This window comes from Nicotiana sylvestris, chromosome 8, assembly GCF_000393655.2.
Source record: "Nicotiana sylvestris chromosome 8, ASM39365v2, whole genome shotgun sequence".
NCBI lineage: Eukaryota > Viridiplantae > Streptophyta > Magnoliopsida > Solanales > Solanaceae > Nicotiana > Nicotiana sylvestris.
Window position 1 is genome coordinate 168,409,449 of NC_091064.1, and position 72,089 is coordinate 168,481,537.

Genomic DNA, 72,089 nt, shown 5'->3' on the forward strand with positions numbered 1-72,089 from the left:
GGAAAGATAAAATTATGTCTTGGTTTTCAAATTGAACATTTGGCAAATGGAATTTTTGTTCATCAATCTGCCTACATAGAAAAGGTACTGAAACGGTTTTACATGGATGGAGCACATTCATTAAGTACTCCGATGGTTGTTTGATCACTTGATGTGAATAAGGATCCATTCCAACCTCAAGAAGAGAAAGAAGAGCTACTTGGTCCTGAAGTACCATATCTTAGTGCAATTGGTGCACTAATGTATCTTGCTAACACTACAAGGCCTGACATAACTTTTTCAGTTAATGTCTTAGCAAGATATAGCTCTGCTCCTACAAGGAGACATTGGAATGGAATCAAACACATATTACGGTATCTAAAAGGAACTACCGATATGGGCTTATTATGGCAATAATTGCAGTCCTGATCTTGTTGGTTATGCCGATGCTGGGTATTTATCTGACCCACACAAAGCTCGATCTCAAACAGGCTATGTGTTTACTTGTGGTGGCACTGCCATATCCTGACGATCGACTAAGCAATCAATTGTGGCTACTTCATCTAATCATGCTGAGATAATTGTTATTCATGAAGCAAGTCGAGAATGTGTCTGGTTGAGGTCTATAATACATCTTATTCGAGAAAAATGTGGTTTGAAGCGTGACAAACTACCCACGATTTTGTATGAAGATAATGCAGCATGCATAGCCCAATTGAAGGGAGGATTCATAAAAGGAGATAGGACAAATAATATTCTACCAAAGTTATTTTTCACACATGATCTTCAAAGAATAGTGATATTAATGTGCAACAGATTCGTTCAAGTGATAATATGGATGATTTGTTCACAAAATCTCTACCAACGTCAACCTTCAAGAAGCTAGTGTACAAGATCGGGATGCGAAGGCTCAAGGATGTGAATTGATGCTCTCATAAGAGGAATTTAATGCGCGTTGCACTCTTTTTCCCTTACAAGGTTTTGTCCCACTAGGTTTTACAAGTTTTTAACGAGGTAACCAAAAGGCGCATTTCTAAACATGTGTACTCTTTTTCCTTTTCTAGATTTTTTTTCCATTGGATTTTATTTTAGTAAGGTTTTAACGAGGCACATTACTTATTGAGTAGATATTCAAGGAGGAGTGTTATGAATACAATTGTAATTAGAGTGAATGTCTATCTTTTAGAGAGTTTTACTTTGTGGCTAAGTCATTTTTCCCCTATAAATAGAGGGGTCTTACCCCATTGTAAATCATCCCAAAATTCAATAAGAATTCTCTCTCCCTCTTTTTCTACAATATTGTTCTTGTTCTTTATTGTTTTATTTCATGTGCTTAGTTTCATTACTTTTTCTTAGAGGGAAATACACCACCAAGAATTGGTACAACGGAAAAAGAACGTTATTTATCTAAAAGTTGAGTTTGTGCGTTTGAATTCTTTTTTTTTTTGGTCAATAAAAGAGACATATATTAGAAGTTAAGTAATATTACAAGGAGCAAGAGCTGGTGGGGATTCAGCATTACAAAAAAATAATTGATCACTCCCACCAGCATTTACTACAATATCCCTACTAGGACCAGCGTTTGCTACATTATCCATACTAGTATTCATCACATTATCAAGACAAAAAGAAATGGGTTCCATTGCGAGAGTTGTGCGAGAGTTGTACATAAAGGGCGCCTATGAAGGGTGCCCCGTTGGTCCCCAGAGAATAACTTCAAATAATTATTTTAAGATGAAGTTAAAAATCTTTTCCAGAACTTGTGAAACAAAACGTATTTTGCAAATACGTTAAGATTATTTGCAAGTGAAGTAGTTAAACAAATGGGAAAATGTCCTTCGGCAAACATCAAATCTTTTTGTGATAAAGATTGTCAATTTTTAAAACGGAACAGCACTTCCATAAGGCAATATACTGTTACATGACCACTGCTTATTGTTCCACGAATTAAATCATGTTTCAGTTGGGTGTGATGTAATCTCAAACAAAAAGAAAAAGTAAAGGGACATAATTGGAGGAGACAAAAGAAGAAAACCTTGAGCTTTATTTTAACATTCAAGTTCTTTTTTTCCGAAAACTTTAATTTAAAAATAAATAATCATCCCTTGTTCAAGTTTTCACTTGCTCTTACTATCGGAGCTAAAATTATGAGTTGATAATAGTTTTGCAAATTACCCATGATTTGATTTTCCTTTTCCGGAGTTCCCTCCACACGGAAAGTTTAGCGGGACCTTACTCTATACGAGTTAAAAACATACCAATAAGTAGAGGCGGATCATCCAGGATTTTAATTTGATGGGTTCAATTTTTATATTTTAAATTTTATCATTGAATTCATTACGCAATTAACATTATGGGTTCAAAACATAGTATTTATTGAAATTTGGTAATCTTTTGCATATATATCTTATTGAGAAAGAGAGAGATCCAGAAAATGAAAGAATTCTAATATCTTTCAATTATCCAGAACTGAGGGATTTACAAGGTATTTGTACAAGCAAAAGAGTCTCAATTATCTTCTGATTACTAGCCTACTAATTGCTAGACAAATAACCCTGAAATAGGGCAGCTAATTTGCTATACAATTTTAATGTTAGTCATAATAGGACATCCCTGAGATTGGGTTGTAAAATAAGATTTAGTCAAAACCTTCCCTCAAACTAATGCTATGTATCACAAAGCAAGAGTTTGGACAGAAGATAATTGTGTCGACTTCTAGACATAGCCTTTGTGAACAAATCTGCTAGTTGATCTTTAGATGATATATACCTCAGATTAGTGCTCCGATCTTCAATCAGTTCTCTGATGCATGTAGTGACAATCTACGTCTATGTGCCAGGTATTTTCATGATGAACGGAGTTGGTTGCTATTCGAATTGCACTGGTATTGTATCCATACAATATGGTTAATCCTTCGATCTTGATGTCAAGTTTTGATAATAGCCTCCTTAGCCAAATGATTTCAAAGCATGCAACAGACATACTTCTATATTCTGCCTCTGTGGATCACTTCGATGTTAGAGATTGTTTCTTACACTTCCATGAGATCATGCACGAGCGAAGCATCATGCACCAGTCTGTAGTGGATCGTCTTGAATCAGGGTATCTAGCCCAATCTGTATCAGCATATTGTTAGGACCCGGTGGCACTAAACACTACTGCACAGCGGAATAAAATAAATGATCAACGAAACCAAAAATAAATGACACAATATTTAACGTGGTTCACCTAAAACGTTTAGGCTACGTCCACAAATCCGACACCAACTTCCACTAAAACATTTAGCAGGCATACAAAGAGAGACTTCCCCAATAATTTGGAGGTACAACAATTCCTGAGCTCTACCCAAAATAGTGGCGCACACAAAAGTGTTTCCCGAAAAATACCCGACTAGTATTTCTACTCACTATTTTGTCACTCCCCTGTTAGGAAACATTCCTAAAGGAACTATATCTCTCTCCCTCTCAAACTCTTTCTTCTTGAGTTTTGATATATTTTTTGGTGTGTTATACAATGAAATGGAAGGGGGTATTTATAGTTTTGAGATAGGGACCAAAAGTGCAAATCTCACCTACCAAGAAGGATCAATTTGCAATATTCCCATCTCACCTACCACTCATTGCATCATTGCTTATCTCACTAAGGAGAGTTGCATCATTGCTTACCTCTCCCATACATCACCATAATTGTTGGAAAAACTAACACATATTTCACCATGTCCGGCGATGAAGATAATGGAAATACGAGACTTCGACTCACAGTACCCTTTATGTATCTAATAACCCTGAGCAAAACTGAGTAGTGATCTTGTAAGGCTTAGTGACGAATTGACTTAACACTTATATTGCATAAGAGATATCAAGATGACTCATGGAAAGATATATAATTGACCTAACCAAACGTCTATACAAAGTTTGATCTCCAAAAAGTTCTCCTTCTTATCATCTGTGAGCTTAGCTAACTGAACAAGATCTTCGACATACTTTTGCTGACTCAATCATATGCCTTCTTTTCCATAACTCACTTCCAAGACCAAAAAATATGTTAGCTTTTCTAGGTCCTTCATGAGGAGTCTAATAGGTTTTTCAGACGAGAGATTCCAACTTCATCATTTTCTGTGATAATCATGTCATCTACGTAAATAAGGAGAATAGTAATGCCTGAGCTGGAATGACATAGGAATAATGAATAATCTGATATGCTCTGAGTAAAACTAGCACCTAGGATTGTTGTTCAAAAATTTTCAAATCAAAAGCGAGGAGCCTGCTTTAATCCATACAAATATTTTTTAAGACGGCACACCTGATTTGCGCTAGAATGTTTATAACCTAGTGGTAGATTCATATAGATCACTTCTTGCAAGTCCCTGTATAGGAAAGCATTCTTCACTTTCAGTTGATGAAATTTCCAACTTTTTATTGACGCTAAATGTAATACCACTCATTAATACAGGGGTAGTTAAGTAAATTGAAAAAAATAACTAATAAAACAAAAAACAAGAGTATGTAATTGGGCTTTAACCCATCAATAACGTGTTAGGTCATTAGGAGAGAAAAAAACAAAAGTTAAAGGGATTTTGTGGGAAGGGAGTGCAGCAATTATGCTGCGGCTAAACAGCAGCTATAGAACGGGAAAAAAAATAGACGCAGAGAAAGAAAAAGAGAGGAGAAGAAGAAAGAGGTTGGAACCAAGCTTTAGAAAATAGGTAACAAAGTATTCTTATAAATTTTATTCTACTGACATGATTTTATACATATTGTCATGGGTTGAGGTAAAGGGTAATAACAATGATTTGGATATAGAAGTATCAATTTACTTAAATATGAGAATACCCATAAACTAGAATCAGATTTCATTCGAGATAGACTAAGTGAAAAAAAAAATTAGTCAAATTAGATTAGCTATATATTTCAAAATTTTGGGTGAGCAGACAAGATGCTAAGTTAATTTTTCTGTTTGTACTCCTTTAATTCTATTAAGAAGATATGGAGGTGTAAACTCAATACTACTATTTCCTCCATATTTCCAATATACTTGGAAAAGAAGTTTGAAGTAAGGTTTGAGAATAGAAAATGCATTCACAAATAGATATTTATTTAGATGAATGAATTGTGGAATTGATGGGTGGTAACAGTATACTTATATCGATTTATAGATTTACACACAAGTTGAGCATTTGGATCGATAAGAAGTCGAGATTTGGCTAGTTGGCTTTTAGAGGTGAGTAGTAATCTTACCACAATTTGTGTTTTCATAACCTGCATGGTTTATACATTATTTTAAAAATAAAATATATTACCGAATGTTTGAAATTGTATGTGGGACAAGTCCTTTACTTGATATGATACTGAACAGTTTACTTGAGATGTTTTACAGTTATTTAAAATGTTCTCACTGTTACTAAATGTGTTTTATTACTACTTGAGATATGATTACCTTTACCGAAATGAGATTACATGATTTGATAAGAATTGAAATACCATGTACTATTGTGAAATACGTTCATATGAATATGTACTGTTTACAAAGAAAAGTATAAATGGGAGGAGACTTTGAAGGATCCTGTAGCTAATGGAAGGTTCGTTAGACCTGGTGCACCTTTTATTTACCGATTACCAAGTACAGTTAGAGCCCTCGCTAGTGGGAAGGTAGAACTAGCATACAGTTACAGTTTTCCCTCGAGTAGGGACCTACAGTTATATTTGACTCCTTGTACGAAGGGGTCCACACAGTGGTACAGATTACATGATCCTTTATTGGAAATCTCCCAAACATAAAGATTTGCTATGAGACAGTACTTACCGATTTTATTACCGAATTGTTCAATTGATTTTGTTATACGAAACACATGATGAGACTGATTATTGTTTATTGTTTCTGAAAGGACATTCTTATGATATTTTCTATACAATATACTAGCATGGTTTCTGACTTGTACTCACTGATCTAGCAACTCACTTTCCGCTATTTTTTTACAGAGATAGCAGTTGACGCGAGCGAGGATTTCGTTAATTAGGGTATACGAGTTGATAGTTCCTGGTGAGTCCCGCACTTGTTCGCGTGGGCGAAGAGTTTATTTATTTGTTATCGTCTTTTTTTATTAACTCATAGAGTTGCTCCATGGTCATTCTTTCGTTATTATAGACTTATGATGAGTATTGCACTTTCTTATCGAATTTGGAGATAAATTAGTATTTGTGGCTGTTAGTGGGTGTATTATAATGGTTGAGACTTGTTTTGGTTAATGGATAAAGTTATTGTTGGTTGGATTAATATTAGGATGTTTGGTTGTTGATTTTGCAACATGAATGTTTTTTTGATAGTCCAAAAATAGGAAAAACTCTGTCCGTTTCTGTAAAATATCAATGAGTCTTACTTAGGGGCACTTGCTCCTGAGCGCCGGTTATGACCCTAAATTGGGTCGTGACACTAAAGCAAGCAATATACGTACTGTCTTCATCTTAGCTACTGGAGCAAATGTTTCATCGTAGTCGATTCCATACTCCTGTTTGTATCCTTGAGCCACCAATCTTGCCTTGTATCGATCTAGGGATCCATCAGCTTTCATCTTGATTGAGTACACCCATCTACTTCTAACAATTATTGCATTTTATGGTCTATACACTATATCCCACGTATTATTTTCCTCAAGGGCAACCAATTCTTCATGCATTGCATCCTTCCAACATTTCTGGTTACTTGCATGCATATAAGAACTTGGCACAACTATAGAATTCAATGTTGTTAGCAAGGCATATGATCTTCCATATTCACCTGGTGAATGTCACGCCTCGAACTTGGGCCTAGACGTAACACAACACTCGGTGCCTGACTACATGTGACCGACCGAACCAACTGGCTGAATCAACATGTGATATCATAACATACCAAATGCGAAAGATAAACTAACACATGCTGGTATACTAAAAGTCTGACTGATAAAGATCAAAGTGTGGAAATACTATACAAGTCTGAAACATGTCTGTAGCTAACATTGCTAAACATAAAAAGCTTGTGACTTTGTCTAACTGTTACTCTGGTCTATGAAGCATCTATTGAAGTACTGAAAACACTGTCTATCTGTAAATACTGAAAAGTTGTAAGGTAATGATAATGCCCCGAAAGAACTGGGGATCACCCAATAGCTGGTACGAGAATCCTAACGCTCTGAATCGTCAACCTGTAAATTAGTACCTGCATCGTGAGATGCAGGCCCCAGGCAAAAAGAGACATCAGTACATTTGAATTGCACTGGTATGTAAAGCAACTGAAAGAAAGAATTATAATTGCTAAAACTGAAACTAAGCTGATAACTGAGAATTGATAATTGATAACTAAAATGATAACTATTGAAACTGAAACTGAAATAATAGCTGATAACTGAACTGATAACTGATAACTGAAACTGAACAAAGGAAGTAAGGATATGAATACTCCCTCTTCTAAATGATGAACAACCTGTTTATATGAATGTTAAACTGCGGCCTCAGGCCCAATATATATGTGCACAAACAGCGGCCTCGAGCCCAAGTATACGTATACATAACTGCGGCCTCAGGCCCAAAGATGCATAAAGCATAAACTACGGCCTCAGGCCCAAAGATGCATAAAGCATTAACTGCGGCCTCAGGCCCAAATATGCATAAAGCATTAACAGCGGCCTCAGGCCCAAATACAGGGGTTCAACATTCAGGGATTTAAAATCAGGAACTGAGAATCATACCACAATACATGATACTGAAATATTGAATCATATTGAGTTGCACGATACTCGAATGATAAATAGAACTAGATTGGGACATGTACTCATGAACCGATTATGAAACTGAAACTTCAACTGTTTATGACATGCTGTGTAATCTGGACTGAGACTTATGGGCATCAAACCCAAGTCTATATTGATTATGTACTGATTTCACAACGTTTAGAATGAAGGTCATGAATGGGTTACGAAGCTAGAGAATAGAAGTTCTACGCCTATTCATGGAACTAAGGTATAATTACTTTCTGAGGAAACTAGTAATAGTCATAATGAATGGGATGTAGGGAGAATCGTAAACATTCCCAAACGTAAAGAGAGTTAGCCTCACATACCTCAATTTCACCCCTTAGTGATACTACAATGATCCACAACACTAAGAACCTTCAATCTAAAATAGAACATCCTATGGAACCAATCTTAGTAACAAATTCCATAACTTAAGCCATTTAGGCATATTATCAAACACATTGTAGGCATAAATCTCTACATCTCATCACCATATAGTTAGTTCATCTAATTACCACCATTCATCAACAATTTATCCCACCATCATGATTAACCAATTTATAACTTCCAACATCATATATATGACCATCCATCCACACCCTACCAACAAAGTTCCATTAAATAAACATCTTTTAATCTCTATAATAATTGTGTAATTAAATTGGGAACTTATGGTTTCCAATCACCATACAAGAGTTCTAATACTTATTCATACTCATATTCCCTTAATAAATACATACATGTAAGTCTAAGGGTGTGGGATTACCTTTTTGGAAGAAATCTTGCAAAACCCTCCTTTGAGTTCTTGAAGAAATCTCTTGAAGATCTAAGTATTTTATGTGTAGATTTCATCAATACTAGTGTATAAATGATGAAATTTATACTACGATAATGGAGACTGCTTACCTTGAAGATGGGAGGGGTTGGAAGTCTTGAGAGAGTGGAGGAAAACCCTAAAATTCGTCCAAATGAAGTGGGGAAAATAACCCTCTAAAGGTTTTATATCAAAATAGGGTGGGTTTGGACAAAAATAAGATTTGCACAGCTGCGGTACATGGGGCACCGCATGGGGCGCGGCGATAATGAAAAATGTGTCTAGAAACAAAATTTGGAAGTGCTCTGTTAATCTACACAGCCGCGCTGCATGGGCGACGCATGGGGCGGCGTGGTAGTGTAAAATTCTACCAGTTTTTGGTAATTTGGTCATAACCTCTTGTAGGAGTGTCCAAATGACAAACGGTTTGAAGCGTTAGAAACTAGACTCAAAGATATTTCATTTGATAGGTTGTGCATCACATAATAGCTTATATAAATGTAGATATGCTCGTGCAAATTTTGGTATTGTGCGTGCTCATTTGGAATTTTAGTCTATCATGTAATTTTCTAACTTGGCTTAGACTTAGGTCTTTTCTTGGACCCCAAGTCATTTATGATATGCCTCGTACACTTATTATCATAACCAATTGATAACCATCACATTAATACTCATTTAATGCATCCACAACTGATTCAAATTTACGGGGTGTTATAGTGAGTATCCATATCGATTTGGAGCGGGGACGTGACGAAGTGATCATCTAATGGAATTTTGATGAGGAGGAGAAGGTTGGTTATTAAGATTTAATGGATTATTATGTGTCTCAGGTTGTTGAGGTAAAGGATTAGCGTTCACCGAAGTAGTATCATTATCAAAAAAAGATTCAGTCATCAGTAGTACTTGTTGTAGCAGCAGGCAAGTTCGACGATGGACCAGTGGCTAGGTTGTTATGGCCAACAGAATCATGAGTGAAATTTTTTGCAAAAAGGATTTAGTAGAAGATTGTAGTCTTTACTAGCATAAGCAAAAGAATTTTCAAAGAAGATAAACTGTCGAGAAAATCTCAATGAATGACATATTGGATCATAACACAAATATCCTTTTTGAATGTCATTGTATCCCACAAAAATACACTTAACACCTTTAGAGGATAATTTATGACATTCATTATCTTGAAGAAGAACAAAACATACACAACCATATACTTTAAGATGCGAGTAGTCGGGCAATTTTTTTAAAAGAATAAATAAGGGCGGCTTTATTTAATGAATGAAGATGATTGTCTATTTATAAGATAAATAGATGTTTAAATGGCTTCAGCCCAAAATAGTTTTGGAACATTTGATGTATCAAGAAGAGCTAATGCAATTTCAACAACATGTATATTTTTACGTTCTATCACACCATTTTGTTTAGGTGTACAGGGGCAAGCACATTGATGAATAATATTTTTTTCTTGAAAAAAGTTAGAAAGGTTTGTATTGACATAATCCCCTCCTGAATCTAAATGAAAAATCTTGATCTTTTTTCCAAACAGGGTTTCTATAAGGTTATAAAATTGTTTGACAATGTTTGATACCTCAGGTTTTTGTTTCAACAAGAAAATCCAAGTATAACGAGATGCTTGGTCAATACATAAGATAAAATACTTGTATCCCAAAGGAGATATAACAAGGACCCTAAATATCACTATGAATTAAATTGAAAGGAGTAGAATAAGTATTATTGCTTAATTGAAATGAAAGTTTATGACTCTTTGATCTTGCACAACTCTCACAAGGTAATTTTGAGGGAAAAATTAGTGAGTCTTTATCCAACAAAATACAAGATTTCAACATGGCCTAACCGAAGATTCCAAAAGTTCCACATTTTATTTGAAAACTCGATATCTTTTTTTGAAGCTGAGAGAAAACATTGATGAAGATTGATATCCCTAGATTGAAGAAGAAACAGCATGCCAACCTTACGCCCCCTGGCCATCATTTCCCCTGTCAATATGTTCTTAATAACACAACTGTTAGGAAAAAATATAACCAAAAATTCTTTCTACAAGTTGTCGAACAGATAAAAGATTTGCAGTAAGTTTTGGTATACAAAGAACTTTGGAAAATGGTTTAATGGAGCCAATGCCTGATGCATATAAAACAAGACCATTTGCTGTAATAATTTAATGTGTAGAATGTGCTCTAGATAAATCAGGAAAAAAATTAATTTCCTGTCATGTGGTTAGACGCAGCCGAATCAATATGCCATACTATTGAATCCGGAATTGTATTCTTACTAGGGTATGTAGCAGTCAGAGCTGTAGAGATTGCATTAGGAAGAGCCACCGCCAATGACTCTTGTATCTGTTGCGGAAGCCAAATGTATATAGTGTGAATAAGTCACAACTACTATACCAAAAAATTATGACAGCCACCAAATAATAAATAAGACAATAAAACAATAATAAAGGGAATACCAGAATTTACGAGGTTCGGCTAATTTTGCCTACTCCTCGGACACAACCAATATTTTATTTCACTCCAAAAATACAAGTGAAATAATACTAAAGAGAGAAGATACAAATGCCTTAAACAGATGAGAAGGCAAATGAGAGGTGTGTTTCAATCCTAAACATTAGGCCTTCTTTTATAGGGGAAAAATCCCGCCCAAACTTAATTCCCAACCAATGTGGGACTTTGACATTTTGCCAAACTTCAACAGTATCATCTTATGAATATTGTTGCGATCAAGCAATGCCGGTGTTTGATGTGTACCAACATCCCTTGCCATCGCCTAAAAGGCTTTATGAGGAGTTGAGCGTTTACCTGAAAAATGAGGTTTCGTACGACACTCTAGAATAATGTGACCATCCTTCTTACAATAGTTGCAATAATATTGCTTCTTGCAGTGAGCAATGATGTGTCTAGTTTCCTTGTAATAAAAGCACTAAGCTGACTTGTTGGAGTTTCCCGAGGAGGAAGAACTTCTATATGCACCCATGGCAAGGGAATTCTCCATAGAAGCTTGAGACCCCAATCGAGTTTCTTCTCGAAGAACTTCGGAAACCACCACCTCCAAAGCTGGCAGTTTTTTCCTGTTGAGAATGCTGGCATGCAATGACGAGAACTCAGACCTGAGTTTCATCAGGAATTGGACAGTCCTTGTCCTCTTTTATAGTAGTCATGAGATCCTTCAGTCCAGCCATGGAGATTGAAGCAGCAAAAACCTTATCTTGCTCAGCCCATAATGTGAGTAATCCAGGATAGAAGGAACGAACATTTTTCTCACCTTGTTTCGATTCTGCAAGTAGCCTTTCCAACTCAAATTCTCTAGCCAAATTTTGTTGGTTACCGAGGGAATGCAGATGACTCCACATTTTTGATGCTTTCTCAAGGATGTCAGCTCCATAGCTATATCAACAGAGACAGAATTGATAAGCCATTTGATGATTTTGCCATTGGCAGCCTCCCAATCTTCTTTTTCTTTGTCGTCTGTGGGTACAACCTTTGATTCATCCAAAATACTAGGCCTTTGCCTCGAATGAAAGCCTTGAAATGAAATTTTCAGATTGGGAAGTTATGCCCATCAAATTTTGTAGACAAGGTATCTCGTGAATCCTCCATGATTTAAAGAAGAAAGTAAATCAGAATCGAAGGGAATCAAAAAGCCGGAGATGAATCAAGGAGAGTCGGAGATGGATCAAACGGATTTACTGAAGAAACGAAAAATAAAGTGTTCAGGAAAAAAAATTCTAGTTTCTTGATACCATATTGAAAAGGAGAGAGATCCAGAAAATGAAAGAATTCTAATATCTTTCAATGATCCAGAACGGCAGGATTTACAAGGTATTTATACAAGTAAAGGAGTCTCAATTATCTCCTGATTACTAGCCTACTAATTGCTAGACAAATATCCCTGAAATTGCGCAACTAATTTGCTATACAATTTGACTGTTAGTCATAATGGGAGATCCCTGAGATTGGGTTGTTAAATAAGGTTTAGTCCACATATCTAAGCTTTATATTAAAATTATTGGGTTCAGTTGAACCTGTATAGTCGAGTAGCTACATCCGCCCCTACCAACGAGACAAGTAAAGTAAAACGGCAACCATTGAGCGTTCATAATCATTCCCCTTGATTAGATAACACTTCTGTGATAAGAAAATGTTTCATTAATGAAAATACCCGCACAATCCAAATCACGTTTTTTATCTTTGGTTGGTATAGTAAGAGAGAGAGAAAATCTCTATACATAAGGGAACGTTATCTATGGTTAGAGAATACACTTGTCCCTCATTAGTTGCAAGGATTTAGAATCTCGTGGATCGATCACTCCACCCATAGCCTTAATAAAATTGTAAAATATTTCGATTATTAATTCTTGCTTATGTTTTCCAACCGTCTCTCTTTCTCTTCATGATAATTACATGGCGTTTATCAAATGTGAAAACTACAAAAATTCATACTTTCTATATGACAATATTTCAAAATTCTGATTGTTTGGGCTTATTTCTTCTTTCATGATTTTAATTTAAGATCGTTCTGATAAGGGCTAGAATTACTTATAAGAACTCTAAAAAAGTTCAATTTGACTTAGTACATGGAGAATGACAAGATGTTTCACCCAAGAGTTATTTTCACTGTTGCTATCTACTAAAGGTGAAATTTTATTGCCATGACACAAAGTGGCTAAACATACACTAATCCCTTTGTCAAAGGTTATCCTCTACTAATTAGGACATGCTTGTGCAGTTGCAGCAGCCATTTGGTCGCTCTCAATTTCAGCATTGCAGATGTTGGCGATACCACGTATGTGTTTTTTCCGTAAGATGTTAATTTCCCACAATGTTTCTCAAATGCCCTGACCTATACATTAGAAAAGACTAATAGTCACATTCTCAACAAACAAACTAACAGAGAAATTCAAGTAAATTAAGTACGTAGCACAAACTTTTTATAATTAGGCTGATTACTTACATAGGATTTAAGGCAATTCCAATTGTCAACAAGTGGTTGTCCAGCAGGTCGAACACTCTGTAGCACCTCATTACCTTTTTCAGCTCCGATCCCAAGATTTTTTACATTGTTGTCCACTTTACTTCTCTTTGATAAAGCTTCTTTAAGTGTCGCTTGAGCTTCGACTTTCTCAACAGATCCTTCAGGAGCATTTTGGTGCTGCAAATATTCGGAAAAAACGAATAGAAATCGTGTGGTGTGGGGAAGAATAATTCCACATTATCAATTGTGCTACAAAAAGAGGCTGTAGTAGAAACATACTTTGGTGAACAAATAGAAAAGCTCAGCACTGCGTTGATCCACATGCTTTGATGATGTCGAGAATGACATGGCATTGTCATTGAATAATTAGTAACACCCATACACGCGGCAAGAGAATCAAAGCTCACCACTATATCACCATATTCCATGACATGGGAGCCATAGAAACCATGCGTTAAGTTGGCTGCAGTTCTATTTGCAACCTGAGGAGCATGTCCACAATGAAATCATAAATCTTCCTTTCAAAACATGGAATAAAAGAAAACATTTGAAGCATTAAAAATTGATCTTCTATTTTATGAACAATTACTTAAACAATATGCACGATATGTTTACAATAGTACAAGCTCTTACATGGTCATACTGTCCCGCCACACTGTCAGTTGTTCGATCCTGTACATCACTGTTCACAAGTACAAACAGTAATAAGTACCATGTCCATAATAATAAAGTGAGTTAAAATGGCGTCTTCCAAGTATAAAAATCCTCCAAGATAGTGAGGAAAATACAAGTCTTCCATCCCAACTACGTGAACTGACATACTCAGCTTTCTTAATTTAATGCTTTTGGGTTTTCAACGAAGTAAAATGTATCGGCTTATATGGAAGTAAAATGTCCTCACTACTAGAAATAGGGCCTGTGGCAACGAACATTTATGCAACGGTAACAGAACCGTTGCCATACACTATATATAGCAACGGTTAAAACCGTTGCCAATAGGGCTGGAGGATTTCGCTACTCTTTAATAATCTACCCGTTGCCATTGTACAGGAACCGTTGCCATAGATCTTACTGTAGCAACGGTTGTTACAAACGTTGCAATATTTGTATCTATCGGCACGGTGTTGGGGAAAATTACCTATAGGGACGGTTATGGGTTCCCTCCTTATTTTCCCTCTTCTATTTTGCCAAACCCGCCAAAATCTTTTCCTTAATATTTTTTTTACTCTTATTTCTTATTGAAAATATAAAATATCAGCTTTTTCATTCCCTAAACAACTTGTACTCTATCAGACCCTAAACCCACTTCCTCTCTCCCTAACTCGCGCTAATTATTTCGCAATTTCATCTCCCAATTTCGCTCTCTCTCACTCTCTCTCTCTCATCCAAATTTGTAACATAAACACTGCAATGAGGGTTCTTAGCTATGGGTGGAATTTAGCTTTGTAAAATTAAATACCCAATAGATTCACAAAGTAGCAGAATCGTGGGGGTCTCAAAATCAGTTAGAAATCAATAGTTGAGATTTTGCAAAGTGTATTTGCAGAGACAAAAAGGTTGGGATCTCTTTCTACCATCAGCGTAAGTTTCCCTATTTTTGGCTAGTTTCAGATTTTCAATTTTCTTTGTGATTTTTGTTTGCATGCACACAAATTGGTGGTCTTACTTTTTTATTTTAATTTTATATGCATTTTCTTTATGAGAGTCTTTAATTTATTCAGTAACTACAATTAGAAGCGAGTTTTCTGTTGGCAGATTCTCCGGAAAAGATCGATTCCTTGAGCGTGTTCACATAATTAGTTTCTCAGTTAGCTTCAATCGCGAGAAATTATTTTTCCAAAAGGCACACTGTGAGAAATCACTAGCTGAAGAATTTGTAAGTTCTTATTTTCTTATTTAGATATATTGATTTTCTTTATTCTTTAGTCTTTTGGGTATCAGTGGTGTATATGTTGCTTTAGATTTATGATTTGAACCGAAACTGGTATGCTAGGCTTTGAATCGTTTGTTCTTTCAAAACAAAAAGGAATCATTTTCCATTTTTTAGGTACAGGGTAAAAGGGTTTCATTATTTACTGCTTTTAACTTATGTGGTTCATGTGCATCAAGATAAGAATGTATCTGTTAGTTCTATTTTGTTGCAATAAACTAAATATATGATGCTTGCATAGAAGGGAAAAAAAAACTGCCCCTTTTTAGATCTGCTCATGTTTTGCTGCAGCTTTGTATTCTTTCTCTTAAAAAAAACTACTATAGTTTAATAATATATTGGTAAAAAGATACATTAATTAATTAGTGAATGTAAAAGATACATGTATTATTTTTTGATTAATTTGGTGCAAACTCAGGTACTAGTGAAATTTTTCAGCCTTCTTTTTCTCTTGTAGATGTGTGTTCCATGATAGCAATGTTTGAATATTTTAGAAGAGATAATATATTCCAAACTTTTGTTCAATGTGTTTGTTCAAATATGTATCACGTTTTCCCCTTACTCTTCTGCTCTTGTGTTCGTCAATAATAGCACCATCACATATTAGGAAAAAAGAAAAGGGAAATTGAAAGGTTCTAATCAGGTGCTGGTACTTATTAAGTACATAGAAGTGCACGATGTCGTCTGATTTAAAATTGGGATGTAGGGAGTATCTGCTTCTATTTTATTAGATCGTTACTTGTATTTAGTTTATGAAAAATATTCACTTTTATTCTAGATGTAGGTTTAAATTGTTTGATGGTAAGTCAATTTATCTGTTTGTAAAAGCTAGGTATCTGTTTGTGACAGCACTTCATACATTGATGGGCCTCAGTAAAGAAACATACCAAACTTCTACATCTTACTTACAAAAAATACACTCTAATTGCTATATCTATATGTTGCTACTTATAGAAAAAGTGAGCAGGAAATTATTTGTGTAATTTAAATTGAGATCTTGTTTGTTCAGATCATTTTTTATATCTGTAAAAGTGGTTTATTGGTTAAACCCCTTATATGCATATGCATTATAGTGAAAGGATCTTATTTGCTTGTAGAATACTTATAGTTTGTAAAGATTTAAAGGTTACATATATTGATGAGAATTAAATCACCATCCTTGAATCCTAGATTAACAGAGTACTTGGTCATGGTTTATTTGATAACATTAGTTCTCTTTAATTTTTTTGTAACTTAGCTTAACATAAATCTTAATTTTGGTGATTTACTAATATCTTATAGGAATTAAATGGATTATGGAGATGAAAGTTGGATGAATCTCCTAAGATGGACGGATGAGTATATTCGTGGAGTAAATACTTTTCTTGATAAGGCATTTGAACGAGCTTCCCAGGGAAATAAAATATTATGTCCTTGCAAAAAGTGCATGAATCGCAATTGGCATTATAGAAATGTGGTGGAGGATCACTTGGTAGTAAATGGGTTTGTTGCTGGTTATACCAAATGGGTTTTCCATGGGGAAGGATTTTCCTCGGCAAATCCACCTAATCCATGCAATGATGATGATGATTTTGACATGCGTAACGATATTGACAGACTACTTCATGATACATTTAGAAATATAGAGGGTGAGTCAAGGCATGAAGAAGGAGTGAAAGAGGGACTATCTGAAGATGCAAAGAGATTTTTTAGATTGGTTGATGAGGGAAAACAAGAGTTATATCCTGGGTGTGAAAATTTTACTAAACTAAGTTTCACCATTTGGCTATACTTGCTTAAATCCTTGCATGGGTGGAGTAATGTAGCATTTTCAGACATGCTGGACTTGATAAAAGAGGCATTTCCATTTGCTCAACTACCAGAGTCGTTTAACAAGGCTAGAAACATGATAAGAGATTTGGGTCTTCATTATGAAAAAAATACATGCATGCCCTAATGATTGCATGCTATTTTGGAACGACAATGCGAAGGCTGTTACTTGTTCTGTTTGTGGGACTTCAAGATGGAAGAGTACTAATGCAAGTTCTAATATCCTTGCAAAGGTTTTAAGGTACTTTCCCTTAAAGCCTAGGCTTCAAAGGATGTTCATGTGTCCTGAAACAGCTATTGCAATGAAATGGCATGCTAATGAACGACCCAATGATGGAAATTTAAGGCATCCGGCTGATGGAGAAGCTTGGAAGGATTTTGATTCCTTGCACCCGGACTTCGCTAGAGAATCGCGTAATGTTAGGCTGGGTCTTTCAAGCGATGGTTTTAATCCATTTAGAACCATGAGCATTTCTCATAGTACATGGCCTGTTGTGTTGATGAACTATAATTTATCGCCGTGGATTTGCATGAAGCCGGAATATATTATGTTGTCAATGATCATTCCAGGTCCATCATCTCCAGGAAATGATATTGATGTGTACCTACAACCACTAGTTGCAGAACTGAAGGAACTATGGGAAGTCGGGATAGAAACATATGATGCTGATACAAACCAAACATTTCAAATGCGTGCAGCTTTATTGTGAACAATTAGTGATTTTCCAGCATTAGCAATGCTTTCAGGATGGAGCACAAAGGGTAGATTGGCATGCCCCATTTGTAATTATGACACATGCTCTCAATATCTTAAACATAGTCATAAGATGTGTTACTTGGGCCATCAAAGATTTTTGCCTCCTGATCATCCATTCCGAAAAGATAAGAGGTCATTTGATGGTAAGGAGGAGCATAGACCTGCACCTACTTCTTTATCGGGTGTAGAAGTATTTGAAGAATTGCTTGAATTCAATAATGTTTTTGGAAAGGGAAAAAAGAAAAAACTTCGTAACAACAAAAGTCCGTGGAAAAAGAGATCTATTTTTTTTTAATTGCCATATTGGGCGCATAACAAATTGAGGCACAATCTTGATGTGATGCACATTGAGAAAAACATATGTGATAGTTTGATTGGGACTTTCTTAGAAATAGATAGAAAGTCAAAGGATCATGTAAGTTCTCACTATAACTTGCAAGAAATGGGGATACGAAAGGAGCTACAACCAAGAGAAGATGATAATGGAACAGTAAGTTTGGCTCAAGCTTGTTTCTCCATGAGTCCAGAAGAGAAAAGCTTGTTTTGCACCGTTATTAAAAATGCCAAATTGCCAAAAGGGTGTGCTTCAAATATATCAAACCGTGTGCATGTGAAGGAGATAAAAATATCAGGGTACAAAAGTCATGATGCTCATTTTATAATGCATTACTTACTCTAGGTTGCAGTTAGGAAATCATTGCCTAAGAATGTTTCGTTGACCTTGATTAGGTTGGGCGATTTCTTTAGAGCTATATGTAGTAAGGTTGTAATGAGAAAGGATCTTGAAAAAATGCAATCTGAAATTGCTGAAATAACTTGTAAACTTGAAAGGATTTTTCTTCCAACATTTTTTGATATAATGCCACATTTGCCTATTCATCTAGTGAATGAAATTAAGCTTGGGGGTCCACGAGGTCACGAGTTCAAGCCGTGAAAACAGGCTCTTGCGGAAACGCAGGGTAAAGCTCCATACAATAGACCCTTGTGGTCTGGTCCTTCCCCAGAACCCCGCTATTTAATTAATACACCAGGCTGCCTTTTTTTTAATATGGAAAGAAGTCTAAAAACAATAAAATGCATCAACTCATTTTTTGCTCTTTGATTACCAGAGAAGGGACCATAAAATTTGTTCATACCTGTCTTCCATCCAGGCCACACTGTACAAGTCTCCCAAGCACACACCGTTAAACTCAGGAGGGGACACTCCTGTTGCGGAAGCCAAATGTATATAGTATGAATGAGTCACAACTACTATACCAAAAATTATGGCAGCCACCAAATAATAAATAAGACAATAAAGCAACAATAAAAGGAACACCAAAATTTGCGAGGTTCGGCCAATTTTGCCTACTTCCTCGAACACAACCAATATTTTATTCCACTCCAAAAATACAAGTGAAATAATACTAAAGAGAGAAGATACAAATGCCTTAAAAAGATAAGAAGGTAAATGAGAGGTGTTTTAAAATCCTAAACATTAGGCCTCCTTTTTATAGGGAAACATCCCCCCAAATGAGGTCCTCTACCGATGTGGGACAATATTTTGCCAATCAATAAATCTCCACCTTGACAAAATTCCACTTCTTCAATTTTCTCTTAATAACAAATCTTGGTTGTGTCTTTATCTTCAATCTTCAGTGTTCAACAATGTTGATCAAATCCAAACAATGTTGAAACTTGACCGCAGTCACCACTTTTGTCAGCATATCAGCAGGATTCTCTGTAGTATGAATTTTGTTTACCGTGACTCCACCTTCTTCTGTGATTTCTCGTACGAAATGATACCGAACATCAATGTGCTTCGTCCTTGCATGATAAACTTGGTTCTTCGCTAATTGAATAGCACTTTGACTATCACAAAAAATTGTGATACTTTTGTATCCAATACCAAGCTCTTTTAGCAATTCATGAAGCCAAACTGCCTCCTTCACAGCCTCTGTGATAGCCATGTACTCTGCCTCTGTTGTAGACAAAGCAACTGTTGACTGCAAATTAGACTTCCAACTAACTGGTACCTTTGCGAAAGTAAACACATAACCAGTAGTTGATCTTCGTTTGTCCAGATCACCTGCAAAATCTGAGTCACAATATCCAACTACAGATTGGTTGCCTTCCTGCTCAAAAACTAACCCAACATTTACAGTATTATGAATATACCGTAGAATCCATTTCACAGCTTGCCAATGCTCCTTTCCTGGATTATGCATATATCTGCTAATAACTTCAACAACTTGTGAAATGTCAGGTCTCGTACAGACCATTGCATACATCAAGCTACCAACAACATTTGCGTATGGTAACTGTCGCACCTCCTTTTTCCCGCGCCCGCGAGGGTGCAAGGGAGTTTTCTCCAATTAAAGGACAGTCGAAACGGGATTTGTTTGTTTGTTTCAGAGTCGCCACCTGGGAATTTTAAGGCGTCCCAAGTTACCAATTTTAATCCCTGAATCGAGGAGAATATGACTCTGTTTATTATTCTGCGAACCAGAAATCCGGATAAGGAATTCTGTTAACCCGGGAGAAGGTGTTAGGCATTCCCGAGTTCCGTGGTTCTAGCACGGTCGCTCAACTGTTATATTTGGCTTGATTATTTTGATTTATTAAATACATTTTTATTGCATGATTTTATTGTTACCGCTTCTATTTAAATTGTTTATAATTAAAGACCCTTCTTCGAATCGAATCACGCGTACGTGTATTCGTTTTTAATATTTTTTAACGTGAAAATCGTGTCACGCGTACGTATACACAATGATATTGATAATATAATTTATTTATTTATTTTTTCGAAATTTTTATTTATTTATAAAAATAGACTTAAGTTCGAAATTGTGCTTAAAATAAAATTAAGAATGTCCGTCGCTCTTGTATCATTAAATATTGAACCGCACATCTCGAGTTATATGAAATTAATAATGATATTCTCCGAGAAATCCCTTTTATTAAATATTCGATCGAAGTTGCGCGAACGCATAATCCGAATTGCCTTTAGAAATATAATTAGGTTACGCGAACGTATCCCTAATCACAAAAATATTCTTGATGGTAGTATAAATTTGTTTACAAATTGTTTATTATATCCACTTATTTTTATATGAAAGCCATAGAGAAACATTGATTTAGACGTCTCTATATTTCTTGAAAAAAACATTCAAAAGTTATTATGTGTTCACCGCAAATCTTATTTTACGCATATGAATTATATTCCTCCAAGCCATTCAAATTTTAAAGAATTAATGATATGAAAAAGAAACAAACAACAGGTAACTAAAAAATACTATCATTTTTTATCGTGGATACAACATTAATATATCAAAAAATCGAATCGCATATAAAAATGGAAAAAGAATTAATTTGATAAACAAATTAATAGTTCCTGAAGAATTTTCATTGTTTCATTTAAGGCGAACTCTTCTTCTATATATCTTTTACATAAAATGCCACGATTCGTTTATAAATCCTATGTCCTTCTTATGTATTTGTTTTAGTCCAAAGTTGCAATGGTTTGGTTAATGTTTGCAATGGAAGATAAGAGTCAAGTTGATAAGAAAGAGAACTATTATACAAATTGATTCAATAAAATTACATCACATGCAATATAGTTATACGTTTGAACCATTCCTAATATTGTATCAACTCACCTTCCACATATGATTATATATATACTCATCATCATGCTATATATGAACATACAACTTATATCAATCTAAAAAATCAGATTTTTTACAAGATATACTAATAATGTAATTTATTGATACTTCCATTCTACTTTGCATTTAGCTAACAATATTACGGGATGTAATTAATGGCCCATTTTATGCCATGTTCGCTACCTTGATATTTTAATCATGACTTCACTTAATGAAAATTCCGAAATAGATGATATTATTACAACACTTAAACGAATTTTAAGAGGTAACAATTATCTTATATTCATTACGCCAAACGTACTACTATATTAATCAACTGAAACAAAACCAAATTTTAACTACTAAACTTGAATGAATGGAAAACAGAATTATAATTCCCGAACTTCATTAATTTGTCATGTTGAAGCTTTTCGTGACATGAATTTACAGATATGTACCTGATATTGGAAGCAAAAGAAAATGATGATGAGAATCAGCAGCAATAATAACAGTACAATAGCAACAACTGCCCAACAATAGTAACAACCCAGTAACAGACCGGTGGAGTAGTAATCCCAAAAACAAAAGCTTTAAGCTTTAAATGAAACAACAACCATTAATACTAATTTCAAACAAAGAAAGAAAGCAGTAGATTTTTTAGCTTTTATTTTTATTTTTGAAAGCTTAAATATTTTTCGGAATTTTTCTCTCTTCTATTCTCTGTCCGTTTTTTTTCTCTCTATCTGTATTCTTGTTCTTCCCATTTGTCTTCAAGACTTCCCATATATATAATCTCATCCCATAAATCTTTTAATCAATTAAATCAATACTTTTTCTCTACCCAACCCATTATCTTTCCACTCATCCCCATTACATTAAATAAACATATCACACCACCCCATTATATTTTGTCCCCCATGCTTTAATTAAAATAATGCAAGATTCCCCTTTAATTTAAATCTTGTCCCCCCTTTATATTAAATAATCATATCACAACCCACCCCATTTCATTTTGTCCCCCATGCTTCAAATAAACAATTTCAAAATGTACAATTCCTAAACTACCCTTTCCGACCTTACTGAAATTACCAAACTACCCCTGAACGTATTACAAATTTACCAAACTACCCATCAGCTATAACACATCAATTAATCAAACTTAACCAAAATATAGACAATATGATCAATTTCTAACAATGTTCAAACAACAATATGAACATGGATGAACATCATAACAACAATATCACATGAACACGATTTTAACAACATTTCAACAACAAATCACATGAACACAAATTGAACAACAAAGAACAACTAAAATTTGATTGAACAATATTTTAGCAACAAACCTATTTTCGGATTTAAACAACAACAACAAACAAGTATATTTAGATTTCTAACTTCAATCATATTGAACTTAAAATCAACTACTAACAACATTACAACAAACAATTCTTATATTAAACTTTAAACAAGATTATGAGAACAATTCAAGCAATAATCATAAATGGTAAACAAGAAATCAAACTATACAAAATTCGGATTCAAGATCATCCAAACAAAGTATGAACATGAATGGATCTATTTTAAGACAACAAACATGACGGATTAAACGATTAAAACAATATATTCCTTTAATACAACTAAATTCTTTAAACAAATAACAAGATCGACGAAGAAACAATTATGAACTTAAACTTGAACTTAACAATATTAACAATTTCTAACAATACATAAACACATGAAACAAATTGAAGAAATAGTTGATTAAATTTCAATTTGAATCTAACAAACATCAAACTAACAAATACTTACTTAAACAATAATACAAACATGAAATAAACATGAAAACAACTAATTAAACTTCTATTTGAAATCTGAAAATTAATTTAACGAAACATATGAACAAACTAAAATTATTTCAACTACGGACAAACAAAACAAACATTGAATCATTTATCGATTTTGAATCCGAAAAACAACGAACAACAAAAAAAATATGGACGAAATTTGGAAACATAAACCAACTAACCGATTCGAAACAACGACGAATAAACGAAGAAGATGGAGAGGAAGGAGCAGCAGTCCGCAGCTGAACGCTCATGGCTGCTCGTCGCAGCTCCTCGCAGCTGAACGCTCATGGCTGCCCGTCGCAGCTCGTCGCAGCTGAACACTCATGGCTGCTCGTCGCAGCTCGTCGCAGTTGAACGTTCATGGCTGCCCGTCGCAGCTCGTCGCAGCTGAACACTCATGGTTGCTCGTCGCAGCTCGTCGCGGGCAGCAGTTGACGTGTTCGGAACAGGAGCAGCTGGTCGACCATGGCAGCAGCTCGACGTGCTCGGAACAGGAACAGCTGGTCGGAGGAAAGGAAGCCGCAACGATGGGGTTTCTCCTTCGTTGGTCGAGGGTTTTTCCGGCGTGATTGGGGTTGGGGTCGCGAAAGAGGTTGTGTCGTTTGGTGGTGTTTGGACGGTGCTTGGGTGGTGTTCGACGAAGGGGGGTGGCTGCTGGGTAGCCATGGCAGCTCATTATTTTGGAGAAGGAGAAGAAGAAGAAAAGAAGAAGAAGAAGAATAGGGGGGCAGATGACTTAGGTCATTTTTAGGGTTTTTCCTTTTATTTTTTTGTTTTGTTTTGTGTCTTTGAAATGCAAGATAGGGGTATTGGGTCTTTTGGGTTATGGACTGGGTCGACCCAGTTCGAAATGGACTGGGTCGTAGGGAAGATTGGGCCATTTTTTGGGCCTATGGCTTGAAATTGAAGAAGAGGCCCAATTCCGACTTTCTTTATATTTTCGCTCTTTTTTTCTTCTTTTATTTTTCTAAAACTAAATTATAAAAATACTTAAACTATTATTAAGAACTAAATTAAGTTATAAAAGCACAAATTAACTTCCAATAACAATTAACGCACAATTAAGTGTTAATTAAGCATAAAATTGTATATTTGGACATTAAATGCTAAAAATGCAAACGATGCCTATTTTTGTAATTTTCATTTTTTATAAACAAATTTAATTACTAACAATTGTAGAATTAAATCCTACATGCAAAATGCGACGTATTTTTGTATTTTTTATTAATTTAACAAATAAGAAAACACAGACAAATACAAATAATTATCCAAAAATATCAAAAAAACACTCAAAATTGCACATCAAGAAAAAATCATTTTATTTTGCATTTTTTTGGGAGTATTTCTCATATTGGGCAAAATCACGTGCTTACAGCTGCCCCTCTTTGCCCGAAGACACGAAGGGTTTTCGTGCAAAGATAAAGCGAGCGATTTTTTGCCCATCCGAGTACTCTGTGTGAAGCATTTTTTTGAAAAAGATTTGACCGAACCTTTGCTTCAAAGGTTTCCTACATATCCTGGGCTAAACAGGAATCAGGTCAATGTAGTTCGGGAAGTTTTGGTAGCTGGGACTACCGTGGGACTGCATTGTTACTGTTGTTGCATGCTATTACTACTGCTTACTGATCTTCTTGTTACACCATGCTTAAAAGAAAACAAGAAGCTAGGCTAGAGTACAATTTGTTTTTGTTGCCTTGCTTTCTTGTCTGCTTGCATTTTTTCCCGGTGCTTTTCTTCTTTTTGACACATGCACTTGAGTTTGTGCTGTGACCTCTTGTTGGAACCTTCTGTTTCCCGGTGCCGGGGAATTTTATTGTTTCCTGCTGGGGATTCCTATTGTAACCCTCTGTTTTATTGTTCTCTGACTTGATCTTGAAATGTATGCCTCTGTTATCTGGGCGGGCTCCCAACTTCAATGCTTGAAATGTAAAGACTGAAATGTATGCCTCTGTTATTTGGGCGGGCTCCCAACTTCAATGCTTGAAATATAAAGACTGAATGTATGCCTCTGTTATTATGGGCGGGCTCCCAACTTCAACACTTGAAAAGTAAAGACTGAATGTATTCCTCTATTATTATGGGCAGGATCCCAACTTCAACACTTGAAATGTAATCGCCATTCCTCTCTTCAGGCGGGCTCCTGACTTCAACAACAACTTTGAAAATAAAATCCTATTCGAGGGCGGATGAACCCAAAATATCCTATTCGAGGGCGCATGAACCCAAATATCCTATTCGAGGGCGGATGAACCCAAAAATATCCTATTCGCAAAATATCCTATTCGAGGGCGGATGAACCCAAAATATCCTATTCGAGGGCGGATGAACCCATAATATCCTATTCGAGGGCGGACGAACCCAATATATCCTATTCGAGGGCGGATGAACCCAAAAGATCCTATTCGAGGGCGGATGAACCCAAATATCCTATTCGAGGGCGGATGAACCCAAAATATCTATTCGAGGGCGGATGAACCCAAAATATCCTATTCGAGGGCGGATGAACCCAAAATATCTTATTCGAGGGCGGATGAACCCAAAAGATCCTATTCGAGGGCGGATGAACCCAAAATATCCTATTCGAGGGCGGATGAACCCAAAAGATCCTATTCGAGGGCGGATGAACCCATAATATCCTATTCGAGGGCGGATGAACCCAAAATATCCTATTCGAGGGCGGATGAACCCAAAAGATCCTATTCGAGGGCGGATGAACCCAAAATATCCTATTCGAGGGCGGATGAACCCAAAATATCCTATTCGAGGGCGGATGAACCCAAAATATCCTATTCGAGGGCGGATGAACCCACAATATCCTATTCGAGGGCGGATGAACCCAAAATATCCTATTCGAGGGCGGATGAACCCAAAATATCCTATTCGAGGGCGGATGAACCCAAAAGATCCTATTCGAGGGCGGATGAACCCAAAATATCCTATTCGAGGGCGGATGAACCCATAAGATCCTATTCGAGGGCGGATGAACCCAAAATATCCTATTCGAGGGCGGATGAACCCAAAAGATCCTATTCGAGGGCGGATGAACCCATAATATCCTATTCGAGGGCGGATGAACCCAAAAGATCCTATTCGAGGGCGGATGAACCCAAAATATCCTATTCGAGGGCGGATGAACCCAAAATATCCTATTCGAGGGCGGATGAACCCAAAATATCCTATTCGAGGGCGGATGAACCCAAAATATCCTATTCGAGGGCGGATGAACCCAAAATATCCTATTCGAGGGCGGATGAACCCACAATATCCTATTCGAGGGCGGATGAACCCAAAATATCCTATTCGAGGGCGGATGAACCCAAAATATCCTATTCGAGGGCGGATGAACCCAAAATATCCTATTCGAGGGCGGATGAACCCAAAATATCCTATTCGAGGGCGGATGAACCCAAAATATCCTATTCGAGGGCGGATGAACCCAAAATATCCTATTCGAGGGCGGATGATCCCATTTTCAAAATCTTGGAATTGTCTTACCTCCGACTGTTTTTCTTCGAATCGTGTTGTCTTGCTATCTCTTAAAACTTGAATTAATTTCCTCGTTCCTCCGAGGAAATTTTCTACAATGGCAGAAAATTTTCTGCCCCAGTTTTGGTGCTTTTCCTTGTTCTCCAGGTGGACGCTTGACTTCTGATATTTCAACTCTTCTTCCTTGTTCTCCAGGTGGATGCCTGATTGCTATTTCAACTGTCCTTCCTTGTTCTCCAGGTGGACGCCTGACTTCTTATAATTCAACTGTTTTCCCTTGTTCTCAAGGTGGGCGCCTGATTGCTTCTTTGATTCTTCATCCTCATTCTCCAGGTGGACGCCTGATTTCTTCAAAAAAAAAAAATTTTTATCCTCCGCTCTGCTTTGTTCTTGCTTGCTGGGGATAGTACCACTGTGGGAGTCTCCTTTCTTCCCCTCCTTCAAATTTGTTTTTGGGTTTTTTTTTTTTCAACACTGCTGGGGATAAAAGTGTTATTTTCTTGGGATAACGTTGTTGAGGATAACGCTGCTGGGGAATTTTATCCCTTCAAATCGATGTTTCATTCTTTTGGAAGCTGCTGGGGAGGATAATGACTCTTCGCTTTTCTGAGCACAAATGTCATCTTTTTGTTCTGTTTGCTGGGGATCAACTTCCTCCATTGGAAGCTTATTATGTTGGGGGAAACCCTGGTTCAAAGACCACTTCCTTGGTGCTATCTTTATTCTTCCCCAAATGGGTACCTGATTTCCAGAAAATTTTCTAACTGAAAAGAAAATTTTCTGCCCCAGTTTGCATTTTCCCTTATGGTCTTCACTGCCATTCCATTTACCTGTTTCAAACCAAACAAAATTTGTTAGTTTAAAAACCCGGTGGTTGGTTATGATACTCCTACTGGGATGGTTTTTCCCTTTCTCCCTTCCCCACTCTATGTTGTCCGACCCTCTTGGAACTTGGTCGAAAATCTGTCGGGGATGCTCCTACATCTCGATGATCTGCCGGGGGCCCTCTTGGAATTAGGTCCACAATTTTCTCAACTGTTGTTTTCCTGTTTTTCTCCAACTTCCCCTGGAAATTTGGTCTTATTGGGATCTAGGCCCCTTTCATCATTTGGTCTTGCGACCAACTTCTTTTCTCTTTATCGCCTTATCTTTGGCGTGTCCTATTCGCATTTTGCTTTGCATCATTTTGGCAATTGGTAGTAAGCTCTGAAAATTCTTTTCAAAAACAAACTGCTGGGAAGGTAAGTCTTTTAAACCAAGAAATGAAAAAGTGATGATTTCAAAAAATAGAAAAAAGAAGAAGTCTTTCTGAACAAATGCTAGGGAAAAGGAAAGAAAAGAACTTATCTGAATGATATAACCGATTCCAACGATCATGTCGTGCATTCCGGATTAATCAACCCAGTCTATTTGTATCAATCAACCTTCCAGACGGCCTCATGTTGCTGGGGATAAACAGGCACTCAACTCTTTGCGGATCCTTCCCGCCAATCTTGTTTTGTCGCCTCATAGTGCCCTTCGAGGGGTTTTCACTAATAAGACTCTCTCATTTCTCTCAACTCCTGTCGCCTTATGGTGCCTGTGAAGGTTTTCACCGATAAGACTCTCTCATTTTATTTTATTTTTCAGCTGGGAATTGGAGTGTTGCCGATATGACTCTCTCTGTTGGGGATTCTTTCGGCTATCAATTCAGTTCCAGCTGATGATCTTCTTCTTTGCTGGGGATCAGAGTGTTATTCCCGACTTCCATTTGCATTGACTTAGCACTTCTCAGATACTGATCGGGAGGTCTTTTTTGGACATCAATAGGGATTTTTGTGTATGGCTGAAAGGAGAAGGGGGTATCAAAAGTTCAAAAATAATTTTTAGGGGTAAAATAGTACAACTCTTGGAATCAAACTTTCTTGCCAAAATTACAAGCGCCAACTTCTGCCCCAGTTTTTCTTGCTTGGGGATTTTTATTTTGTCACAATATGTTACCTTATGCACACTATGTTACACTATGACCGAGCCGTGAGGCGCCTACGTATCCTTCTTTGAGGAATCAGGTCAAACGTAGTTCCCATTCCTTTGTTTTTTTTTTTGACTTTTCTTTTGTTCTTATTATCATTACTTTTTCCGTTTTCATTACTGATTCCAAAAGAGGGGTATGAAAGAGTAAATAAGGCTCAAAAGGGGAAGCAAAGGTCAAAGTGTTTGGATAGAAGAAAGAATTGCCTCCGTCATTTCATTCTCTGATAAATGCTAAGTACAAACAAACAACAATTACAATTACCAGAAATCATAATATCTCTTAACTGCGTCAGAATTGATAGCCATGTCGACGCATTTCCCTTCGATATCTGTGGATCATAAAGCATCATCGGGCTTGCTCTGTGTAGATTGCGATAATCAACACACACCTCGGATTTTCCGTCTTCTTTTTTTTTTTCTTTTTTTTTTTCATTGGCACCCCATTAGCCCACCAATCAGGATATCGAGCGGCCCGAATAACCTTAGTATTCAGCTGTTTGGTCACTTCTTCCTTAATCTTCCCACTCACGTTGGTTTTGATCTTCCTGAATTTTGCTGGACGGGGGGTAATGCCGGGTCAGTGGGCAATTTTTGAACCACTAGATTGGTGCTTAAGCCCGGCATGTCGTCGTATGACCATGCAAAATGTTTTGAATTCAGTAAGTGCTTTGATTAGTTCTTCCCTGATGTTTGGTTCCATGTGGATGCTTATCTTAGCTTCCCTGATGTCATCCGCATCCCCTAGATTGACGACTTTCGTGTCATTTGAGTTGGGCCTTTTTTTTTTTTTTTAAATTGGCTCAACTCTTTGTTAATTTCTTCGAAGGCTTCATCCTTATCGTATTCCGACTTATCATCACAATCTTGTACTATAAGTTCGAAATCAGATTGATATTTTTTAGACTAGGCTGAAGATCCGTCGTGCATGCCATGTCATTAGAACCAGTAGAAAGAGAACTGTTCAGAAGAGAAAAATAAGAAGAAAAATTAAAACAATATAAGGAATGAGGAAAAAAAACTTTTACTATATTAAAATACGGGATAGCAAGGTTTCACACTTTGGCGAGCACAAGAAAGATTTGGATTACAACCCTGAATAATCCAGACAACAAAAAAGAAAATCAGAGCCCACTACCAAGACTCCCTTCGTATAGGAAGAGGAGTAGCCATTCAATTGTGGATTTTTGCTTTCAACCCCACAAACTGTACATCTGCCTCATTGGACCCTTTTCCCACCACCATAACTGGCTTGTCATCCACCTTTTCCAACTATACCACCGTTTTCCCACTGGTTAACATTTCTTTTGAACCGACACGGATCATCATCACTGTTTGTGAGGGTTTCTTTAGCTTCCCTCCTTCGTGCATTAGCTCAATCATGTGGGTTTCAAGGTGTGCCGGCAACGGGTTCTGATTGATGTTGGGTGCCTCTGGTGTCTGAACCTCAATCTTGTTGGTGTCAATAAGATTTTGTACTGCATGTTTCAACTTCCAACATTTCTCGGTATCATGTCCGGGAGCCCCCGAACAATACTCACAGCTTACCGAGTGGTCCATATTTTGGGAAAAGGGATTTGGCAATCTGGGCTCAACAGGACTTAACAAGCCTAACTGCCTTAATTTGTGGAACACAGCAGTATAGGTTTCCCCCAACTCAGTGAATGTTCTTTGTATTTTTTCATTTCTGAAAGCCTGATTTCCCCGGAAACCTGCCCCTGGAGGGTTCTTGTAGGCTCTTGGTGGTGAATAGGTGTTTTGCAGTGGTGTATGTGTGTTCTGGGGAGCCGGTGCGTGCCATTGCGAGCGAACCGGAGGCTGAGTATATGTTTGGGCTTGGTTAATGGAAGAATGGGGCTCTGAAGGGTGATAGTAGTGTTGGGATGAATTGTGGTGGTAAGTTGATTGGCGAGGTCGTTGTTGATTATAGTAAGGCGGTGAACCTCTGGGTCCCGACCAAATTCCTGAATCAACTACCGCTGCTTCCTCTCTCTTTTTTCTTCCCATTTCTCCTACCCCGCTTTGAATAGCTTGAGTAGCTGCCTTAATTGCTGAATAGCTCATAATTTTATTTGTCTTGAGGCCTTCTTCCACCATACCTCCCATCTTTACTACTTCGTTGAATGATTTCCCAACCGCTGAAACCAAATGGGCATAGTAAGTTGGTTCCAAGGCTTGGAGGAAGTAGTCTACCATTTCACTCTCCTTCATAGGAGGATCCACTCTTGCTGCTTGTTCTCTCCACCGGAAGCCGTACTCTCTGAAACTTTCATTGTGTTTCTTCTCTCAAATTTTGTCAAAGATAGTCGATCTGGGATGATTTCCAGATTGTATTGGAAATGGTATGTGAATGCCTGTGCCAGGTCATCCCAGGTGTACCATCTCCCATGGTCCTGGCGTGTATACCACTCCAAAGCTGATCCGCCTAAACTTTGACTGAAGTAAGCCATCAATAATTCGTCCTTTCCCCCAGCTCCTCGCATCTTGCTGCAGAAACCCCTTAAGTGGGCTACTGGCTCGCCGTGCCCATTGTATAGATCAAATTTAGGCATCTTGAAGCCAACTGGTAATTGTACATTTGGGAACAAGCACAAATCCTTGTATGCTACACTGACTTGCCCACCTAACCCTCGCATGTCTCGGAATGATTGTTCTAGACTTTTGACCTTCCTGAACATCTCTTCTTGTTCAGTATTTTTGGCTGGCTTATCACTTTCAGTTGGGAGGTCAAAACGAGGAGTAGTTGAATAGATTTCGGAGGCCTTGAGGGTGGGCTCCGGGGGGTAATATTGGTTATCCTGGGCCTGGAATGTAGGCTCACTAGGAGATTTGTGGAATGTAGCCGGGGGAGGTGCTACGAAAACAGGAGTCACAGGTGGAGGAAAGTATGAAACTGGTTTCGGAGGTGGAGACTGCGGTGTCTGAGAGGTGGTTCCTCGGTAGTGTTGGTAAATGGGGAAATTTGGGGATAATTCAGTTGTAATATTATCCTGAGTTTGGGTCATTGATGGAGCAGGGTTAGTTGGGTAAGATGGGGGTAACTGTCCTGTAGACCAGGCTTGGTACATCTCAGCCATTTGCTGCTTGAGTTTAAACATCTCTTCTTTCATTTTCCCGACATCCATCTCCTCTAGCTCAATACCTGTGTCAACCTCTGGGATAGACATACTTTCGGGTATTGGTCCTTTTGATCTCGTGTGATAATGATAATATGCCAGTATACTCTTTAGAGAAACTAACTGCTTGAATTCTGAAAATGAACAAACTTGTTAGTTTTTTGAGAATTTAACACATATATAATTACACGTTGAGATGCAATGCTCCTAGACAAATATCCCCTTTCTATTATGCATTTGCTCGACTGCTTGTGTCGTCCCAACTTTCTTGAAAATTTTATTCACTTTTATTTTATTTTATTTTCTTATATATATTTTATTGTGGTGGTCGAATCTTATAGAGATTGCCTACGTATCATGACCCCGCATGAATCAGACCTTGCGTAGTTCGGACCTCGTGAATAAGTAAATGAACTAATATTTTTTTTTATTGGAACTGTGAAAGAACTGCTCAAAGGAAGTATATATATATATTTTTTTGATTGATTTCTTTTTGAAAGAAAAACTCGTAAAAATTCCTTTTCTTTTGATTTGAACTTTGAGAATTTCAAAAGTAAAAGGAAGTTTTTTTTTCGAATTTCCATTTGTCTTTTTTTTTTATTCTAAAGAAAAAAAATATTTTTGGAATTTTACTTTTGATAAAAGAAATGCTTCTAAAAAATAATTTTTGAATTTTGAATTTTCTTTTCAATTTTGAAAGAAGAATCAAAATATTTTCGAATTTGTTTTATTTTATAATATATATATTTTTTTAATAATTAAAAAAAAACTTTCTAAAGAAGTCAATAATGGAAAATATTTTTGGATTTTTTTTTTTTTGAAAATTGGGAGTCTAAAAAAAACTTTTCCAGACTTTTAGGGCAGGACAAATATTTTTGCAACAAATAAAGATATATATACATTTTTTGGAAATAAAGAAAAACTTTTTGGATTTATATATATATATATATTTGCAACAAATAATAAAACCACTTTCAACGCGACTCTTTTTATTTTATTATTTTAAATTTTTCAGAAACGAATAAAATAAAAACTATTTTAAAAGTAAGACTCTTTTTCATTGTCATTTTCAGGGGAAGACAAACTATTTTCCTTTATATATATATATATATATATATATATTTTATTTTATTTTATTTTTTTGAAAAATAAGACAGAACAACGATTTTTTTTTTCTTTCTATTTTTTCTTTGGTTTTAATAAAACAAACTAATAAAATATTTTTTTTTCATTTTCTCAAAATTTCGGCAGAGTTTTGACAGTATTTGGGCATTGGCTTTTTTTTTTTTCAAAAATAAACAGTCAATTCCCTAACCGCTATTTCTTTTTTTCCAATTTTAAAATATTATTCATGATATTCAAAAGTCAGTCAACACACAAATCCGGATCAAATAAATGCGCAAGTAGCAGCAAGTAAGATGCATCAGGATGGTCATTTTTTTGGTACACCTGTCCTAGACAGACCCAACCCCTGTGTTGAGTCTCCAAAGTCAAATGCACGTGATGCAAACAATCGCTCCTACTAGGGATCCGGCATGAAGCTGAGTTATTCTAAGTGAAAAAACCTGAGGCATATTGATCTAGCCCTGGCTTACCCAAACGGACAGTTTGAGCCGAAGCGGGGGCAACGTACCGGGAGCACGAAAGTCTACCCGGCCTAGTTACTTGTCCCAACTTCGTCTTATTTGGTATGACTTTAACAGAAAGGTGGGCCACGCGCACGTGTGCACCATAAATTTAGAAGACTCAGAAAGAAGGGGGTTTCGTAGCAGTTGTATATATTCATAATTCAAATAATATTAAAGCGGTAAAAGTGTCATTTAGCACATTGGGCATATATCATGTAAAAAAATCAGATAATAAATAAAGCCAACTATAACAATTATTTTAAGCTCGAATTCTTGAACCCTGAACCAGTGGTTTTGGTTTTAAATCCCCAACAGAGTCGCCAGAGCTGTCGCACCTCCTTTTTCCCGCGCCCGCGAGGGTGCAAGGGAGTTTTCTCCAATTAAAGGACAGTCGAAACGAGATTTGTTTGTTTGTTTCAGAGTCGCCACCTGGGAATTTTAAGGCGTCCCAAGTCACCAATTTTAATCCCTGAATCGAGGAGAATATGACTCTGTTTATTATTCTGCGAACCAGAAATCCGGATAAGGAATTCTGTTAACCCGGGAGAAGGTGTTAGGCATTCCCGAGTTCCGTGGTTCTAGCACGGTCGCTCAACTGTTATATTTGGCTTGATTATTTTGATTTATTAAATACATTTTTATTGCATGATTTTATTGTTACCGCTTCTATTTAAATTGTTTATAATTAAAGACCCTTCTTCGAATCGAATCACGCGTACGTGTATTCGTTTTTAATATTTTTTAACGTGAAAAATCGTGTCACGCGTACGTATACACAATGATATTGATAATATAATTTATTTATTTATTTTTTCGAAATTTTTATTTATTTATAAAAATAGACTTAAGTTCGAAATTGTGCTTAAAATAAAATTAAGAATGTCCGTCGCTCTTGTATCATTAAATATTGAACCGCACATCTCGAGTTATATGAAATTAATAATGATATTCTCCGAGAAATCCCTTTTATTAAATATTCGATCGAAGTTGCGCGAACGCATAATCCGAATTGCCTTTAGAAATATAATTAGGTTACGCGAACGTATCCCTAATCACAAAAATATTCTTGATGGTAGTATAAATTTGTTTACAAATTGTTTATTATATCCACGTATTTTTATGTGAACATCATGAGAGAAACATTGATTTAGACGTCTCTATATTTCTTGAAAAAAACATTCAAAAGTTATTATGTGTTCACCGCAAATCTTATTTTACGCATATGAATTATATTCCTCCAAGCCATTCAAATTTTAAAGAATTAATGATATGAAAAAGAAACAAACAACAGGTAACTAAAAAATACTATCATTTTTTATCGTGGATACAACATTAATATATCAAAAAATCGAATCGCATATAAAAATGGAAAAAGAATTAATTTGATAAACAAATTAATAGTTCCTGAAGAATTTTCATTGTTTCATTTAAGGCGAACTCTTCTTCTATATATCTTTTACATAAAATGCCACGATTCGTTTATAAATCCTATGTCCTTCTTATGTATTTGTTTTAGTCCAAAGTTGCAATGGTTTGGTTAATGTTTGCAATGGAAGATAAGAGTCAAGTTGATAAGAAAGAGAACTATTATACAAATTGATTCAATAAAATTACATCACATGCAATATAGTTATACGTTTGAACCATTCCTAATATTGTATCAACTCACCTTCCACATATGATTATATATATACTCATCATCATGCTATATATGAACATACAACTTATATCAATCTAAAAAATCAGATTTTTTACAAGATATACTAATAATGTAATTTATTGATACTTCCATTCTACTTTGCATTTAGCTAACAATATTACGGGATGTAATTAATGGCCCATTTTATGCCATGTTCGCTACCTTGATATTTTAATCATGACTTCACTTAATGAAAATTCCGAAATAGATGATATTATTACAACACTTAAACGAATTTTAAGAGGTAACAATTATCTTATATTCATTACGCCAAACGTACTACTATATTAATCAACTGAAACAAAACCAAATTTTAACTACTAAACTTGAATGAATGGAAAACAGAATTATAATTCCCGAACTTCATTAATTTGTCATGTTGAAGCTTTTCGTGACATGAATTTACAGATATGTACCTGATATTGGAAGCAAAAGAAAATGATGATGAGAATCAGCAGCAATAATAACAGTACAATAGCAACAACTGCCCAACAATAGTAACAACCCAGTAACAGACCGGTGGAGTAGTAATCCCAAAAACAAAAGCTTTAAGCTTTAAATGAAACAACAACCATTAATACTAATTTCAAACAAAGAAAGAAAGCAGTAGATTTTTTAGCTTTTATTTTTATTTTTGAAAGCTTAAATATTTTTCGGAATTTTTCTCTCTTCTATTCTCTGTCCGTTTTTTTCTCTCTATCTGTATTCTTGTTCTTCCCATTTGTCTTCAAGACTTCCCATATATATAATCTCATCCCATAAATCTTTTAATCAATTAAATCAATACTTTTTCTCTACCCAACCCATTATCTTTCCACTCATCCCCATTACATTAAATAAACATATCACACCACCCCATTATATTTTGTCCCCCATGCTTTAATTAAAATAATGCAAGATTCCCCTTTAATTTAAATCTTGTCCCCCCTTTATATTAAATAATCATATCACAACCCACCCCATTTCATTTTGTCCCCCATGCTTCAAATAAACAATTTCAAAATGTACAATTCCTAAACTACCCTTTCCGACCTTACTGAAATTACCAAACTACCCCTGAACGTATTACAAATTTACCAAACTACCCATCAGCTATAACACATCAATTAATCAAACTTAACCAAAATATAGACAATATGATCAATTTCTAACAATGTTCAAACAACAATATGAACATGGATGAACATCATAACAACAATATCACATGAACACGATTTTAACAACATTTCAACAACAAATCACATGAACACAAATTGAACAACAAAGAACAACTAAAATTTGATTGAACAATATTTTAGCAACAAACCTATTTTCGGATTTAAACAACAACAACAAACAAGTATATTTAGATTTCTAACTTCAATCATATTGAACTTAAAATCAACTACTAACAACATTACAACAAACAATTCTTATATTAAACTTTAAACAAGATTATGAGAACAATTCAAGCAATAATCATAAATGGTAAACAAGAAATCAAACTATACAAAATTCGGATTCAAGATCATCCAAACAAAGTATGAACATGAATGGATCTATTTTAAGACAACAAACATGACGGATTAAACGATTAAAACAATATATTCCTTTAATACAACTAAATTCTTTAAACAAATAACAAGATCGACGAAGAAACAATTATGAACTTAAACTTGAACTTAACAATATTAACAATTTCTAACAATACATAAACACATGAAACAAATTGAAGAAATAGTTGATTAAATTTCAATTTGAATCTAACAAACATCAAACTAACAAATACTTACTTAAACAATAATACAAACATGAAATAAACATGAAAACAACTAATTAAACTTCTATTTGAAATCTGAAAATTAATTTAACGAAACATATGAACAAACTAAAATTATTTCAACTACGGACAAACAAAACAAACATTGAATCATTTATCGATTTTGAATCCGAAAAACAACGAACAACAAAAAAAATATGGACGAAATTTGGAAACATAAACCAACTAACCGATTCGAAACAACGACGAATAAACGAAGAAGATGGAGAGGAAGGAGCAGCAGTCCGCAGCTGAATGCTCATGGCTGCTCGTCGCAGCTCCTCGCAGCTGAACGCTCATGGCTGCCCGTCGCAGCTCGTCGCAGCTGAACGCTCATGGCTGCTCGTCGCAGCTCGTCGCAGCTGAACGTTCATGGCTGCCCGTCGCAGCTCGTCGCAGCTGAACACTCATGGCTGCTCGTCGCAGCTCGTCGCGGGCAGCAGTTGACGTGTTCGGAACAGGAGCAGCTGGTCGACCATGGCAGCAGCTCGACGTGCTCGGAACAGGAACAGCTGGTCTGAGGAAAGGAAGCCGCAACGATGGGGTTTCTCCTTCGTTGGTCGAGGGTTTTTCCGGCGTGATTGGGGTTGGGGTCGCGAAAGAGGTTGTGTCATTTGGTGGTGTTTGGACGGTGCTTGGGTGGTGTTCGACGAAGGGGGGTGGCTGCTGGGTAGCCATGGCAGCTCACTATTTTGGAGAAGGAGAAGAAGAAGAAAAGAAGAAGAAGAAGAATGAGGGGGGGCGGATGACTTAGGTCATTTTTAGGGTTTTTGGTTTTTTTTTTTGTTTTGTTTTGTGTCTTTGAAATGCAAGATAGGGGTATTGGGTCTTTTGGGTTATGGACTGGGTCGACCCAGTTCGAAATGGACTGGGTCGTAGGGAAGATTGGGCCATTTTTTGGGCCTATGGCTTGAAATTGAAGAAGAGGCCCAATTCCGACTTTCTTTATATTTTCGCTCTTTTTTTCTTCTTTTATTTTTCTAAAACTAAATTATAAAAATACTTAAACTATTATTAAGAACTAAATTAAGTTATAAAAGCACAAATTAACTTCCAATAACAATTAACGCACAATTAAGTGTTAATTAAGCATAAAATTGTATATTTGGACATTAAATGCTAAAAATGCAAACGATGCCTATTTTTGTAATTTTCATTTTTTATAAACAAATTTAATTACTAACAATTGTAGAATTAAATCCTACATGCAAAATGCGACGTATTTTTGTATTTTTTATTAATTTAACAAATAAGAAAACACAGACAAATACAAATAATTATCCAAAAATATCACAAAAACACTCAAAATTGCACATCAAGAAAAAATCATTTTATTTTGCATTTTTTTGGGAGTATTTCTCATATTGGGCAAAAATCACGTGCTTACAGTAACCTTGACATATACTCCTGTTCAGCTTCATCTTTTGGCGACATAGTAGTACTTAGCTTAAAATGGGGAGCAAGTGGAGTACTAACTGGCTTAGTCTTCTCATCTATGCCAAAACGTTGTAGTACTCTCTTCAAATATTCCTTTTTAGATAGACAGAGTTTCTTTGAACGTCTATCTCTTATTATCTCCATGCCAAGAATTTTCTTTGCCTCACCCAGATCCTTCATCTTGAACTCCTTCTTCAGTTGAATCTTCAACTTATCAATTTCTTCCGAATTCTTGGAAGCTATCAACATATCATCAACATATAGGAGAAGTTATACAAAGGAACCATCTTCAAGCTTGCGCAAATACACACAATGATCGTATTTGCTTCTCTTGTACCCTTGCCGCAACATAAACTTATCAAATCGTTTGTACCATTGTCTAGAAGATTGTTTCAATCCGTACAATAATTTTTCAAGTTTGCATACCATATTTTCTTTTCCAGCAACTTTGAATCCTTCTGCCTGAGTCATGTAGATTTCCTCCTCCAAGTTTCCATGTAAAAACGCAGTATTTACATCCATCTGAACTAGTTCCAAATCCAACTGTGCTACCAAAGCCAGCATAATTCTAATGGAGGAATGTTTTACAACTGGAGAAAACACTTCATTGTAATCAATTCCCTCCTTTTGAGCATATCCTTTAGTCACCAATCTTGCTTTGTAGCGAACATCTTCTTGGTTAGAAAATCCTTCTTTCTTTGCAAATACCCATTTGCACCCAATTGTTTTCTTTCCCTTCGGGAGATTGGCCAATCTCCATGTATGATTTTGATGAAGGGATTGTATTTCATCATTCATAGCAATCCTCCACTTATCTTCTTCTGAACTTTGGACTGCGTCTTTATAAGTGGTAGGAACATCATCAGCTACAATTGAGGCGGCATAAGCAACCGTCTCTATAAGACGAACAGGTTTTGTTATTGTCCTTTTTGGCCTGCTAGTTGCAATTGATTCAAGTTGTTGTTGAGGTTCCTGAGTTGGAATCTCCCTCTCTACTGGCTCTTCTTCCAGAGGATAATCTTCATATGTTTCCTTCTTTTCTTCTTGTGTAGGAAAAATAAATTTTTCCTCAAACTCCACCTGCTTAGAAGCACCCTCATTTTGTTTGGTATCTTCTGTTACCTTATTTACCGTAGCAGATTCATCAAAGGTAACATCCCTACTGAATATTACTTTCTTTGTCATAGGACACCATAAGCGATATCCTTTGACTCCAGAAGTAATCCCCATAAAAATAGCCTTATTTGCCCTTGGATCCAATTTTGACTCTATTACATGATAATATGCAGTTGAGCCAAATACGTGCAAAGAGTCATAATCTACAATAGGCTTTCCATACCATTTTTCAAATGGTGTCTTGCCATCAATAGCAGCAGATGATAGACGATTAATGAGGTGGCATGCACATGTAACTGCCTTAACCCAAAATTCTTTGCCCAAGCCAGCATTGGACAACATACACCGTACCTTCTCCAGCAAGGTCTGATTCATACATTCTGCCACTCCATTCTGTTGTGGTGTATGTCTGACAGTGAAGTGTCGGACGATGCCATCATTTCCACAGACCTTATTAAAATGATTATTTTTGTATTCACCTTCATTGTCTGTGCGAATACACTTGATCCTCCTGCATGTTTGATTCTCCACCATCATTTTCCATTTGAGAAAAATTCCCAACACTTCATCTTTGCTATTTATTGTATACACCCACACTCTTTGGGAAAAATCATCAACAAAGGTTACAAAATAGTGCTTTCCACCCAATAAAGGTGTTTTGGAAGGACCCCAAACATCAGAGTGTACATAATCCAAAATACATTTAGTATTATGGTTTGCTGTACCAAATTTAACCCTTGTCTGTTTCCCTTTGGTACAATGCTCGCAAAACTCCAAGTTGCAAGCCTTTACTCCTTTTAACAATCCTTGATCTGATAAAGTTTTCAAGGATTTACCTCCAGCATGTCCCAAACGCATGTGCCATAGCCTGATTGCTTCTGCCTCTTTTTCGTCACTGGATGTTATTGTTGCTGTCCCGATAAATGTACTACCGCGATAATGGTACATGTTATTGTTCTTCCGATTGGCCTTCATTACCACTAGTGCACCGGAGCATACTCTCATCACTCCATTTTCTACAATTATTTTGAACCCTTTTGATTCTAGGGCTCCCACAGAGATGAGATTCTTCTTCAAATCCGGTACATATCGAACATCTGTTAATGTTCTGATCATTCTATCATGGTTCCTTAATCATATTGAACTAATGTCATATGAGGTAAGAGGGTTGTTATCCGCTCTGTGGATGACTCCATATTCTCCTTCTTGAAAATCCACGAACCAGTCCATGTTGGGACACATATGATAGCTACAAGCCAAGTCCATCAGCCATATGTCTACTGATGTTGATGGCTCTGTTGTAACTAATGAGAAGTCTGAATCATCACAATCAGCTACATTTGAATCCATAATGGCCTTTCCATTGTTATGTTTGGCCTTATTCTTCAACTTCGAAGAGTCTTTCTTCTAGTGTCCCTTTTCTCGACAAAAGACACATTCATCTTTGCTGGGTCTAGATCTTGACTTGGATCTTCCCTTCTTTGTCCTCATTTGATTTTGAGGACGACCCCTCACAACCAGTGCTTCTCCTTCTCCGCCCTTTTGTTTTTCTCCCTTTCTTTGTTCATAGCTGTACAAAGCCGAACAAACTTCTCTGAGAGAAATTTCGTCATTCCCATGGAATAGAGTAGTTTCAAGGTGCTCGTACTCATCAGGAAGTGACCCCAACAACATCAAGGCCAAGTCACCATCATCAAAAGTTGCATCTATATTTTGCAAATTTGTGACCAACTTATTGAAACTGGTGATATGTTCATTCATCGTGGTACCAGGAACATAGGTGAAGTGAAACAGTCTCTTCTTCATGTACAATTTATTTTGACTGTTTTTCTTCAAAAATTTATCCTCCAGTGCTTTCCATAATTTACTTGCAGAAGTTTCCTTTGTGTATGGATATTTCTGCTCTCTAGCAAGGTAGGATCGAATGGTACCGCAAGCAACACGGTTGATAATTCTCCAATCTTCTTCTCCAATAACATCTGGTCTTTTTTCTTCAATGGCAAGATCTAGCCCTTGTTGAAAAAGGACATCTAGAACCTCGCCTTGGCACATCCCAAAATATCCTGACCCGTCAAAAATTTCTACCGCAAATTTCGCATTTGACACAATTCTTGTCATAAGCGAAGATGCCAATGATGACGTATTGTTGACACTTGATGTAGATTCTTCTTGTTTATTGTCTCTCATCTTTGACACAAATATTATTTAATAGCTGACGACACAAATCAAGATTATTTCCTTTCTGGTGTGGAAGATCAGACTAAGCTACAACTGCAGAGCATACTCAGACAGAACCTTGACTCAGTTATCAAGATAAATCTTTTCTGATGTGGAAGATCAAACTATGCTGCAACCACAGAGCATACTTGAACAGTACCTTGGCTCTGATACCAATTGTTGCGGAAGCCAAATGTATATAGTGTAAATGAGTCACAACTACTATACCAAAAATTATGGCAGCCACCAAATAATAAATAAGACAATAAAGCAACAATAAAAGGAACACCAAAATTTACGAGGTTCGGCCAATTTTGCCTACTTCCTCAGACACAACCAATATTTTATTCCACTCCAAAAATACAAGTGAAATCATACTAAAGAGAGAAGATACAAATACCTTAAGAAGATAAGAAGGCAAATGAGAGGTGTTTTAAAATCCTAAATATTAGGCCTCCTTTTATAGGGAAACATTCCCCCAAATGAGGTCCTCTACCGATGTGGGACAATATTTTGCCAATCAACAACTCCACCATCATAGGTACCACAATATGTTGCCCAACTGTTTTCATCTGGTTTTGATGCAGCCGTGACATAGATGTCGAGACCTTCGGGAAGAAGACCATCAAACATGCTACCAGACTCACAAGCTTCTAGGTAAAACACCTGAAGATAGAAAAATATAACATCATCTAACATAAAATTCAGACCTTAAAATTCACTTATCGAAATCCTGAAAGATTTAAACAAGCAAGTTACCACTTACCAATCTGTCAAATGTCCCTGAAGTATGCTTCTTTTTCAACACATCAATCAGATCATTTGCATAAACATCTTCTCCACTTGGCATCGCTGACAACAGTAAAAGCATGAAATAAATACGCATATCCTGATCATGATCAATTCCAAAGTATGATAAAAACCAGGAGAGAATCGCCAATTTTGTAGTCAATATATATTAGCTTCATTTACGATTGCCTAACCGTGGCATTAGGCGAGAAGTTCCTAACAAAACTGATTATCCACATTCAACTGTACGTAGTGACTAATAATCCAATATATACTAGAATCAAATGGTTAGCATTAGCATTCAAATAGAAATCAAGAACCCCTAAACTCAAAAAATGTGAAACAGACCAGACTAATTAGCAAATTAAGTTATGCAATATACAGAGAATAATAACTCGATCGAGGAGATAGAGGCTACTTACAAACTACACCAGGGCCGCCATGATCAGTATAATAGATGAAGATATGGTCATTTGGACCACTGTTCACTACTTTCCCACTGCCCCCAGTGATACCACTTTTGTTCGCAAGAATAACATTGTAAAAAGTGTGAGCATTAACATCTTTTCCTACGTAATCCTGTCTCAAGAAAATAATAACACCTCATAATTAAGCAAAAACTCTTAGTCTTGAAAATTTTCAAGGAATATATTGAACCAGGAAAGAACAAAAACAAACCTTAGGAACACCTTTGTAAATATCATGGCCATGTGGATTATTGATGATGATTCCAGGTCTGGGATTCATAGTATTGTTAGCAATGTCATCGTATATGAATACGATGATGTTTTCATCTTTTAGACCTCCATCCTTCAATAGTTGGTAAGCGTGGCATACATCTGCCTGAAATCATTTAATGACCAAACAAATATGAAATATATAACATTCAACTTTCTCTGGCAAAAGTAGCACAGCAGACATTGTTCTTCGATGCGCCACCCAGTGACTAAGATAGTATATTTAACTTAAAATATTCCTCGTCTAGGTTTGAGAACATGAGGTAGATTTTTAGCTAAGTAATAACTATATTTTTTCTATTATATAGAAAAGCCAAGTCCGGTCGACCAATGGCAAAATTATAATTACATCAATATGCAAGGTTAAATTGGTAAGATGGATAAACATAAAATGTTTTATGGGTCCACTGCTTGCTCACTCCATGTTTGACGGTAGCTCTAGAAATATCGGCTCTTTCATCTCTTTTCACAAAGAAATGCTCCTCCATTTTTTTGCTCGAATCTCTTCATCTTCTTAATTGGGTGGCAATTGATGACGGGATTCAGGCCTTTTTGGTTGTAGTTTCAGTTGAGTTCCAATTGCCCATTTATTAATTATATGATTTTTTATAGTTCTTGAATGAGGTTTCTCCATAATGATGCCCTTTTGTCATTCTTGCCGTGTCAGCTTAAAACTCATGTGCCTACTTCTATTTCCCTTATTTTCATTTGGAATATCTATTTATTTGCTTTTGTATGTATGAGAATTTTATCTTGCAATTGTCTTTGGGGTTTAATTATGATTTTTTTTTCTCTGGAGCTTTTGAATTATATTATTTTCGAAATTTTTGTTTGTGTGTATTTTTTCATCTGTTCCAGAAATTTGCAAGGATGAGAGGGGTTTATCGAATTGGTTTTTCCTAAACACTTTGACATCTCTTTAATTGCATCTAAATTATCAAAGTGAGGTTCTTGAATTGCTTTGGTAACTCTTTCCTTTTGTCTTATTGTTTTGTAATAATCCATTTTTGAAGTATTTCCTCAGGGATTACTTATTGTTACTAGCGGGTTTCTTATCCCCTTCTTGATTCTTGCCGCTTTATATCCGGTGAAACCTTATGTCTAATCTCTAAAGAACCAAAATATACGATGGAATTTTATTCTAAAGATTCACCCTTTTTGGTAAGTTGTTTGTCATGTCTTTTACTTTTTGAAGCCCTCAGTTAAACTTTATATGCCTTTTAAGATTCTGATGCTTTTACATATAATGTAAAAGAAGTTTCTGAAATAGGTTGGATATATTTGTGAAAAATGATAACCAAACATGATCTTTTAGTCATAGTGGATCATCAAAGAGTTTCATTTCATTTGGATGAATCACCTTTATCTGTTTTGGTTATATTGGAGGTTAGGGGATTCTCTACCAGCAATATTTTAAAATGAAATGGTATGTTTATGTATGTCATGTAAGTTAGAATTCAAAGAAGATTCTATAGATACTCGTATTGTGTAGGACCTACCGGTATTTTTTAGCGAGCCCCCTCAGTTTATAAAGAATAGCGTAAAGTAGTACGTTATTGGATATCACATCTTGCAAAACAAGTATCTTTTGGCATCGACTGCATTTTTTTGGGGGAAGTTTCTCTTTTACTCCTTAGCTTTCTGGAGAATGAGGCTTGTGTACTTTTAAGTATTTGGCACAAAAACAATAACTAATATCCGCAATACCAAGCATGTTGAGGTTAGCTATTTGGCACAAAAAGATTGTTGAGTATTGATTAATGGAATTATAGTTCCTCATATTCCCATGACTAACTTAGAAGCTGTAGGAATATAATGAAAACACAGCTCTCTATCATGCTTCATGGAAATGTTTTTTCCTTGATCGCCATGTTGTTGCTTTAAGTACAATATGCTATTTTATTCCCCTTTAGCTTTAGAATAACGAAGAAGTAATAGTTGAAACTGTTTGTTGCTTGCCTTACATTTCACCTACTATGATGGAACACTTCCTAGATCATCATATGTTGCCCTTTGTAAGGATGATTGCCTCATATTGTTAGTACAAAGTAGAGTTGTTATAATGTTTGCCCCATATAAATCCCTGCCTCATTTTGTACTGAAAAATTACTCCAATGGATGAATCTATATCATCTGATTTTGTGTAACTATCATTTTGATTACTGTATATGGCAGGGCTCCATCAGGACCTGGTCATTTGAGTAACGAATTTTCATAATGAAGACAAGAGTTTTATGTGTTTGGTTGGGGATGTTTTTGATGTTCCAATTAGGAAGGATATTATTCATCGTGTTGTGAGATGGCAACTAGCAAAACAACAGTAGGTATGTGCACGATTATTTTGAATCCCAAATTTTCAATTATAGAGCATACATATTGGCGAGCTATTCCTATTTTACTCTATGTTTCTCGTGCCTAAGAGACATTTATCATTTTTCATTTCTCATCTTACTGTCAATTGCTTCTCTGGGAAACAAAGAGACTTACTGGGGGAAAAAGAGAATCGAGATGATCATTTTGAGGCATATGAAGACCACAGAAACTCATATGCCTTTGGGGAAAAAATCGTCTTGCTAAAGAAAATTGTTGCAGACAAAAAATGGTCTAAGGCGGATCATTCAAATCAATCAGTGCCTCCTATTCTCCTACCTATTTTGCTATCTTTATGCTTGTTCCCCTGATTCTACAAGCTTTGTAAAATTATAGATACTTGCCAAGGTAGTAAAGAATTCAAATGGTGTTGTTGACCTACTTTTGATGAATGTTGCAGGGAACCTATTCAACTAAAATCATTAGTGAAGTTATTGGGACTGGTAGAAAACCATGGAGGCAGAAGGGAACTGGGCGAGCAAGGCCTGGAACACTGCGTGGTGCTCAGGTTCTACTTGTGTATATTGCTTTGATGTAAAGAGTATATCTTTCTGCTAAGTAATTTTGAATCACTTTTTAGGACAAAAGTTTCTTGTAAATGTAAAATATCCTGCATAATCCCCTTCTCTTGAATTTCCAATCTTTCAAAATTGCCTGGTTCACAATTACCTTGGTGGAACTTGTTCCGGGATCTAATTGAAGCAAGTATTATCATTATATTTCTTCTTGACTCTTGAGCTTGAAAGTTGTAGAGAGAGAAGATATATCGTGAAGATCTTGTCAATTTGCAATACATACATGTCGAGTCAAGGGTGCAGGTAGTGGTGTACAAAGAAAACCGACAAACCGCACCAACCCGATAATCCGAGTCAAACCGAGAAAAAAAATCCGACTATGGTTTGGTTTGGTGTTGGAAAAAAACCCGACCATAATTGGTTTGGTTTGGTTTTAACTAAAGAAAGTCAAACCGAAACCAAACCAACCCGACATTATATATATAGAAATTTTAGATATATTTAATATATAAATATACTTATTGTGATGTAATTTATAAATATTTCTTAAAAATTTCGTAATTTTATCTTTTAAGGTATTGTTTCAAGGTTGGACTTAGAACTTTTGAATGCTTAGCCATTAATATTAGTAAATTAAATAATGCTAACAAAAGCCCAAACCAAAATCAAATCAATATTAATGCTAACAAAATACATTCAATTTAATATTACGAACGAGAATGTATTGAATATCTATTTTTTGTTTTGCAATAATTTAGATAAAAATGCATAACTTATTTTTATTTTTCTTTAGCGTTTAGTCATGTAATTAATATTCTCTTATTAGTCTATTTATTTAACATGACTTAGTACCTTTAGATTATGTTTATTTTTATTATGGCTTTTTAATTAGCAATATTTATATTACATAATTTTATTGTCTTTATTGTTGAATATTTTAGGATAATGCCATGACACATCTCATATTTTGTATTATTTTCTTGGAAAATACTTTATATAGTTGTATCTTATTAGGATTAAAGAAATATTTTGAGCATACATTATATGTTTTGTTCTACGAAGATTTTACCGAAAAAAAACCCGAAAAAATCCGAATAACTCGAAAACCCGAGATTGAAAAATCCGAGTTTTATTGGTTTGGTTTGGTCTTTAGATTTAATAACCCGACACAATTGGTTTAGTTTAGTAATTGTAAAATCCGAACTAACTCGGCCTATGTACACCCCTAGGTGCAGGCATAAGTTGTAATTATGCATGGTTAAAATATTAGTATTTGGTTTCCTACCCACAAGCCGCATCAACAGAAAGAGAAGGGAGTTAATTTCAGCAGGTATAGACGTAGAAGGGAAAAAAGGGGGCTCTGGATGTTTATAGAGAGAAACATATTCCTTGGCTACAACATACAATTGCACAAGAGGTGATTGAAGGCGACTTTTTTCTTTAATTAAGTTCATGGCTAACACTAAGAGTGTACATGGACCGGGTTAGTTCGGTTTTATTCAAAATCAAATCAAACCAACTATTTCGGTTTGGATTGGTTCGATTTTGTCGGATTTTTCGGGTTTTCAGGTTTTTTGTTACTTGCATATTATTTCAATCTTACTTTGTTAAATATTTGATTATAAGTAAATATTTGTTTAGTAAAAATATAAAAAATTGACAAACATATTATCGATTAAAATATTCTTATGGGAGAATTCTATTAATAACACATAATAGTTATTTTTTTAGTTGTCTGACAATAATTTTTTGTTGATATACACTTTCAGGTTAACCGAATTTAGTAATTAAACATAAAAATCAATATGGTACCTAAATATTAATAACCACTTCACATTTAAAAAAAATATAAGAATTTAATAAATCTTAACATATGATATTAATATGGGAGAACAAAGAGATAGAAACATTTCGGTAACACTTGATAAGAAAGTGATCATACAACCCATTATTTAAGTTCAATAAATATGGAGCACTTCATATTCTATTAAAATTTATATCCCGCAAGAGAATTCCAAATATTTCTAAATATTTTTTAAAGAAAATTTTATATAAAATCTTAAAAGTATATATAAAAATTATATATTTATATGTCGGGTTGGTTCGGATATTTTTACGCAATACCAAATCAAATCAAACCAAGTCGGGTTTTTTAATCGGTTTGGTTTGACTTTTCGATTTAGTGCGATTTTTCGGTTCGGTTTGTACACCCCTAGCTAACACACCCATGTTGAGTGATTTTTCAAGATACCATAAGATTGAAGGTGATTTTTTCACAATTTGGAGATATCAGCCGATGTGCATATTTGCTATTGTGGGATTTTTATGAATAATTTTGTCCGTGTTCTTTTGGCATACGGAATTTTAATTGTACATCTCATGAAGTGTTCTTGTTTTTGTAGTTGTAATGTAAAGTAAAGCTGCATTAGAATCAAAATTGTTGGGCCCGCAACCGCGGGCAAGCTAGAGTCATCTAGTAAAAATATAATTAGTAAAAGAAATTGCTGAGCTTCTATTTTAAATATTAGTAATATATATATATGAAGACAATGTAAAAGAAAAATGGTTGGAATAACAACCTGATGCCTATAATTTCCCAGCCATTGGAGCCAGCAACTAGGACAGCCCATTTGGTTCCTTCCGATTCTTCAATTAAGAATTGCGCGATACTACGACCTTCGGTCCTAACCCAAATTGAGAGGACAACAAGAAATACGATTCCAATTTTGTACCTAAATATCATAGTATTAGCGAAGAACCAAGTTTATCATGCAAGGACGAAGCACATTGATGTTCGGTATCATTTCGTACGAGAAATCATAGAAGAAGGTGGAGTCACGGTGAAGAAAATTCATACTACAGAGAATCCTGCTGATATGCTGACAAAGGTGGTGACTGCGGTCAAGTTTCAACATTGTTTGGATTTGATCAACATTGTTGAACACTGAAGATTGAAGATGAAGACACAACCAAAATTTGTTATTGAGAGAGAATTGAAAATGTGGAATTTTGCCAAGGTGGAGATTTGTTGAAGTTTGGCAAAATGCCAAAGTCCCACATTGGTTGGGAGTTAAGTTTGGGGGGGATTTTTCCCCTATAAAAGAAGGCCTAATGTTTAGGATTGAAACACACCTCTCATTTGCCTTCTCATCTGTTTAAGGCATTTGTATCTTCTCTCTTTAGTATTATTTCACTTGTATTTTGGAGTGGAATAAAATATTGGTTGTGTCCGAGGAGTAGGCAAAATTAGCCGAACCTCGTAAATTCTGGTGTTTCCTTTATTGTTGTTTTATTGTCTTATTTATTATTTGGTGGCTGTCATAATTTTTGGTATAGTAGTTGTGACTTATTCACACTATATACATTTGGCTTCCGCAACAATTGGTATCAGAGCCAAGGTACTGTCTAAGTATGCTCTGTGGTTGCAGCATAGTCTGATCTTCCACATCAGAAAAGATTTATCTTGGTAACTGAGTCAAGGTTCTGTCTGAGTATGCTCTGTAGTTGCAGCTTAGTCTGATCTTCTACATCAGAAAGGAAATAATCTTGATTTGTGTCGTCAGCTATTAAATAATATTTGTGTCAAATATGGGAGACAATAAACAAGAAGAATCTACATCAAGTGTCAACAATACGTCATCATTGGCATCTTCGCTTATGACAAGAATTGTGTCAAATGCGAAATTTGCGGTAGAAATTTTTGACGGGTCCGGACATTTTGGGATGTGGCAAGGCGAGGTTCTAGATGTCCTTTTTCAACAAGGGCTAGATCTGGCCATTGAAGAAAAGAAACCAGATGTTATTGGAGAAGAAGATTGGAGAATTATCAACCGTGTTGCTTGCGGTACCATTCGATCCTACCTTGCTAGAGAGCAGAAATATCCATACACAAAGGAAACTTCTGCAAGTAAATTATGGAAAGCACTGGAGGATAAATTTTTGAAGAAAAACAGTCAAAATAAATTGTACATGAAGAAGAGACTGTTTCACTTCACCTATGTTCCTGGTACCACGATGAATGAACATATCACCAGTTTCAATAAGTTGGTCACAGATTTGCAAAATATGGATACAACTTATGATGATGGTGACTTGGCCTTAATGTTGTTGGCGTCACTTCCTGATGAGTACGAGCACCTTGAAACTACTCTACTCCATGGAAATGACGAAATTTCTCTCAGAGAAGTTTGTTCAGCTTTGTACAGCTATGAACAAAGAAAGCGAGAAAAACAGAAGGGCGGAGAAGGAGAAGCACTGTTTGTGAGGGGTCGTCCTCAAAATCAAACGAGGACAAAGAAGGGAAGATCCAAGTCAAGATCCAGACCCAGCAAAGATGAATGTGCCTTTTGTCGAGAAAAAGGGCACTGGAAGAAAGACTGTCCGAAGTTGAAGAATAAGGCCAAACATAACAATGGAAAGGCCATTATGGATTCAAATGTAGCTGATTGTGATGATTCAGACTTCTCATTAGTTACAACAGAGTCATCAACATCATCAGACATATGGTTGATGGACTCGGCTTGTAGCTATCATATGTGTCCCAATAGGGACTGGTTCGTGGAATTTCAAGAAGGAGAATATGGAGTCATCCACACAGCGGATAACAGCCCTCTTACCTCATATGGCATTGGTTCAATACGATTAAGGAACCATGATGGAATGATCAGAACATTGATAGATGTTCGATATGTACCGGATTTGAAGAAGAATCTCATCTCTGTGGGAGCCCTAGAATCAAAAGGGTTCAAAATCATTGCAGAAAATGGAGTGATGAGAGTATGCTCCGGTGCACTAGTGGTAATGAAGGCTAATCGGAAGAATAATAATATGTACCGCTATCGTGGCAGTACAGTTATTGGGACAGCGACAGTAACATCCAGTGACGACAAAGAGGCAGAAGCAACCAAGCTATGGCACATGCGCTTGGGACATGCTGGAGGAAAATCCTTGAAAACTCTATCAGATCAAGGATTGTTAAAAGGAGTAAAGGCTTGCAACTTGGAGTTTTGTGAGCATTGTGTTAAAGGGAAACAGACAAGGGTTAAATTTGGTACAGCGATCCATAATACTAAAGGCATTTTGGATTATGTACACTCTGATGTTTGGGGTCCTTCCAAAACACCTTCATTGGGTGGGAAGCACTATTTTGTAACCTTTGTTGATGATTTTTCCCGAAGAGTATGGGTGTATACAATGAAGAGCAAAGATGAAGTGTTGGGAATTTTTCTCAAATGGAAGATGATGGTGGAGAATCAGACAGGCAGGAGAATCAAGTGTATTCGCACAGACAATGGAGGTGAATACAAAAATGATCATTTCAATAAGGTCTGTGAAAATGATGGCATCATCCGACACTTCACTGTTAGACATACACCACAACAGAATGGAGTGGCAGAACGTATGAACCGGACCTTGCTGGAGAAGGTACGGTGTATGTTGTCCAATGCTGGCTTGGGCAAAGAATTTTGGGCTGAGGCAATTACATATGCATGCCACCTCATTAATCGTCTACCATCTGCTGCTATTGATGGCAAAACACCATTTGAAAAATGGTACGGAAAACCTGCTGTAGATTATAACTCTTTGCACGTGTTTGGCTCAACTGCATATTATCATGTGACGGAGTCAAAATTGGATCCAAGGGCAAAGAAGGCTATTTTTATGGGAATTACTTCTGGAGTCAAAGGATATCGCTTATGGTGTCCTATGACAAAGAAAGTAATGTTCAGCAGAGATGTTACCTTTGATGAATTTGCTATGGTAAATAAGGTAACAGAAGATACCAAACAAAATGAAGGTGCTTCTAAGCAGGTGGAGTTTGAGGGAAAATTTATTTTTCCTACACAAGAAGCAGAGGAGGAAACAAATGAAAATTACCCTCTGGAAGGAGAGCCAGTAGAGGAGATTCCAACTCAGGAATCTCAACAACAACTTGAATCAATAGCAACCAGCAGGCCAAAAAGAACAATAACGAAACCTGTTCGTCTCATAGAGACGGTTGCTTGTGCAACCTCAATTGTAGCTGATGATGTTCCTACTACTTACAAAGACGCTGTCCAAAGTTCAGAAGAAGATAAGTGGAGGATTGCCATGAATGATGAAATACAGTCCCTTCATCAGAATCATACATGGAGATTGGCCAATCTCCCGAAGGGAAAGAAAGCAATTGGGTGCAAATGGGTATTTGCAAAGAAGGAAGGATTTCCTAACCAAGTAGATGTTCGCTACAAAGCAAGATTGGTGGCCAAAGGATATGCTCAAAAGGAGGGAATTGATTACAATGAAGTGTTTTCTCCAGTTGTAAAACATTCCTCCATTAGAATTATGTTGGCTTTGGTAGCACAATTGGATTTGGAACTAGTTCAGATGGATGTAAAAACTGCGTTTTTACATGGAAACTTGGAGGAGGAAATCTACATGACTCAGCCAGAAGGATTCAAAGTTGCTGGAAAAGAAAATATGGTGTGCAAACTTGAAAAATCGTTGTACGGATTGAAACAATCTTCTAGACAATGGTACAAGCGATTTGACGAGTTTATGTTGCGGCAAGGGTACAAGAGAAGCAAATACGATCATTGTGTGTATTTGCACAAGCTTAAAGATGGTTCCTTTGTATATCTTCTCCTATATGTTGATGATATGTTGATAGCTTCCAAGAATTTGGAAGAAATTGATAAGTTGAAGATTCAACTGAAGAAGGAGTTCGAGATGAAGGATTTGGGTGAGGCAAAGAAAATTCTTGGCATGGAGATAATTAGAGATAGACGTTCAAAGAAACTCTGTTTATCTCAAAAGGAATATTTGAAGAGAGTACTTCAACGTTTTGGCATAGATGACAAGACTAAGCCAGTTAGTACTCCACTTGCTTCCCATTTTAAGCTAAGTACTACTATGTCGCCAATGGATGAAGCTGAACGAGAGTATATGTCAAAGGTACCATACGCAAATGTTGTTGGTAGCTTGATGTATGCAATGGTTTGCACAAGGCCTGACATTTCACAAGCTGTTGGAGTTATTAGCAGATATATGCACAATCCAGGGAAGGAGCATTGGCAAGCTGTGAAGTGGATTCTACGGTATATTCATAATACTGTAGATGTCGGGTTAGTTTTTGAGCAGGAAGACAATCAGTCTGTAGTTGGATATTGTGACTCAGATTTTGCGGGTGATATGGACAAACGAAGATCAACTACTGGTTATGTGTTTACTTTTGCAAAGGCACCAGTTAGTTGGAAGTCTACTTTGCAGTCAACAGTTGCTTTGTCTACAACAGAGGCAGAATACATGGCTATTACAGATGCTGTGAAAGAGGCAATTTGGCTTCAAGGATTGCTAAAGGAGCTTGGTGTTGAACAAAAAGGTATCACAATTTTTTGTGATAGTCAAAGTGCTATTCAATTAGCGAAGAACCAAGTTTATCATGCAAGGACGAAGCACATTGATGTTCGGTATCATTTCGTACGCGAAATCATAGAAGAAGGTGGAGTCACGGTGAAGAAAATTCATACTACAGAGAATCCTGCTGATATGCTGACAAAGGTGGTGACTGCGGTCAAGTTTCAACATTGTTTGGATTTGATCAACATTGTTGAACACTGAAGATTGAAGATGAAGACACAACCAAAATTTGTTATTGAGAGAGAATTGAAAATGTGGAATTTTGCCAAGGTGGAGATTTGTTGAAGTTTGGCAAAATGCCAAAGTCCCACATTGGTTGGGAGTTAAGTTTGGGGGGGATTTTTCCCCTATAAAAGAAGGCCTAATGTTTAGGATTGAAACACACCTCTCATTTGCCTTCTCATCTGTTTAAGGCATTTGTATCTTCTCTCTTTAGTATTATTTCACTTGTATTTTGGAGTGGAATAAAATATTGGTTGTGTCCGAGGAGTAGGCAAAATTAGCCGAACCTCGTAAATTCTGGTGTTTCCTTTATTGTTGTTTTATTGTCTTATTTATTATTTGGTGGCTGTCATAATTTTGGTATAGTAGTTGTGACTTATTCACACTATATACATTTGGCTTTCGCAACAAGTTTGTCATGTCATCACATTGTTATTGTACTTTTATTTTTGGTTTACAACCTAGATGTAGCTAGTTCGTTCTTGTTTTATTAGAACAAATAAAAATAGATGTAGTCACCTTCTAGCTAGTTTCTCAAAGACTTTTGTACATGAGGTTTTCTTGGATGAACAATTCACCACATGGCTTGTACGTGAAACTCGTGGCTCTTTTGCTTTGCTAATGTAAATGTATCATGAATAAGAGACTTCGATCTCCTTTTGATGAAAAAAAACTTTACCATGCAAATCGCTGAATTCTCATAGATGAATCAAAAGGTCATCAATTCTCATGATTGATTTAGTAGCAGTTAGTCATCGATCAATTACTTATATTTAATGGATTGTATTTCGTTTTTGAATGTTAATTATATGTGTACTTAGTTTTCGTTGCCTTTTTACAGGAATACACACAATATAATTGGTACAATGAAAAAAGAAAGAAATATTTGTTGAAAAATTGTGTTCGTGCACTGGAATTTTAATTTGGATTCAAGTAGTTTGAATGGAAAATTTCATCTGCTGTCCTTTTCAAGAACTGGTGTTTAATTTTTGTTTTATTTTTAAAAGTTGAGCAAATATAGACCCAGCGGCATATATAACTCCTCCTCCAATTTAGCTCAAATATAGGGCGACGAGACACAGCTAATAGATAGTTACTTGAAGGACACGTTGTTGTATTACATTGAGAAATTTACTTTGCGACTTTTATCTTGATAAGGCATGCATTATAATTATATATGATTGGTTCCTGTACAATTAATGCATATCCAATCAATAAGTTTGTATTAAGTAGACGCGCGTATTGAAGGCGGAGAAAGTTGATAATTGTGGTTGGTATACGCATTTCTGCTTATACTTCTTCTTCTTCTTTTGCGGCTTCAGCGTAGTCTAAAGTGTGGTGGGATCGAAGGCATTTTCGTATGAAAATATGGCACTTGCAATGCCCAGTTGGGCATAATTAAGATGAAGTTATGGCAGTTGCAATTCCCAGAGTTCGTTGGCCGATGTTATAGTTGAATCAGAGATGCAAGTTTTGTCAATCCATTATCAAGTTAAAAGGATAGATAGAATAAAGCCAGAAAAAAGTCTTGTCGCCCCACCAAAACTTGTGAATAATTGAATAATATAGATAGATATAATTGAGATCAACAATTCACTACAAAAAAACGTTAAATTTGCGGAGGTTTTATTATGGCGGTTAAAATAATCTCCACAATCTATATCGAATTGTGGGGGTTTATTTACCCCGCAAATATAATATATTTATGGCAGTCGGTAACCTCCGCAACCCAAAAAAGAAATGCGCCCACTAACCCCAATGTTTCCTTCGTTTTTTAATCATTTCCCTCTCTTTTTTTCCCAAACCCCTTCCTCATTTTCAGCTAAAAACCCTCTTTCATTTTCAAAAACATTCCATTAACCAAATTCTTAACAGACCTAGCAGACAAGGGATGAAAATGAACAGCATACAAATTCCTCAAAAATTCCTCTTCGATTTTGCTTTCATAGCAGCCCACTTTTATACAAATTCCTCTTTGATTTTGCTCTGATTTTGCTCTTTCATTCTTTGATTTTGCTTTTTTGTCTTTCTTTCATCATGCATGTGGGTTTTAAGTTTATTTTCTCAGTTAATTTGTATCTTTCCTTTACTGATTTTTTCTCTTTCTTTCATCTTGATGTTTTTCAATTCTCAAGAGAAAGTAGCAGAAATTTAGTAGAATCAGTGCATTTTGAAGAATGATATAACACTCTTTGTTGAAATCGAGATGTAAGTCCTCTTTCTCCTTTTGCATTAGGTATTATAGGTCCTAGAATTTAGATTTTTTGTGTATTTTGTAGGTTCATTTATGTGATTTGAGTCTTAATTGAAATATTTTCTTTTGCATGTGTATTTTAGAACTCATGCGGACCTTCAGAGAAGATACAATTGTCACTAGTTGCTTTTCCTCTCAAGGTACATTTTTTTTGTTTTTCTGTTTAATAATATTGGAGTCACAAAAATATATCTTACCTATTTGAAGTGCAGTAAATGAACATTACCTATTTGAACATTATCTATATGAACATTAGTTGTTTTTCTGTACAAAAACTACAGTACTACTTTCCAACCGGCAGAAAATGAATATTACCGATTTGAAGTGCAGTAAGTACTACATTTGAGTCTGTGTTGATTTCAATTGGTTGTAGTTTCTTTTGAATTGCTATCTTAGTCGCATCTGTAGAGCTGTTTGTTCTGCAAATATGCTAATTTTGACAGGAAGTATCATATAGTAGCCTAAACTCTAGTAACCTTAGTGATTTTTGAAGCACCTCTTATTCCTCCTATCGCAGGTTACTGACTTCCCAATGGGGAGTCTTTTGTAATTAATTTGTTGTTTATCTTTGATAGTTTAGTTTGTATATTTCCCTCTTTTCCTTTACTATATTGTTTTGTTGTTCTTAAGGTGGTGCTGGGGTTCTTTTCATATATGTAAATACTTTTGTATAGCCATAGACCAAGTAGGAACATATCACTACCTCTACAAGGAAAATGGCTTCAGCTTTCCAAATAAAAAATTTCAGTATAGACATAGAACAAGTAGGAACATATCATTACTGGCTACACTACTATACAGTGGTTTAAAATCAGTAGAATCATAGCTATATGAGCATGAAAAATGGGTCAACAACATATAAAGCGAATCATCGAGGAGTCCTAACAATTAAGAAATTAAGAGAAATCTGTTGCATTTCTCCTATAATAGAAGTGTGGAAATGTGAAAATGTTTAGAAGGAAAGCAAAGTAAAGGACCGAAGTAACATAGAGATTGGTAACAACAATCGATATGTGTATGTGTATGTATTTGGTTCTATCTTGTAATTTGGACTTCTTGTATCAATTCACATCAACTGCTAATTTGCATTTATTTATACATATTGCAGTCCAAGCTACATTATCTTGCAAAATTTTATAATGTTATTGCGTTGATAGGTTACTAAATCATCCTTTCTCATGGAAATATTGTAGGTTACAGTAAACACTCTTGCTCAGAGAAATCCTTATCAGTGGATCACTTCTGAAAGGTTATATATCAATACTTTTCAATGGATAAATCTTGGATTGGAATGCCTAGAAATACAACAAAGTATTTACTTGGTTTGAATCAATTTCTAGATTTTGCATTTAAGAATGCTTGTATAGGAGATAGAGTAAAATATCTGTGTCCTAAATGTGGTTCTGGGAAGTGGCAGACCAGAGAGATAGTGTACGATCATTTGATTAGCAAGTCATTCCCTCAAAATTATGTTACTTGGATTCTTCATGGGGAAACAGAAGTGTTGGAGAACTCTACAAGCACAGAGGTTATCCTAGATGCACTACCTCCTGAAAATCCTATGGAATTGTGATAAATGAAGTATTCCTGGGTTTAAAGCATGAGGGAATTGATGCAGGTCCGTCACAAGTAGTTGGAGAAAAAGAAATGTTAAATGATCTGCCTTCTTCAAATAACAAAGAATTTTTTGAGTTGCTTAGAGATGGAAGTGAAGAATTATATGAAGGGTCCAAGTACTCGAAGCTAGAATTTTTGTTAAAGTTGTATCACATAAAGTATTTGTCTGGGCTAAGTGACAAGGGAATGACTATGATGCTAGATTTACTGAAGGATGCATTTGGATTTGCAAAGATACCTAATACTTTTTATGAGGCCAAGAATACCATAAAAAAGCTTTGTCTTGATTATATCAAGATAGATGCTTGTCCAAACGATTGCATGTTGTACTGGGGAGATGATGGGGAGATGATGCTAATGAGGAAACATGCAAGCATTTCTTCCACCACAAATTCTCTTTCTTCATCACTTCTTCCACCTACTAACAATCCTCTCTCTATTTCCTCTGCTGTACACTTTACAGAAAAATCTCTCTGTTTATTCTCCAAAAATATTTCTTTTGTCACCTTAGTTTTCAAGGGTTGAACTTGGATGCTTTAGATATGGATTAGCCATCTGAAGAGTTTTCTGTTTGACTTTAGGTTCTGGCAAAGTGAAACCACAAAATGATATTTGACAATTAATTAAATCTCCTCTTATTTGCTAGCTTCTCCTTAATTAATATACTTGGCAGAAAAGTCTACTTTAACATATTAAGAAAATATCTTAGATGAAAAATTAGAAGTACACGTACGGATATCAATAATCTAGGAGGTGACAAACATTACATATAGCTCTGAAGTTGCTGGAATTTGATTAATTCATAGATGTTCTCATCATCCAGTGTGAAATCTTGATTGAGTTATTTTAATATTTTCGCAATATTTTTGCTTCTTTCATGATATAAGGTAAGTAAGAGTGAAGAGCAAGGTCCATGTATTTCTTGTGAAAAGTGAGCTTAAAGCACTTCCCCTGAGATCTTAGAATGGAATTTAACAGCTTCATAAATTTCGTTGTTGACTTGGCCATCAAATTCATCAATTACCATTGTGACCTTATTTGAAAATTCATCAAATTTCTCTTTAAGTATAGAAAAGAGAAGTCTGGACTCATGTACTGCTTTAGGGAGTAACATGGCTGTTGCAGCAACTAAGCTTACTGTGGCAAAAAACCCCATAGCTAGTGCCTAGTGAGTGTTTGAGATTTTGCTATACTAGTATTAGTGTCTTCACACAAATATGAACTTACTCTTTTGGGTTCCTTACTAATTTCCAGTATTGCAAGCTATGCACAGACTTAATACCCTTGAATTTACTGCATGCCTCAATAAAAGAATAGAGAACCACATTGATTTTTATTTTTATCTTTTAAGATTCACAAGGAGATAGCAAGATACTTAAAGTGAAGAAAAGGGACGTGTTAAATTTATCTAATGGAGAACGTATTGTGGTTGATTTTGACGACATGGATTCTCCCATCAGTGAAGGACAAGGCATTCTTGCAGGCTTTTGTGAAATTTTAGCAACTGACTGCTCTATTTTTCCAATTCACTTTGAGAAATGGCCGGATTTACCTGTGACAACCTTCAACCGTTGTTATGATCGATTTATAAAGGTATTTCTGAGGCATACAATATCTCTATTTTATGTCACTAGATTTTATATTTGCATATAATAATTATCTAACCATTGGTTTATTCTTGAAGCCACGATTTTGTTTTCGAACAACTGAGTCAAATGCAAGACGATATGTTTATAATTCTATGTGTAAGAAGTGGGGCTCAAGAAAGCTAAAGTTGTTTGATAAGGTCTATAATCCACTTAAGAGCAGAGCCGAGATAATGGAAGCGTTCCACTGGGAATTCCACCGGATCAATGGATTTCTTATGTTGATTACCACTTTAAAGAAAAGACACAAGTATTTATTTCAAGAGGTTGAACCTTCGGAGGTTCCATAAGAGGTTGCTTCGTGCCTATTATTATTCTTTACTTGATCACCAATTCTGCTTTACTTGTTCAAAGTTTATGACTTTTCTCCTAATATGTTATGTATAAGATCTAAACAACTATTATGTATAAGATCTAAACAAATAAAGAAATGAAATTAAAGTTTGTTTGTGCCTTTGTTCTTTTGTTAAACAGATATTATGGTTTTACAAGTATACAATAGGCAATTATGTGTAATTTGTGGTATCTTTTTGTAAGGAAATTTGTAAAAGAAATGTTGTAATGTCACGACCCGGATTTTCCACCCTCGGGAGTCGTGATGGCGCCTACTAATGGGAGCTAGGCAAGCCAAACCTTAATTACTTGCTACACTTTTATTTTGCCTCTTTTAACAAACACAAGCCGATAATATGATAAAAGCGGAATTTTAAATAAATAAGCGGAAGTCAACAATTATATATCTTAAGGCTACGTCTATTACAACCTTTAAAACCTCCAATACCCAAAACCTAGTATCACAGTGTCATAGACTGTCTAAGAGTTACTACATACAAGGTCTGAAGAAAATACAATACACTGTTTCTGAACAAAGGAAATGAAACAGAAGATAGAGATAGAGGGAGACGCCAGGGCCTGCAGACACCTGCAGGTCTACCTTGGGTCTCCGAGTGGACTGAAGGAAGCCCTCCAACTACTGTCCGAAAGCTGCTCCTGGATCTGCACACAGTGCAGAGTGTAGTATCAGCACAACTGACCCCATGTGCTGGTAAGTGTCCAGCCTAACCTCGACGAAGTAGTGATGAGGCTAGGACCAGACTACCAAATAAACCAGTGCAGTGCACACACACACACATATATATATATAGCGGAAAAGAAATACAAAAATAACCAGTCAATGTGGGAGGTGAAAATATGTTGTGGGGGAGATAATCGTTCCGAATAGAAAGACATCAAGTAAGGAAAGAAACAACATAACTAGAATATCAACAAGGAAGCAAAAATCAACAATTTGCACGGCATCACCCTTCGTGCTTTACGCTCTTCCTCACCCAAACAACAATCACAAGACAAATAGGGTAAGAGTATCTATAACCTCGAAGTAAATCAAATAACAACAAGTAATGAAAGAAGCATCATAACTCGGATATCAACAAAGAATCAGAAATCAACAAATGCACGGCATCACCCTTCGTGTTTTTACTCTCGTCCTCACCAAAGCAATCATATAATAAAAATGTGCACGACATCACCCTTAGTACTTTTACTCTCTTTCCTCACCATATAATCAATAAAATCGGCACGGAATGGTATATCGTGCGGCACGGCATCACCCTTCGTGCTTTACACACTTTCCTCACAATAACAAGCAATGCACGACATCACCCTTCGTGTTTTAACTCTCTTCCTCACCCAAACAATAATCACAAACAATAGGGTAAGAAAATAAAGGAAATTTTTGCAATAAGAATCCCGGCAAGGGAACAACAAGTCACCAATTAAATCTCGGCAAGAGAACAACAAGTAAATAATTAAATTCCGGCAAGGGAACAACAAATAAATCAATAATAGACCGGCAAGGGTGACGACATAATGATCTCTTCTCTTTCTCAATTTTTACTTCACAATTCATTTCACAACTCGAGCCAATGCTTTAGAGGTTCGATTATCACTTATACTTTCACAACTCATTTCACAACTCGAGCCAAAGCTCTAAAAGTTCAATTGTCACTTATACTTTCACAATTTCGCTATACAACTTGAGCCAACGCTCCTCAATGATCATAGGTCACAATTCCTTCCACAAACTTTATACAACAGTTAGAAATCTTCACCAAGGCATGAATAATACAACGTAATCATGAAAATCACAATATGAGACCCACGGTCATGCTTGACACCAACGTATAGATACTCGTCACCATGCCTATACGTCGTACTCGGCAAGAAGCAAATAGCAAATAGGTCACAACCCCTAATCCCTCAAGCTAAGGTTAGACCAAACACTTACCTCGATGCAACGAACACAATTCAAGCCTCAATTACCGCTTTACCTCTTGTTTCCACCACCAACTCGCTTGTATCTAGCCACAATTTGCTTAACGATATCAATAAATGCTAAAAGAATCAATTCTAATGCATGAAAATAGGTTTTATAAAGATTTCCCAAAAAATTCAAAAATCGACCCCGGGCTCGCTTGGTCCAAACCCAAAATTCGGACCAAAACCCGATTACCCATTCCCCACGAGCTCAAATATGTAATTTGTTTTGAAATCAGACCTTAAATCGAGGTCCAAATCCCCATATTTGTGAAAACCTAGGTTCTACCCAAAACACCCAATTTCCCCCATGAAAATAATTGATTTGAAGTTGAAATCATGTTAAAAGATGTTAATAACTGAAGAAAACTAGTTAAAAATGACTTACAATTGATTTGGAGAAGAAAGGTTATTTGAAAAATCACCTCTTATGTTTTTGGGATTTTGAAAAGTAAAAAATAACTGAAAAGTCCGTTTAAATATATTCCTCTCAGTCCCTCTCCGCGGACCGCATAAAAAAGACTGCGGCCGTGGAGCTCCACCGCGGACCGCAAGAAATCGAGCGCGGCCGCGGAGGCTTGGCCTTGCTCACCGCGGACCGCACAAATCCCACCGCAGTCGCGGAGTCCGCACCGCGGCTGCGAAGTTTCCACCGCAGACCGTGAGACCTGGCTTCAGAGACCTGCAACTTCTATGAATCTGCAACTTTTTCCTAAGTTCAAAACTTGCCGAAACACACTCGAGCCCTCGGGGCTCCTAACCAAACACACGCACTAACTCAACAACATCATACGACCTTATCTGTGCGATCAAATCGCCAAAATAACCTCAATAACAATGAATCAAACCTCAAAATCAAGAACTTTTTCTCAAACTTCATCAAGTATCAAATTTAGCAATTTAGGTCCGAATCATATCAAACGACGTCCGTTTTCAACCAAACTTTACAGAAATAACTTAAACCATATATAAGACCTGTACCAGGTGCCGGAACCAAAATACAGTCTCGATATCATCTCTTTCTAATCAAACTTCATTTCAAATTTCCTTAAAAATTTTCAGAAAATAATTTCCTTTAAAAATTCATTTCTCGGGCTCGAGACCTCGGAATTTGATTCCGGGCGTACGCCCAAGTCCCATATTTTCCTACGGACCCTCCTGGACTGTCAAATCATGGATCCGGGTCCGTTTACCCAAAATATTGACCGAAGTCAAATTTATTCATTTTACAGTCAAAACTTATCATTTTTCACAAAATTTCATATTTAAACTTTCCGGCTACGCGCCCGGACTATGCATGCAAATCAAGGTCACTCTAAATGAGGTTTTCAAGGCGTTAGAACACGGAAGTTTTGTTTTAAAACAAGTGATGACCTTTTGGGTCATCACATGTAATTCGGAAGAAATAAATTATTTCACATATCGGTGGCTCCAAATCTAACTCCAGAAGAAGGGCTGAAATGGTATTGATTCATTTTGAATACTTTAATTGAACTAGAAACTATTTTTAGTTAGTTAAATTAATGTGACTTTAACTTTTTCATTTATAGATGGCTGAGACTGGACAAAAGCCTGGACGAGGACAGCTTTATCTCGCTAAATGAAGATGGATCATATGTTAATGAGGCGACAAAAGAGATATGTGTAAGTTTTTGATTTCTTCCATCAAATTTGCAATTATTTAGTACCTAGTAATTAGTGATTGGTTCTAAATCTGTTAGGATAAAGAGAGTTCTTTACACTATTTCCTTTGCCAAGAAATCATAGTAGAAAAAATCAAGAAAAGGTGTCTATTCTCAAATTTTATGGGAATCAGAAGGAATAATACAATTCTGTGATTCAGTTAAAAGTGGATTTTTCATATGGAGTTTTAAAGGAAAGAGCAATAATTTTGATTTATGGAGGCTTAATCATTTTATAAGATTAAATGTATTTACTTCTGTTGATTTGCTTCCCTTTAACAAATTGAGGCCAATCGACTATTAGGAGGTAGTAACAATTTATAGCAATTTTCTTATCTTTACATTCATATACATTGAGGCAAAACTGAATGCATAACCTTCTATATGAGGCAAATTGATCTTGTTCAGAAGCTGGATATCCTTCTACTCTTATTTTTCTTTTTTAATAACTTATCAATCACTGATCGAAGTTAGGACACTGACTTTTGGTGTGTAATGTATTTAGGAAAAAATTGAACTAGCATTGAGCCAAAGCATCATGGATGAGTCTGAAATTTCGCCAAATGATGTCGTTGGTAATGTGCTGGGAAAAGAGCACTCTGGAAGGGTAAGGTGCTTGGGATTAGGCGTTGTTCTTGGTAGAGCTTTTAGACAAACAAGACCTCGTTATAGTGATTTGAATGCTTTAAGTTATAATAACGGTTCATGTTCTTCCCAATTCCAAGAGAAGTACAATCAAATGTTGAATGCTCACAATCAAAGCCAAGAAAACTATAGAGAAATGATGAATGTTAACACCCAAATAATGAATGCTAACACCCAAATGATGAACGCTTTTAAGGCGTATATGATAATGAAAGAAGGGAAGATACCTGAAGAATTTGCAGGGATCTTTGTTTCTCCTCCTCATTCAACGGTAAGAAAAGTTCATAACTTTCTTATTTAATTTTGAAAACTTTTGTGCTATATATGGTGTTGGACTCTTTTTCTCACTTTCTTCACTTCGATATCTACACATGCATTCTCATCAAATGTGCATTTTGATCTTTCATGTTGTTCTAGCTACAGCAAATTAGCACTCACAATGTTGCCTTCTGTTTCCACTGCTGGTTTACTTCCTTTTGTTGATCATCCCCCACTTATCCCTTTAGATTTGCTTCTTATTTTTTATGCTAAAGAAAAAGGCTTTAATTTGATGGATCTACAATTATCATCTGGTGTTTCATTTCAAGAAATTAATGGCAACCCTTTTCTCTACAGTCATCAAAACTTTAGGTTTCTTGATCAATCTTTTCATAGTGGTGATGTTGATGTGGTATATAAACAAGAATCATTATCTTCAGTTGCTGCATCTCCTGAGACTAATATTATTATTAATGACAGTAGTAATAGTAACAATAATGTTACAACTGCTCAAGGTTTGTCTTTGTCTTTGTCATCATCTCATCATCATAATCATTACAACAACCAAAGTAGTAGTAGTAATAATCTTTTACCTCATTTGGATAACACCCTCGAGATGGATCATAGTGATCTTTGGGAGAATAGTCTGGCAAGCAACTGCAATTGATTACCTTGTTATCAGGTGATTGGCAAAAGCCATATACACCACAAATGTTACTCACAACACAAGGCTGTGTGATAGATTGCCACACAACATCCCAACCGTTCCCATTTTCTTTGATACGGTAAAGCTATTGGAAATTTCCCTTGTCAGTGACCATCGCTAGGTGGTAATAATCTTGAACTGGAGAAGGCTGGTCTGCTATCATGTTGGATATGATTGAGCTTCCATTCACAATAAACATAGTAGCAGTAGTCTTATTAAAAACTAGCTTTACATTATTGTGGTTTATAGTCGGCGAATTCCAGTAGCCCAAATCATTACAATAACCAAGGTTCGTTAATTATATTTTATTTTGATTTTTTTAGCCAGGTGATGCGGCTAGCGGATCTATTTCCCCTATGGATGCAAGAAGATCATATGGTGGAAGTAATCCTAACGACAACCATTGAAGTTGCTTGCAAATGTATCTTACTCGATTGAATGGCCATAGGAGATCTTTTGTCCTTAATTAATAGTTGGAGTAAATGTTCTGTTTAAAATTAGTTTTAAGACTAACTATAATACTGATGTTTTGTGTTTAATGGATGTAGTAGTTGTGTTTAAAGCAAGTTTTTGAGACTAATGATAATTTACTTTAATGTATTTTATGGTTTATTAATATATTGATGTTACTTGATTCTATATAATCTGATGATGCTTCATTATATTAACATAGTTGAAATTGGATCAGTTATGGGTATAACAATTGCCAAAAAAAAAATTCAATGAATAGCGGAGGTTAAAACTGCCGCAATTTAATGTATAATAATATTGTGTTTAAACTTGCAGGGGTTAAATGAAAATATTGTGAGGGTTTTGATTGCCGCTATTTTTTTAAACGTGTGGTCTTAAAAAGTCAAACTAACAAATTGCGGAGGTTAGACGCAGCTAAATATCCGCCGCTATATGATAACGACGGGCTCCCATAACCCCCTCCCCCCCCACAAATTGATTGCGGGGGTTTTGGAAACCGCCGTAAAAGCAAATTGCGGAGGTTTCTGACCCCCGCAATATGTAAATAAAACCTCCGCAAATTTAGCGTTATTTGTAGTGATTTGTACAAGTTATGCCTCCCATCATAACTTGTGAACGAGGTAAGTTTTACCCATCCAGCAAAACTTTGCGGATAATTTGTCTCAAAATTATGCTCTGTTCGGTATTATTGTTACACAATGCCTTCCTGATGTTCTTTGGAAGGGCAACGTAAGGCCAAACAACCAATGTCAGTGCAGTTGTTGTTCGCCAATGAGGTCCCCTCCGCACGCTAGACTAGATTGTCAGTGCCGTGCGGGAAAACCAATGTCACGAGCAATTGCGGAAGCTGAGAGAGAATTGGGTTTTGAATGATGATGATGATTTTATTGATGAATGAAATGCTGATTACAAAAGATGCGGTGTCGAGGGAGAGACACCAGTACAGAAAATTAATTGCTGAAAATGTTTGATTGCTTGATCCCCCCTAATAATACTTAAAAAAAATTAACCAAAGTTGCATGACTAGTCCTAATAAAGCTGTAGAAGCACACTGAATGAAAATGCTGTAAACTAGTCTATAATTACAATGAAAAGGACTTAGTTTATTACAATGTAGAACCAAGTCCGATGGCATCAACTTTGTTTTGCGGGTCAGGGTCTGTGCGCGCGGTGCTGTGGGCACGCGCGACACTTGCTGTGTTGGCCTGAGGCTGGGCGCTGGTGCTTGGCATCAGGGTCTGTGCGTGAGGCGCTGTTGAAATGGGCCTATAGCTGGGCGCTGGCGAGGCATCAGGATCTGCGCGCGCGACATTGTCAGGGCACGTGACGCTGTTGTCATTGGCCAGCCACTGGGCGCTGGCAAGAGGCATTGGTGGGGAGACAGAGGCGCATGCGCGCTTGTCACTTGGCACAGCCAAGACCACAGGGCCGACCATGGCGCTAGGCATTGCGAGGCTTTCTAGGCTGCCATGGGGCGCGGCCAAGAGGTCATGGGGTGTGTCTGGAAAGCAATCCATGACATTCTCCCCCACCTGAGTTGGCGTCGTCCTCGGAGCCTTATGATAATGATGATGATGATTGTTGGATGGGAGGTCTGCGCCCCTCTGTTCTTTAAGCTTACTGTTGTAGCGACACAATGATTTCATGCGGCTGACATGGAAGACTGGATGGATCTTCCACCAGGATGGAGTTTTCACCTGGTGTGTGGACTTCCCAATGCGTTTTCAATGGGCAGGGGCCCGATGTATTTTACTTGCAGGCTAGGGTCATAGGTCCTCTCTGCAAACAAGTACCGCTTTGGGATGCATAGCATTACTTTGTCCCCTGTTTGATGTTGGGCAAAGCAAAGATTTTGTTTGGTGAATCTTTTTGCTCGCTCTTGGGCTTTGACGAGATAGCTCCGCACTATCCCCATGTTGCACTCCCATTCGCTCGAGAATTTGGCAGCTCGAGGAGATTTTGGCATGGTTGATGCATTCACCGTTTGCGGGAGAAGCGGTTGTTGTCCAGTAACAATTTTAAAAGGGCTTTTGTTTGTATGATGGATCTTTTGAGAATTGAAACATAGTTGAGCAGCATCCAAGAGCTTCACCCAATGATTCTGTGATCCGGTTGCAAAGTTGCGGAGATATTCCTCCAACATGTCATTGAACCGGTCTGTCTGGCCATCCGATGGTGGATGGATGTCTGAGTTGTGACTCAATGTTGACCAAAAGCACCTGAAGAGATGGGTCCAAAAGTTGCTAGTGAAGCGTGAGTCGCGCCTGCTAACAATGTCTTTGGGCAGGCCCCAATGTTTGACAATGTGCGAGAAGAAGAGTCGAGCTGTATCTTCTGCTGAGATGTTCTGTGGGGCTGCTATGAAGGTTGCATAGTTTGAAAACTGATCTATGACAACCAAGATGGATGCAAGATTACCGACTTGGGGCAATCCCGTGATGAATCTGAGGGAAACACTTTCCCATGGTCTCTAAGGGACATGTAATGGCTGCAAGGGTCCCGTCTGTGATGTATGATCTAACTTGTCCTTGTGGAATGGTTGACAAGTCTTTACACGCTGAGGCGCGTCACCAGTCTTTTGAGGTCGATGACATGATGGCTGATTGTTGATGCATAGGGTAGCCAGAACCAGGGGTTCATGTCTGTTAACTACCTTCTCCAACTGCATGGCCAAGATGTTTTCAGCGGCCATCTTTATGGGAAAGCATGGTATGGTGCAGGGCTTGGCCCCGTTTTCTCCCATCATCAGGAGCATGCTGGCATATGGTACCGGTATGGTATTGGTTTGCCTCATGAACTCCAAACCCACTATGATGTCGAAGTCATCTATGATTGCGATGCGCAGGTCGATGCTTCCTTTGTATGGGCCAAGTTTCACTGGGACATTTGTAGATGTTCCACCCAATGTCTGGGGTGGTGAGTTGATAGCCTTGACGCGGCCTTTGCTCTTTTGCACAATAAGACCCAGGCGCTCTACTTGAGTTGAAGCCAAGTAGTTGTGGGTAGCACCCGTGTCTATCAATGCATGAAGGGGCTTGCCGTTCACTTTCAATTCGACGAACATTAGGGTCCTCGCTTGTTTAGGAGGCCTCTCGTCCATCTTTTCCTTCCCTTTCTTGGTGATTGGGACTGAGATTTTCTTAGGAGGACATGCACTGGTCCCCGCTAAGGCATGCGAGATAGAGCCAACAATTGCATTGAAGGCGCCTACCTGGTCTTCTTCTGATGTGTCTGATTCATTTGACTCATCCTCGATAGTTTGATGAGCATTGAACTTTATGTTTGGGCATTCATTGTTCCAATGTGCCCCGCCGCAATGAAGGCATTCTAAGGGAGGCTTTCTCCCTTGATTGTTGTTGATGGATGCAGCATTGTTGCTGCTGGAGGGAGGAGTCTTAGTTTTGGATGCACTCCGATCTCCCCCACTTTTGTTTGGGCCACCATTGCTGGGATGGTTCCCGTTGAATCCCCCTCGGACAGATGGCTGGGGCCTGTCGTTCTGAGTTCCCAAATGATAATCGCCAAGGCATTATGCAGCTTGAATAGCCTTGGGCAGGGTGTCTACCTGTTGTCTTTGTAGTTCCATACGGGCATGAGGTTTCAAACCTTCTATGAATGCGAAGAGTTTGCCTTTGTCCCCTATGTCGCGTATGTTTAGCATGAGTGCGGAGAATTCGCGCACGTACTCCTGCACTGATCTTGTGTGACGGAGCTCCCGTAGCTTTCTCCTTGCATTGTATTCCACATTTTCGGGGAAGAACTGCAGGCGTAGTGCTGCCTTCAATTCATCCCATGTCTGGAGAGTATCTTCACCAGCCTTGATGGCTTCGTATTTGACCCGCCACCAAAGTTTGGCATCACCCTGAAGATACATGGAAGCAATTGCTACCTTTTTGGATTCTTCCAAATGGCCCACGACATCGAAGTATTGTTCGATGTCGAAGATGAAATTTTCCACTTCTTTAGCATCCCGGGATCCGTCGTATGGCTTTGGCTCTGGTATCTTAAGATTTTGTGGAATGGGGGTGAGGTTTGCTGCACCCCTGATGTGGTTGTCGCCTCCTCGAAGTAGGCTCTGTAGAGCAGCATTGACAACATTGAGCTTACCTGTCATGTCGTCTATGGTTTGCTGCATGACAGTTAGTCTGTCTGCCTCCTGTTGCCGATGGGCTAAATCGTCGGCACGCTCCTGTTGGAGGTCCTCAAATTTGCCATGAATATTGGCAGTTTCAATGGCTGTCGTTTGTCGGTCATCCTCAGAGTCACGACTGATATTTGCAATGTCATTTTTCGCTTGCCGCATTCGGCGGTCCAGGTCGTCCAACCTTTGCACTAGGTTGTTGTTTTGAACAGGCACCGTATCCACGATGGGTCGTAATTGGTCAACCGTCTCTTCTAGGGATTACAGGCGCTCCCCATGATTCACCATGGTCAGAAATGGCGATGATGGCAAATGTGTTCCCTCGTCCGATGTCGAGCCTAGGCTCTGATACCAACTGTTACGCAACGCCTTCCTGATGTTCTTTGGAAGGGCAACGTAAGGCTAAGCAACCGATGTCAGTGCAGTTGCTGTCCGCCAATGAGGTCCCCTCCGCACGCTAGACTAGATTGTCAGTGCCGTGCGGGAAAACCAATGTCACGAGCAATTGCGGAAGCTGAGAGAGAATTGGGTTTTGAATGATGATGATGATTTTATTGATGAATGAAATGCTGATTACAAAAGATGCGGTGTCGAGGGGGAGAGACACCCGTACAGAAAATTGATTGCTGAAAATGTTTGATTGCTTGATCCCCCCTAATAATACTTAAAAAAAATAAACCAAAGTTGCATGATTAGTCCTAATAAAGCTGTAGAAGCACACTGAATGAAAATGATGTAAACTAGTCTATAATTACAATGAAAAGGACTTAGTTTATTACAATGTAGAACCAAGTCCGATGGCAGCAACTTTGTCTTGCGGGTTAGGGTCTGTGGGCGCGGTGTTGTGGGCGCGCGCGACACTTGCTGTGTTGGCCTGAGGCTGGGCGCTGGTGCTTGGCATCAGGGTCTGTGCGCGAGGCACTGTTGAAATGGGCCTGCAGCTGGGCGCTGGCGAGGCATCAGGATCTGCGCGTGCGACATTGTCAGGGCGCGCGACGCTGTTGTCATTGGCCAGCTACTGGGCGCTGGCGAGAGACATCGGTGGGGCGAGCCACTGGGCGCATGCGCATGCGCGCTTGTCACTTGGCGCAGCCAAGACCATAGAGCCGACCATGGCGTTAGGCATTGTGAGGCTTGCTAGGCCGCCATGAGGCGCGGCCAAGGGGTCATGGGGCGTGTCTGGAAAGCAGCCCATGACATTATTACTTGTGAATAAGACATTTTGTAAATTTGGCAAGACTTGGGCACCAAAGCTACGTGTCAAAGCTATTTTTGCACAAATTTTTAAATTTCGCCAATTGTTTCTAGCTAATGTTCCTACCTTTCTCTTACGCTTTGGGATAATTATAACGGTTTGTCAAATGTGAAAAAGGCAAAACATTCATACTTTCTCAATGACAATTCAAAACTTTTTGTGTCTTGGCTTATTTCTTCATTCATGATTTCGATTCAAATTCGTTCAGATAAAAAGGACAAGAATTACATATCCGAACACTTCAGAAGTTCCTATTTGACTTATTAACCGAGACTGGACAAGATGTGCTTGTCGGCAGTCATTTTATTCTCATTGTTGCTATCTATCCAAAGTGAAATGTTGCAGCCATGACAGAAACTGGCCAAACATATACTTATTGATCTCTTCGCCGAGAGTAACCCTCTACTAATTAACTTGAACATGCTTTTGCAGTTGCAGCAGCCATTTGCTCACTCTCAATTCCAGCATTGCAGATGTTGGCGATACCACGTACATGTTTCTTTCCATACGCGGTTAGTTTTCCACAATGTGCCTCGAATGTCTTGACCTAGACATGAGAAAATACTAGTCACATTCTCAACAAACGAACTAACAGAGAAATTCTGGTAAAGTACCCCAAAATTATTATAATTAGGCTGACTACTTACATAGGATTTAAGGCAATCCCAATCGTCAACAAGTGGTGTTCCAGCAGGTCGAACACTCTGCAGCACCTCATTACCTTTTTCAACTCCAAACAGAAGCTCTCCAAGACGTTTTACGTTGTTATCCACTTGACTTCTTTGTGCTACCACCTCATTAAGCTTCCGATTAGCTTCAAATTCCTCGTTAGTGCCTTCAGGAGCACCTTGGTACTGTCAACATTAAGAAAGAACGAATCAGTTTTTTTTTCCTATCTTATATATAATACGTGCAACACACATACCAAGTGACCAGTTAAAAAGAATCGGAATCAATCATGTGGGCAACGAAGAAAACTCCACATCAGAAACAACATACTTTGGATGTCAAGTAGAAAAGGTCAGTGTCACGTTG

At 36.9% G+C, this 72,089-nt stretch overlaps 2 protein-coding genes, 1 long non-coding RNA gene and 1 pseudogene across 3 annotated transcripts in view; 1 reads left to right on the plus strand and 3 right to left on the minus strand.

Moving 5' to 3' along the window:
* Window positions 1–13,278: 13,278 nt before the first annotated feature.
* On the minus strand, window positions 13,279–49,186 carry LOC104240988 (vacuolar-processing enzyme-like; annotated as a pseudogene).
* Window positions 49,187–55,705: 6,519 nt separating this feature from the next.
* Window positions 55,706–60,011, plus strand: LOC104240984 (uncharacterized). The gene is made up of 5 exons (XR_714599.2): window positions 55,706–56,271; window positions 56,401–56,457; window positions 57,511–57,566; window positions 59,286–59,527; window positions 59,619–60,011. It is a non-coding gene; the product is annotated as an uncharacterized lncRNA (long non-coding RNA).
* A 9,176-nt stretch (window positions 60,012–69,187) lies between these two features.
* Window positions 69,188–69,961, minus strand: LOC138875979 (uncharacterized). The gene has a single exon (XM_070154860.1). It carries the CDS (start codon window positions 69,959–69,961, stop codon window positions 69,188–69,190), a length of 774 nt encoding a protein of 257 aa, XP_070010961.1.
* A 1,502-nt stretch (window positions 69,962–71,463) lies between these two features.
* The window catches only part of LOC104240985 (vacuolar-processing enzyme-like), a 4,389-nt gene continuing 3,763 nt past the window's right edge, over window positions 71,464–72,089 (minus strand). The window contains exons 7-9 of the mRNA XM_009795885.2: window positions 72,054–72,089; window positions 71,702–71,908; window positions 71,464–71,601 (exon numbers count right to left, since the gene is read on the minus strand). The exon at window positions 72,054–72,089 is cut by the window's right edge and continues 198 nt beyond it. Of these exons, the coding sequence (XP_009794187.2) occupies window positions 71,464–71,601; window positions 71,702–71,908; window positions 72,054–72,089 (381 nt within the window). The remainder of the gene's footprint in view (window positions 71,602–71,701; window positions 71,909–72,053) is intronic.

What these genes read in the sequence shown, in the direction of transcription:
- LOC138875979 (XM_070154860.1), bottom strand. Translation starts at nt 69,961, where the DNA reads ATGCGGCAAGCGAAAAATGACATTGCAAATATCAGTCGTGACTCTGAG.